The sequence below is a fragment of the Phodopus roborovskii genome, unplaced genomic scaffold (assembly GCF_943737965.1).
Source record: "Phodopus roborovskii unplaced genomic scaffold, PHOROB, whole genome shotgun sequence".
NCBI classification, from domain to species: Eukaryota; Metazoa; Chordata; class Mammalia; order Rodentia; family Cricetidae; genus Phodopus; species Phodopus roborovskii.
In genome coordinates, this window is record NW_026125232.1 from 6597 (window position 1) to 69495 (window position 62899).

The 62899-nt window shown below is 38.6% G+C and overlaps 2 protein-coding genes across 3 annotated transcripts; both read right to left on the bottom strand.

The window, feature by feature from the left end:
* Positions 1 to 1653: 1653 nt before the first annotated feature.
* Positions 1654 to 14630, bottom strand: LOC127227177 (membrane-spanning 4-domains subfamily A member 4D). Of its 2 annotated transcripts, none has more exons than XM_051191493.1 (7): positions 14520 to 14630; positions 12188 to 12347; positions 10090 to 10209; positions 7184 to 7240; positions 5756 to 5872; positions 3743 to 3844; positions 1654 to 1944 (listed from the first exon to the last, which is right to left on the bottom strand). In XM_051191493.1, exons 2-7 carry the CDS (start codon positions 12329 to 12331, stop codon positions 1798 to 1800), a joined length of 687 nt encoding a protein of 228 aa, XP_051047450.1. In that variant the 5' UTR covers positions 12332 to 12347; positions 14520 to 14630; the 3' UTR covers positions 1654 to 1797. The 2 variants fall into 2 exon arrangements, with proteins under 2 accessions (XP_051047450.1, XP_051047460.1); XM_051191503.1 differs by lacking the exon at positions 14520 to 14630 and adding an exon at positions 12911 to 12965.
* A 3115-nt stretch (positions 14631 to 17745) lies between these two features.
* Positions 17746 to 38216, bottom strand: LOC127227186 (membrane-spanning 4-domains subfamily A member 4A). The gene is made up of 7 exons (XM_051191516.1): positions 38061 to 38216; positions 33147 to 33309; positions 28853 to 28981; positions 25660 to 25716; positions 24108 to 24266; positions 20136 to 20237; positions 17746 to 18065 (listed from the first exon to the last, which is right to left on the bottom strand). Exons 2-7 carry the CDS (start codon positions 33291 to 33293, stop codon positions 18003 to 18005), a joined length of 657 nt encoding a protein of 218 aa, XP_051047473.1. The 5' UTR covers positions 33294 to 33309; positions 38061 to 38216; the 3' UTR covers positions 17746 to 18002.
* Between the last annotated feature and the right edge of the window lie 24683 nt (positions 38217 to 62899).

A 62899-nucleotide genomic window follows, 5' to 3' on the forward strand; every position in this document is an offset into this window, starting at 1 on the left:
AACATAAGCACTTTCAACACTGACCTGGGATGTTCCATCTTTAGCTGAGAACTTACTTCCCATAAGGATAAGAACAAGGAAGTGACACAAAGAACAAAGAAGGAACCACTTGAAAGAAACAGAATTGAGCAAAGTGTTGGGATTCTTAGTGAGTGTGACACATTACAGACCAGAAACACACCTGCAGTTTTGTCTGATTCTGTAGACTTTTGAGTAACTACAGTAAGGGAAAACATCTCATTTTTCTTACTTGAAACAGTTTCAAATCAATCATAGTCTTATTGGTACTGGTCTCGAATCAATTGCTTTTCATTTTTTGCCTGCATCTATGGGCACTAACATCATTCATGAGTGATCTGCGATCCTACCTTAAACACCCCATAAACTTCCTGCAACACTAGAAGTTAGGGATATCAACATCTAAATTTGGGGACATTGCAAATTTTACAAAACAATCAATTCATACTCAACATCTAAATTAAAAAACAATGTAAGAACAGATCACAAAATAAAAAATAAAACCAGAGTGAGAAATGACCTAAGCATCGAGGTGATAGCAATCTTAAAATACTAGAGAGGCAGCTATATTTACTAGCCAACCACATTTATTCGACTATATGAGTAAACGTTAGATATATTATTCTTACCAAATTATGTATAATTTGTGTGTGTGTGTGTGTGTTGTGGAGAGTGGGGTAAATTTAGTAGGAATTTTATACTAGATTATGTTCATAAACATTGGAATGTACTACTACTACTAATATTATGTAAGTATATTAATTACTTTTCTGATTACTACAGCCAAAATACAGATGAAAGGCAAATTAAAAAGTAGAAGTTGACTTTAGCTAATGTTTTCTGCAGGCATGGTGTGCCTTTGGGAGGAATAAACGGGTGGGGCAGGGCTGTGGCAGCAATCACATGTGGCAGAGCCTCTCAGTGAGGCTTATCCGGGGAGCAGAAAGCTCATGAAGAAACTGGAAGGCAGTATATAGTAGGTGGCCATGTCAGGGGAGCAGAAGATGATCAATGAAGTTCAAGGTGTCAGCCCACCGAGAGAAAACTCTCTGCTGGGTCAATATTGGACAGGCAAGGCCCACAGACCACAGACTTCAGAATATCTTTTGCTTCTGTTGTGCCTTTACATGTGTGCTGCTGCTATCTATTTCTGGTATCTGGCATGGTGTGGATGGGTGTGGGGGAGATCCCCACCGCCTGTAATGTAGTATGGTAATGTAGTATGTTTATCTCATGGAAACATCCCATTCTACTGGGCTTTTGTTTTTGTTTTTCTGGTTTTTGATTTTTCTACCTGTGGATTATTATGATGATTCCTCCATAAACTGTTATGTCTAATTAATGATAATGTTAGCTTATACAGATTTTTGATGAATAAAAATAAATACAAGGGCCTTTGAGTTTTATTTAAAGAGCAGCATAGATCACAGCTCAAGTTAATGATTAAGGAAAACAACTGAGTCCCAGGAGCCAAGCTTGCTCAAATTCCTTTACTCTTACTGCTGAAAGATGCAGTCCCAGGTTTCAGTGTGCATCATTAGATGAAACAAAGCCTTAAAAGTAGTTCAGGTTATATCAGATGTTTTGATAATAGCTTTAAAAACACCAGAAAATAATCTAAAGTTCACAAGAACACATAGCTGAATTATAAATTTATTAGGTTAGGGTCAAAAATACAAAGCATCACAATTGTGCTAGCTGACATACTTTCCTTGCTATGTTTGGTTGGTAATCAAAGGTGATTACCCATTCCTGCCACCCCACCACCACCACACACAATCAGAACTGCACTCTTTCTCCAGTGGAGTTCTTGTATAGATTTTCTGGAACACCTTTTTCTTGGTATACAGGTGGTACCAATGGTTGAAGTAGCATGGGAGGCACCGCTGCTGACACAGAATGATTTGATGGTAGAATTACCACAATCTGTGAAATGAATCAAAATGCCACTGAGTCACCCAATATAGCCAGAGCTTCTTTCCCCTTGCCCCATAAATGTCACCTTTACCAGTGTCTACACTGTTGCTACTGAGTTGAACCACACCTGGTTGGTGTCTCAGACACCACTTGGACCAGATGTTGTACACATAAGATACTCATTCTATGGCAGACCACAGAAGCTGATGTTTGCAGCTCCATCTTGAAGCATCGATTTTCCATGTAAATGGCTTAAGCAAATCAAGGGTGTTATGGGAAATGACATTGGTGTTCTTTCAAACTAGTTGACTCCTGCAGACAGCATCACGTCCAGGCCTTGGTGTGACAGCCATGAAGAAAGTTCTGCACATGTGACAGTGGCCCAGAATGGCAGAAGTACCATGAGACTTGGGAAAATTCTGCCCTACACAAACTCAAGTGATGTGGGGCAGTGATAGAATGAAGAAGATGTACATACTTAAGCATCACATGATCCTAGGCCACTACTCTTATGGGTTAACACAGAAGGTCATCAGTGACAGCATTGTTCTGCTCTAGGGAGATATTGCTGAGTTTCACTGGATACTTTCTTTACTTAAAGCTCTGAAACTTTAAAGCCACTCCTGGCATATCATCTCCATGGTCTACTTCCTGGTCTGCTCAGTCTGTCAGGTTCTTTGTTTTGTTTTGTTTTGAGACAGGGTTTCTCTTTATTGCCTTGGAGCCTGTCCTGGAACTTTCTCTGTAGACCAGGCTGGACTCAAACTCACAGAGATCTGTCTGCCTCTGCCTCCCAAGTACTGGGAACAAAGATGGTTGCCACCATTACCCTGTCTGTCACTTTCTTATGTGACTTTCCCTCCTCCTCAGTGCTCGAGAACATCTGCAGCAGTCTTAGGGAAAGACAATGGCCAGGTGTGCACTAACTGAAAGTTTCTGATAAACAACCCAGTAGACTTCCTGAGCACACTTTATACAGGACAATAGGGCTTGGAAAGGAGAAGTTTGAGTGGAGAAAATGGGGATGGATTTGATCAAAGCACATTAGATACAATTATGGCATTGTCAAACAATGAAAAAGATTGGCACATGAAAGAAACCTGTGTACAGAAGACTGGAAACCCTTTTTCACTTGGGTTTCACCTAAAGAACAGAGCATGCTAGGTGGGGATAGTTGGCAGTGAAGCATGAGATGCAAACATAAAAGACTGGGTCTTTAACAGTCCTGTAAAGGATGCTACATTCTGTGGCCGGATGCCTTCCATGTTCTTTCTACAGCTCACAAACCCACTTCTATTCTTAGGAATGTTTCTCTTAATAAATGATCTCTATTACTATTTCTAAGCATGAGTCCCTGGTACAGTCTTTTGCTCTGCAAAACAAGGATCTAGAATTGGGTAACCTCTGAATGCAAATCTGTGACTTGGCAATCCTAAACTTGTTTTCCCAGACACTCTGGGTTTTTTCAATCTTTCATCTCCGCTCTGTCTGAAGGCAGCATGGATTTTCAGATTGTCTTGTTGTTTTCTCCTCTCTCAAAATGTCATAAAATGTTATTGAGCTTCCTATCAAGTCTGGTTCTAAACTCTTTTATTAATGACATTAAGAACCATAAAGAGAACCTCAGTTTCCCTGGTAACACAACCTTTTGCATCTGAGTAGGGGACCCAGCTAAGCTGTTGATGGTCATGACGTGAGAAAGCTAAGAGACAATGAAGATGTGTCTTTGAAAGCAACTACATTTGTGTGACTGAGTACAGAGCAATAGAAACCTACTAAATATCATCCAACAAGGACTGTTACTCACCTCACTGGAGTTGCAACAGGATGCTTTACATCCAAAGGCAGAGACAGACACAGCAATGCAGAATTCTAGCGTATTTAAAATGAGCATCAAAACATCTATACCCTAAAAACAGATTTATACAAAGGGATGTGAATTGTGAGTGGAGATGATAAGTTTGAAATATGCCCCCCTTGACTACCTTGCCAAAAGAGGAAAGATCCTGGCTGAGGATTTGGAAATCCAGCTTTTGATATGGCCCAACACTTAAGACAATTTCCTGGCCTCATGAATGTCATTTATTTTCTCAATCTTTTACTAACAAAAATTATCAGAGCCTGCTATGCTCTGATGTTAGACATTTTGCAAGGAGAAAAAATAATATTATCTCACTTTTGAGGAGAATCGTCTCTCAGGTTGGCTTTCTAACCAAGCCCTGGAATGGGGAGATCCTACCTTGCAGTGGGAATGAAGGTTGTTTATCAGAAAATACAGGCAGATTGTCCTGGCCTCCTGTAGGGTATCCAAGTTATCATAACATCTTCACAAGTAGAAGCAAGATGCTAAAGAATCAAAGTCCAAGTGACAGATGATGCTGTAGTGCTTACAGTGAAAACAGAAGGACGAGCCAAGGGATGTAGATAGAAGGCAGAAAAGCCAAGAAAAGTACCTTTCCCTAAATCTCCCAGGAAGGACAATAGCCCTGACATTTTGATTTTATGCATTTTGAACTTCTGTCATCCTGTAATACATTTAGATTATGCACTAATTTGATAGTAATTTCCACAACTATGGTAAATGGTTGGAGTGTTGCACACCATTTTCCTTAGTATTCAATGCATTTGGCTTTGTCTGACTCTTCATTAAGCCAAAGGATCAAAACAGAGGAACAAATGTGTCACATTTGTTCTGAATTCTCTTGCCTTGAACTGGTGCCTGGAATTGTTGGGCTTGAATATTCTGTCTTTTCCTCTCAGTGATTAGAAATGCTCCCTCTCCTGTGAATTAGTCAGTCAATCAGGAGCTTGGAACATGAGAGATACTGATTCAGTGGGCCCCTGAGAATATTTGCATTTCTTGTTCTTATTCCTGCTTCCACCTCAACAGATCCAGTAGCCTCTGTGTTTCAGGCATTGTGGGAAGTGCAAGTGGAGAACAGAAAGTAGAGGAGATGGTAGCCTTGTTCTCAGAAATGTGACCATCTAAGTAGGCAAATTCAGAGGCTCTTTGAGGGTCAAAGAGTACAGAAGTTATGTCTGTATGCCTCATATCATCTTTTGCAAATATTTAATTACTCTCATATGATCTACAAATGGTCTCACATAACATATTTTAATTTACATAAACAACTACAGGCTGGGCCTGGTAGTTCACAACTATATTCCCAGTACTGAGATGAGATGGTAGTTTTTAATTCAAGGACAGCCCAGCTTATATAGCAGTACCACCATCTCCAGAAATATCAAACAAACATACAAATTGAAAACAGCAACACAAACAAAACAAAAGGAAGATTTTCAGTATGGGTATCATGTGTATATGTGTTCATAATATCCTACTTTAAGATGTAGGAATTCTTATTTTTCTATGTCACTTAGGCTGATCATTGGCAATTCCATATGGCTTATTTTGATGGTTCCAGGTAACAAGTACATTATCTGTTCTTTCTTACAAAGAACTCACTGTTTTAAACCTGTTTTGTAAAATCATAATCTATATATCTTTTCTCCCAAGAGGTTTGGAATCCCCATTATTAGGAACCTGCTTTTATTATGGGTCTCTTTGGGGTGCCAACTCAAGATATGACATGATAAATGGGCCCCTATGTGTGTGAACTATTAGTGGTTTTCTTTTTACATAGTTATAGACAGAAGGGAAATATTTATGTATCACCTGATCCCTAAATAATTGTTCTACTTCCCAATCATTCCCAGCTCCCCAAAGTGATTTTACAGTCACAGTGTTGATTGTTGTTTTTTGCAGGATTCAGTGAGCCCTTGCCTCCACTTGCATCCCATCAGTAGAGGAAATACTTACCACAAAAATTTCACCAAGATAATTACTTGCACTTATAACCACACTGATGACACTGATTACACTTGTTGCTGCAGCCACCACAGAGCTAATGGTGTTCAAACTTAGACTGCTGGTGACCTACAAAGGCATGACAATCACTTCATTCAATGGCATTCTTGGTATATAGCTCCATCTATATTTGAAACACACCATGACTTTATTAATGCATTTCACCCTCTTTTTTTTTTCAAAAGTAGAATCTGTGTCATTCCTTATGTTATCTTTACTTCCAATCCCTTGCCAAAGTAAAAACATTATATGGTTATTCCTAAGACTAAATCCCTCAGATGGTTCTCAAGAACACAAGATGCTCATCAAATTCCCTAGGGAAAATTTCAGTCTTTGAAACATTATCTGGAAAGCCTCATCTGTCATTTGCCACCATACTCTGCTATAAATGCCTGACTGTCCTCCTTGCGTAATGCTGATAGTCACTCATGACCATGTGCTTCTTGCATATTTCCTTTTATGCTATAGATGTGTCTCCACTGTTCTCTTTCTGTGGTTCAGTAAAACAAGCTTTACTATGAGAAGTAAAACCACTCAGGAAACTGAAACTTTCTGTGTCCCTAACATGAGGTACATTTTAATGGTCAAAGCTGGTTAAAGATGCTAAGGAGGTAGGTAGGAGCCCAGGTATAGAAAGGTCACCTGATCATGTTACAGAAGTTGATGTTTACCTGTTGTAGGAAGGGAAATTCAAATTCAGCTTTTAGCTAGTGAAATAATTGTTAAACTCTTGGCTGTTGCATTTTATCGATTTTTGACAAAAATCCCATTATATATGTCTTTTTAAAATCATTTGTTGTTTATCTGCATGTTTTGTCTGCATGTATGTACATGCCTGTTGCCCACATAAGTCAGAAGAACACTTCAGATTCCTTGGAACTGGATGTCTATGAGCCATCTTGTAGATGCTTGGAATCAAATCCAGGTCCTCTGTAAGAGCAGTAAGTGTTCTTAACCACCGAATTATCTCTATGGCCTCTGTAATTATCTTTCTGTAAAAAAATATTATTTTGGGTACATTTGCAGAAGCCATTTTAACCTGTCAGCGATATTTTTTGCTCCTGCAAATATTTGGTGTCATTGTCACCATTCAGATGGATCTGAAGCTTCAAAGGTTCACTTGTCTAACACAACTTGACATTCCTTCTCCTGAATTCACTTCACCAGAATCAAGATTCTCCCAGCAACTTCCTTGACACAATATCCACACAGATGAGATGAGACCTGTTATGAACCAGCTACACCTTTGTAGGTCAGATCCTTCTAAATCTCATAGCCTTGATCTTAAGAAAATAGAAGCAACCCCTTTTTATATCTAAGCAGAATGCATACTTGATGAAATCATTCTCATTTTATGACAAAATAAAACAAAATACATACCAGGTCCTCTGTAGTTCTCGCTCCTGCTGCAATCGACAAGGATCCTGAGAGTATGAACTGGTCATAAGAGGGGAAATTCAGGTTAAATATTTTTAAATAATTATTATAAACCATAGCATACTAAATTTACTTCTAAATCAACTGGATCTACTAACATGATCAATTGTCTTAAAAAGCAGTTTCCATTGTCACAGACCCTTACCCACAAGAACAGAGGCTGAAAAGAGCCCATGGAAGAATCAAGGGTTCCTTTTTTAAATTGTGTAACTGTCATCCTATCAGAGCTCTTTAAGAGCAATGAAGGCTAAAACTCCCCAATCCTTATCACAAGGTTTTTCTCTCATGACCCCCAGACAAAAACAGAACAGAAATTATTCATGTTGAAAATATCTATTGGAAGCTATAAATAAAATAATGGCAAAAATTAAATTCTATATTAGACAGTCACTAGAATAATGAAGCATATTAGATAATTATTTTCAATTTCCTCTAAATGACTGCTATAAATTTGATTGAATTGATCTCTTTAAACTATTTAGTTTAATATACAGATGTCTGCATTTGCTTTTCAATTTTTTATTACTATTTTTTAATTCCTATTTTTTCTTATTTTACATATCCATCCTAGTTCCCTCTCCCTCCCTTCCTCCCATGTTCCCTGACCTCCCTCCCATCCCATTCCCCACCCACTCCAGACTGAGGTGATGCCTTCCAGGAGGGATCATCAAAATCTGTCAAGTCATTTGGAGTAGGGACTAGGTCCTCCCTCCTGTCTCTAGGCTAAGGGAGTATCCCTCCATGGGGAATGTGTTCAAGTCCTTTCATGCACCAGGGATACATCCTGGTTCCACTGTCAGAGGTCCCATAGACTGCCCAGGCTTTCTAATTGAGACCCATGTTCAGGGGGTCTGAGTCAGTTCAATGCTTATTTCCCAACTAACAGGCTGGGATCCATGAGCTCCCCAGGTCATGGTTTCTGTGGGTTTCTGTACCCTGGTCTTGACCCATTTTCTTATTATTCCTCCCTCTCTGCAACTGGATTCCAGGAGTTTGGCTCAGTGTTTAGCTGTGGGTGTCTGCTTCTGTTTCCAACAGCTACTAGATGTAAACATTAATGGGAGCATCAGTGGGATCACATCATTAAAATTAAAATCAATATATAAATATAAAGCTTCAGTTGCTTCCCATGCAGGCCTGAACCCTTGAAAAAATTGAGCCCTTGGGTTCAATCTTTCATCATGAACTATGGAAGTTGGTTTCCAAGATCTTATTGGATAGAAAATACAGATGAAAGCACAAAACATTGCAGAGGAAATATATGAGATTATGAGTCCTCATGCATGAACTGAATACATCTTGAGTATATTAACATTTCCTAGTCTCATTTTCATCATTTATTCAATGATAATGAAAGCAAATCTCTCAAAAGTTGCAGTGATTGGTTGCAGCAGAATATTACATACAAAAATATTTAGCAATATGTTCAGATTATGAACATATGAAAGCTATTACTGGTGTTATGAATGGTATTATTATTATCATAATAATTTATATTATTAATGATATGTCAAGTGCTGTGCAACTTTGGAAAGTATGGGAGCTTGTGGCATTCCTTAAATATGTTTTTTATTTAAAAATTTTTAAATTTTACATAGCAACCCAAGTTCCCCTTCCTCACCTTCTCCTGCCCCCCTCTCCCTTCCCACCTCCTATCCACTCCTCAGAGTGGGTAAGGCCTCCTCTGGGGAATCAACAAATTCTGGCATACCAAGTTGAAGCAGGACTGTATCCCTACTCTATGTATCAAGTTTGAACAAGATATTCCACCACAGGGAGTGGGCTCCAAAAAGTCACTTCATGTACCCAGAATAAGTCCTGGTCCCACTGTCCCCTCCTCCAAAAGATCAAGTCACATAACTGTCATCCACATCCACACCTGTTCGATCCCAGCTAGTGGGAGCTCAAGGACTCTGGATTGACAGCTGGGGAACCCGCATTCCTCAAATCTTAAACATGTGTTATAAATAGGAAAGGAGCATTAAAGTGCTATGTCTACAAAATAATTAAATTTTCTCATTTATCAGTAAATAGAAACCTTATAACAGTTGAACGGGATTCTCAATTATAAAATAGCCAAGTTTATGCATTTTATTTTCCACTTGTCAGCTCATAATATATAGATAAAAAATGTTTGATATTTCATACTTGACACTGAACTCTAAAAAGAAAAAAACTCTCAGGTTTTATTATAGAGAAAGATTTTTTAACTTTAAAAAATTCTTATTCAAATTTTTAGTCAGTTATTTTATTTAAAATGTGTCTAGTTTTCCTATTCTTTTAAGATAAGCATTTACTTAGAGTTGATAAGCCAGATGCTGTTAATCACATGCTCAGCCTTGTCTCCGCTTCCTTGCTAACAATACCCTCATTTCACCCCTTATTTCATGATCCTTTCCCAGCTACAGAAGTCAGCCTCAATTCCCCCACATTCGAGATGCGAGCTAATTATACTCGGCCCAAGAATACACTCATATAACATTTATGAGTAGTGAAATAGATACATCAACATGTCAAAGTGCTCCATCATCACAATGAGCTACCAAATAAGCAGACCTAGAAGTGACTAGCCTCTAGACTCTTGGTGAAATCAGTTGTGCCAATGCTGAAGCAACTCTTGTGGGAGTATATGAGTACATGCTGTCACAGTATTAAATAAACAGTTCACCTAGTTTATGTGAATGGCATATTGAAATTGCAACATGAAAAAAGGAAAAAAACTGAATAAGGTTTAGATACACTGTTCTCAAACTTAATAGACTACTTGAAAGAGTAGAGTGAGAATTCTACCCAAGGAATCACAACAGAGTGTGATTATCTCCAGTTATGTAAGATGGAATGTTACTCACCATGATTGAACCCCAAACTGGGGCCCATGTGTACACTGATAAAGGTAGAAATGAATGAATTTTATTCTTCATTATCATACCCAAGCTCAGGTTTATGAGACCAATCATAACTTGTACAACCTAGACACAAAAAAGTGAAATGTTATCCACCACAAAAATGTTGTTCATGCTAAGTACTATCAAACCTTCACTTCATCTCCACCTTTAATATTCACATATGAATTTTGAAGTAGCATTCTCTTGTTAATAATTTTATATGCAGATGGGATGTACTAACATAAAAATTTCCCTTGGAGTCTCTCTCTTTCTCTCTCTTACACACACACACACACACACACACACACACACACACACACACACACACGCACATCCCCCCCACACTTGTTTCAGTAATTTCAAACTTAGAGGGGATTCTTCCCAGAGGTGCTTTTATAATACCCATGATGCATCTCTACTCCTGTTTTATCCTTTGTCACATGCTTACATATGAAAGACTCAGGAAGAAATTAGTTCAACAAGAAGCAACTTGAAGAAACAAAATTAGATACAGAGTGAAAAAAATATGAATAGCACACATGATCTTCTATGGGAAGTTGGAGCATGAGGAAGGAATGTGAATATGGTGATCTAAATAATAAAGACTAGAGAAAATGAAAACAACTTATGAAGATGTGTGGGAGGAAATGAGAATAGTGCATAGAAAGAAATGCATAGGTCTATAAAAAGAGACTGGAAAACACATTTACATATTTATGTATGTATATATTATATATGTATATTGTAGCAATAATATTTAAAGGAAAAGATATGAATGTGGAAAGGAGTGGAGAGCATCAGAGGGTTTGTGGAAGAAAAGGGAGGAGAGAAAGCATATAATTATATTTTAATTCATTTTTAAGTGAAAAAAGGCAGATCTAAACTGAGTTCCCAGTTTAATTTGTGGGAACCCCCAAAAAAGACAAGATTTTAATCAGAAGGAAGAATAAAAATGGAGTGAAAAATCACTAAAATTCAAAACAGGGAATCAATGTAGAAAACTTACAAAATCTAGGTTTGTTTTTCTTTAAAGATAGATAAAATCAATTACTTGCTAAGCAAGATTATTAACACTATCAGAAATTGTGGAGGCAATAGCACTGTGGAAACCCATAAGAGGCCAACAAATGCAATATACTTAGAGAAATTACCTGAGAATACCACATACCAAAACTCAGAAAAAGAAATAGCCACTATGAATGGTCTTATGTCATAAGATAGAACAATTGAAAAGAATTAATATCACTAGATATCATTATGTTTTCTTTTAATTAATATTTAAAGGAATTAATAGAAGAACACAAAGCACCGACCTCAAAGCTCATAGCACTGGGAAGTGTATATGTACCTTTATGTCTTCTTCAGTTTTACTATAAATGTAAAACTGCTCTAAATTTAAAAATTCTTATTGATATATTTAAAATATACAAATTCTATGTAAATATAAAACATATATAATGAAAGTGATCATTTTTTAAGATTTACAAGTGAAGTAGAAAAGAAACAGGTGTCTGTCTAATGACAGCTGCCCAGTGGTTGGAAGGTTGGGCCAGTGAGTGAGTACCTTCTGCATTTAATGACCTTTAACCTGCCTAGGATGTTATTCCTTGAAGTTCTCTATTTTTTTTTAGGCACACTCTTCTGAAGACAGAGGATTTCTCATCATCTGACTAGCAGGAGAAAGAAAGGCACTGCAAATATATAGGAATGCTATGAGTTTACCAGCCAGTGGGCAGGCCTGGGGCTGGACCATGGCAGCAGTTTGCATAGCTTTTTGTCTGTGCTGAATTAGATATGATCATTTTGGATGATCCACAGCCTAGAACATTCCTGAAGTTTCTGTATTTTAAACATAATTAAATTGAATTTAATTATGTCTAATGTAATAGACTAACATATCCATTTTCAAATGATAAATTTGAAAATCAAATGCTAGTGGTCCAGGGATGTGTTGATGGACCATGGGGCTGAAGGGGCAGAGTATTGGTGTTAGATTTTCAAATTTTTTAACCATTTGGATATTTACAATATCATCTCCCCTCAGATCCAATAAATGTCTTACCCCGAGGACTTTGGGTTCCCCCTTCAAGAATTTCTCTGCATTCTCTTTCCATTTCTGTGACCTTACAATAGACCTCTCCGAAGTCTGAGCACCTCCAGGGGCCACCTCTATGGTGGTCTGTTCTATTCCTTGCAAGGTTGTCATGGCAGCAGAAACAGTGCTGAAATAAGAGTGAAATTTTGGATGAACTCCTTGAAATGACTCGATGCCAGGCTCCTGCCTTAAGGCCAAACTCCAAACTAAATCCTCCTATGACACAATAAAATTTTTAGCTTAGATAATTTACACAAATAGTTTCAATCTCTTGCTAAGAGAAGCTCTTCTATTGTTGTTTTCTTGGCCTTATTCTGAATGTTCATATGTTATTTTTTAGATAGGTATGAGTATTTTGCACTTCATTTTCAAATCAGTTGTTGGAGCATTTGTACAAGTTGACTTCATTTTTGGGAGGTTTTAACCCTAGCTCCCTATTTGTTCCACCACGATAAAGAAATCCACCACTCCTCACTGGGTCTCTGGTTTTCATCAGCTATAACTTCTCCCTGCCTGTATACTACTCAACCTGCAATGCAAGAGGGGATTCAAACAGCCTTTGGTACTTCCTTTACATGCTCCAGAAGGCAAAGGTGTTCTTAAGGAAACACAAGGTAAAGGGTGTAGTCTGCTCCAATGCACGACTCATTTACTTTTTACAAAATTCCTTTGCCATGCCCTCAGAAATACCTTCAGATCTCTGGGTGTGCTCACTTCCTCGATTGTCTGTTAACATTCACCTTGTGAGTCAATTACTAAAGAGGAAGAATAAAGAGAAGAATCTAAAGAGGGAGCCTCTCTTTTGTTAAATAAAAAACATACACACACAAAGAAGCCTAAATCTCCACATGAGCAAAGAAAAGCCTAGTATGAGATCTGATAACGTAGCTCTTACATTACGATGTCAATTTCTGGTTATTAACATTCTCCGGATTACTTTGATTGCTTCTGTCAAAGAGTGCATTGGGCACAATTGTTTCTAAGCTTCTTTCTGATCTTTACACTGCTAAAACTCTGCCCAGTGTCTTCCATTGATAAACATCTGCATCACTGGCCTCAGCTCATTGCCTGTGTCCTTCCTGTAAAGGAAACCAGAGATGCTTGGAGACCTAGTTCAGGTCCAGTTCATCTCAGGAGCAGACTAAGCATATCATCAGGCTGGGAGCTCATGCTCCATCCTCTGCATCTCCAGCAAATTCTGAATAGAACTGATACTGTCTTAACTGATGGATTTTCAAGATATATGCAGAAGGCAGAGATGAATATTATAGAAGAAAGTTATTAAGAGTAAGTGAAATGATCAGTCAACAATTTCAATATTGCTTTTGGGTTTTTGATACTCTGGGACTAGAGAAAGAATAGAAAACAAAATAATCTCACACAGTGCCCAGGTGGAGCCTTTACTTTCTTTATTAAATGTTATTATTTTGAGAATTTCATACTTGAGTACCATATTTGCATCATTTACACCCCACGATCTCCTCCCTCCAACTTTTCCCATGTTCCTCCACTCTCTTTCATGTTCATGACCTCTTTTTTATTTATTATTGTTATATTTGCATGATTATATATAATATATCAATATATAATATATATATTTATATATATGTATAAACATACAACCTATGGGGTCCATTTAGTGATGCTCATATGTATATTGTTTAGGGATAACCATCTAGGAGTGAATAAGCCATCAGGGAGATCATTGTTGTAGAAGACTGATTCTGCCACTCTTAATAGCCAGCAATTGGCATGGTGGTGGTGGCACATGCCTTTAATCCCAGTACTTGAGAGGCAGGGGCAGCCTGGTCTACAAAATTAGTTCCAGGTCAGTCAGTACTGTTACACAGTTTGTTTCGAAGAAACAAACAAACAAGTCAGTAATTGTCTGTAGCTCTTCATCTAAGAGTGATCATGGCAAGATATCCTCAAGGGTACAATAGTGGCACTTATACCTTGGGGATAGCCTGTCCAAATGACCTTACACACTACTCAATAGGAGGAAATTCATGCCTGGTACTGTAAACCTAGCCACCTACCTGTGGCTGGTGAGGCCAGAGACCCTGGAGGACAAAATATTGCTGCCACTTTACCAAGCCTTTGTCTTTTCTTTGTCCTTGTTCTTTGCATTAAAAACTGCCTCCCCAAGTCCAAATCAAATGTGCACTCAAGTCCAAATCAAAATACTAGTGTGTGTAGTGAAAGGTGATCTATTTTTTTTATCTAGATATTCTATATTTCATCCAGTAAATTAAAAGCCATCTGTGGAAAGTCTAGAAAGGCAAATCCCTGGACCTACCTTCTTCCAGCCTGAAATGTCTGTTGTCTGTGACTGATGAAGGCCAGGCTCCTGGAAAACACCTAGAGTCTTTGTGCAGATCTCATGCCCACACTACATGCAGCACCACACTTAACTGAAATTTGCATGCTGCTCTATCATCTTTCTAGATCAAAAAAGCTGCAGTATGAATTTCTGAAAAAACACAGCTACTTCCTTTTTTCTTTCTATAAAAACAGTTAACTGACTTTCTATTTCCCAACTAGAGTGTGCATACTACTGTAATATAACATCAAAAAGAGTTGCTACCAGGTTTTCTTTTTCACAATGTGTATTGTGGTGATAAGTGTAAAAATTTACTCTTTGTAAAACACTGTCAAATAAACAAAATGCTGTGATATATGAAACCATTGTATGGCCCATTATTTTGTATATTATAATTAATAAAAAACAAAACCCAAACTAAATAAAACAGAAATACAAAAATATAGCAAATATACAATTTTAAAGACAACATACTCAAACTAATGTCATTTAGATGGTCTTTCAAAATCTATATGCAAACATTTACACATTGCTGTTACTGTGCTTTCCAGTGTATATAGATTTTCAATGTGCTAAGTGTGCATGAAACTCCCCTTTTGTTGTTGAATGAAGATATTTCAAAGTAGAATTGATGTGTAGGTGTATTAGCAAAGCTGTGTCCTCTGTAGGGTTGACAAAACATCTGCATAAGTTTTTCTATTGGCTGAAATAATGACACAGGCATTAAGAACATAAATCTGTAATCTAAACTCATACAGAAATCCGTAAGATTATATCTTTTATTAGTATTTTGAAACTACAGATTGCCAAGAATTCCATGACCATTTGGGGCTATTTTAGTTTTTTTTTTGTAATCTAAATTAATTTTTTTTACATTTCACACATCAATACTGTATTTGCATTACTTCCATTCCTTTGTATCCCCACTCCAAGTCTTCTCATGTCCCTCCCATGCCCTCTCAAATTGAGACTTCTTTAATTATTGTGAAACACACACAGTATAATTGTATGTGTACACTCAGCTGAATCCATAATGAGGGTTTCTTACTTAGATCTGGCAGTTCAGGTCAGATTATGTGCTTGGACCTAAAGGAGAGTATTATAGATGTCCAGTTTTCACCAGAGCTCTCTCTCTCTCTCTCTCTCTCTCTCTCTCTCTCTCTCTCTCTCTCTCTCTCTCTGTTTTTCTGTCTGTTTGTTTGTTTGAGACAGGGTTTCTCTGGGCTGCCCTGGAACTTGTGCTTCAGACCAGGCTGGTCTCAAACTCACTGAGATTCATTTACCTGTCCCTGCTTCCTGAGTGCTGGGATTAAAGGCATGCACCACCACTACCTGGAAAGATATATACTTTTTTGGTCTTGACTTGATTTTCATATCAGAACATATTATTTACTCATTCATATGTATATTATAATTAAAATATAATTATATTATTTTTCCTTTTCTCCTCCCAATCCCTCCCATGACATCTCTCTCCAACCCTCTTGCTGCCCCCACTCTCTAATTCATGTTGTCTTTTCTTTGATAATTATTTTGTAACAATATGGTATTAATATATAAATATAATGTGTCAAGTCCATTTAGTGTTTCTGGAATGTATATGAGTTCAGGCCTGACCACTTAGCATTGGGAAATCAATCAGGGGCTCCTCTCTGGGGAAAACTAATTCTCCCTCTGTTGTCAGCCATCAGTTGCTGTTAAGAGCTTTGTTGTGGGTGGTGGCTCATGTGGCTCTTCCCAATCTGTGCTGGAATGTTGACAGGTTGATCTCATGTAGGTCTTCAGTAGGAAATCTCAGTTGCTATCTGCTACAGCCCTGTCATGTCTAGAAAACTCCATTTTGCCTCAGTTCTCCAAGACAGGTAAAGTCTTTTTGCCTCCAAGCTACCTAAGACAGGACATACATGACGGAATGTGTGCTTCCCATGACTGGTAAGGCTGGAACGTTGAAGACTACCTAAGACAGACACAGTTATCAGTCCTGCAGCAGAAGCACAGGTATTTTTTTTAATTATATTAAGAAGGGGGGAGTTGTGGGTGCCCATATCAATGGCTGCACTCCATCTTGGCACAAGGACAGAGTTCAAAGCTGTCAGCAAGTCACAAGCCCTAAAGGTCAAAGGTGTGGCTACAGAAGGATGTTTTGGCCATCTTAGTCTAAATAACAACAGACCTGAATCTGAGATGTGGCTACTCCTGACTTCAAGGCTAGGGAACAAGAAGTTTAGAGCTAAGGTCTGGTTACTGAACCCTTAGAATAAGTGGGGAGGAAAAGTCTGTTTGTTCCATATAGATGATACTGTGTTCCCCTTTTGGTTAAGGTATATAAGAGTGGTGAAAAATAAACTCGTGGCATTTCAGTATTGCTCCTGACCTTTAAAAAATGCATTAATCTGTGTGTTTTTATATCTAGAACTTCATAGTTCTTATTTTTTATTAAATGTATGACTAAGTTAAAAAAATTACTACAGGTCAGTGGTCTAGGCTCTTAGTCATCTCATGAAGAGATGTGAGGCACAGGGAGATTTCTGTTGTTTTCATGGGCACAAGTGAGAAAGATGAAAACTTATGGTGTGATGTACCAAGAAGCCCCCCCCATTCTATTCCATTTTTCTATATTTCCTGACCTTATACCTTAGATTATTTTCTCTAATATTACATCTGAATGTAGTAGGTAGCACATGGATACAATGGTTTCTAACCTGTTTGTTTGGTAATAAAAAAAAATAAAACACATTTAATACATATCTAATAAACATACCTAGTAATATTCTGACATATAAGGCATCAGACAGGAGTTTAATTAGGTATCTTCCTGCTTAGTAGGAAGTCAAGGGAGGGGGAGATAAAATAAATTGAGTCTTATTTACATGTCTTCATGTACACTCACGTGGACATAGGCATACATTGGCCTTGCTATTCTGTGCTACATTTTTATGGCATTCAAAAGAAGCAGGAAAAGAAGAAGCAGCAAAAGTCATATTTCTGCACTTCATGAAGTTAAAAAAAAATCCTAAAATCTGTTGCTTTGAAAAAACAAACACCAAAGTTAGACAAACAGGAAGAGCATTAGACAAAGTAGCAGAAATGTGTAGTCAGTGTGAAAATCTAATGTGATTAAAATCATTTCACCCATTTACTTTAAAACCTACTTTGCTGACTTAAAGCACTTTTAGATTGTCTAAAGTATGAATAAAACATGTTCAAATGCTATTTAGCTAGTACATGGGTGGTATATTTATTATTTTATGATAATATTACGAAAATCCAGTGGAATGATCTGTCATGTTCCTGGGGAAATATGAGAATGTCATTGGAAACACACACATACACGGGCACACACAAGCATCCACATCAGAGTTGGAGTCTTGTTCTTCCCCATGTGTGGTTCTTGAAAAAAATCAACACAGATTTCTTGGAAAACTTTTTTTCTTGGTGTGCTGGTGATATCAAACCTCCTTAAACTGATATAGAATAATCTGCTTCTTTCATGGGAGGACTTGATGGCATAATTATCACAACCTGGAAAGTCAATCAGAAAGTCAATCAGATGTTATTACATTACTCACAGACCCCCCCCAGGGATTCTTTTCTTTACCCACATATTTTCACCATCACCAATGCTCATCCTGTCACTACAGAATTGAACCTCACAGCAATCTGATAGACTTCTCAGGTATCCCTTAGATCAGGCTATACCTAGGACACATATTCAGTTGTAGAATTTTATCCTTTGGGAACTTGTGGCTACTGTTGAGTCTTAGAGTGGAACAGTATGAGATGTAAGTGAAAGTCCCCATGAATTTGCTTAAAATGGCGTTTTATAGTAAACACAGAGCTCAGCCAGGCGTTGGTGGTGCACACCTTTAATCCCAGCACTTGGGAGGCAGAGGCAGGTGGATCTCTATGAGATAGAGACTGTTCTACAGAGCTAGTTCCAGGACAGGCTCCAAAGCAAAAACCAAAAGAAAAAGAAAGAAAGAAAGAAAGAAAGGAAGAGAGAGAGAGAGGGAGAGAGAGAGAGGGAGGGAGGGAGGGAGAGAAGAAGGGAGGGAGGGAGAAAGAAGAAAGAAAGAAAGAAAGAAAGAAAGAAAGAAAGAAAGAAAGAAAGAAAAATACAGATCTTTTTCCCCAAACTAATTTGCCAGTGCTGATGGCAGCAGGATGACTTGGTTGCCATACATAAAGCACTGTGATATCTGGACTGGCCCAGAGTGTCAGGAAGCATGCTGAAAGAATGAACAAGTCTTATCCTTGTTCTGCAAAGTCGTGTGACATAGAATTTTCTAGGAATAGCTGAAGATCCCAGAGATTATTAGACTGTCATTATATGTTACTTGCCATTACAAGTCCAGACTCAGAGAGCTTGGGGGCAATGCTTTCCAGATTACTACTGTTACAGCATTCACAACAAGCACAGATTTCCAAAAAACAAGTACTAAGGCCTGAAAGGTATGAAGGAATTTACCTATCCAAAAATGCTTCGTCACTCACTGAAATCTTAAAATCTTCAGTGATACCAAAGAAACATATACTTCTAGGACCTGAAATTGCAAACCCATCATACAATTCTCTGTAATCTAGCCCAGTGCTCTTTAGGCAGAGCCTGTGGAGATGAAGATGTGGTGTTTCCCAAAAAGATATAGATGAGTACCCAGTGATCTTATCATTTTATTATCACCTTATTATTGGCTGGGAGCCCTAACCATCGCTGGGCCTGTGGGCAATGAGACTAGTGAGCAGCTGTAGGGTTTTAGTAGCTACTAACTCACTTTAGAGCCTCAGTACTTAAAGAACACAAAGGTCATACTCTTGTCCTTGTTTACTTCTGTCTCTGCTCCCTTTATCCACTATTTGAGATCATCTTTCTGAGCAAAAGCCAGAAGGTTTTGCTACAAGCATCAGGGTAAGCCAATGCCCAGGTGGATACCAAGTGACAGAGAGGTCTTGACTCCAGTGTTTCTTTATAGTCAGGGAAGGATGCTATGATAAGAGTGGAGTAAATCTGGTACCCTCTGTGGGCTTCTAAGATGTGAAGTGTTCTCTGGTCCAGACTCTAAGGGAATGTCACTTGCAAGGAAAAGAATGGTAAAGCTGTACTATGTAAAACAAAGATCTTGGATGTCTCTCAGTGACCCTCTCCTCAAGTGTGGATGAGACATGAGACTAGCACAGAAAATCATTCGAATGAGTAGGCCATATATCAGTTGACTTAGAGTTAATTAACAATATTCTAGATGAACCTTTCAACTTGTGTAAGCAGAAAGAACTCAAGACATCCGTTCCCTTGGCATCTTCAAAGAAGTGCACTGTCCTACTTTCTATACTAAAGAGCGTATGAATTGTGCCATGTGACTATATAAGAGAAGCTTGAAGCTTTGACAGTTCAGAGGATCCCACAGAGCTTCCAACTGCACAAACATGAGCTTGTAAGTCCTTGAATAGAAAACTCAGGTAAGCTGTGCCCATACTCCACCAAAGGGAGCTGAGAGGTGATGAATGAGAATTGTGTTCAGCTTTTGTGTTTATGTGACTTATTACAGAGTGACAGAAAACATGAAGAGACACATTCGAATGAGAGCCAAAACTTACCCCACCAGGGTTACAGCACATTACTCTGCATCCAAAGGCAGAGAGAGACACCCCAATGCAGAACTCCAGCACACTCAAGATGACCACCACAATATCCAGACCCTGTCAGCAAATCACAATGCGAGCGTGTGAGGAGTGGGCCTCACACATTCCAACCATTTCTACGCTGAAAGAGTGAGTGGGATAACTGCCCAAGAGCCTAGGGACACAGCTCCTGGCACAGCCTGATCTTGAGCCAGTTCTTGGCTTTCTAAACTCTGCATATTCTGTCACTTTTTGAAGCACATGCATTAGCTTAGGCCCTGTGAAACTTGCCTTTCAACATCTGTAGCTGGTCCCTAATAATTTCATGTGGTATAGTCCAGTTATTACACACAGTATGACCTCTACCTGTTCTCTCTTACAAGGAAATCTCTTTATCTGACCATTTTGTTTATAATTTCATCCTTCTTAATGTATCTTTTTTTTTCACAAGATGAGAGCTTCTTGAACTAAGAGAGCTGTTTCTTAACTTTGCTAGTTCTAACCCTAAGATTTTTAATAAATTATGTGCTCCAGAGACTTGGAAGATGGCTTATCTGGTGAAATGCTTTCTATGGAAGCATGATGAGGATAGGTTAGATTCATAGCACCCCACAAATGCCAGATGGGCATGATGGCATGTATTCAATCCCCACATGCAGGCAGGGGATTCTTAGAATAAAAAGAATAGCTAAACAAGTAAATCTGAGAGCTGTGGGTTAAAATGAGAGACCATGCCTCAAAGTGAAGAGCAATTAAGAATGGCATCTAATGACAGTCTTTGGCATACACACACACACACACACACACACAGAGAGAGAGAGAGAGAGAGACAGAGACAGAGAGATACAGAGAGAGAGAAAGGCACACACAGGCATACATAGAGACATTCATGAGAATATGCTTATGTGTATTCATGTATAACACACATAAAAAGTGTTTGTTTGTGTGTGTGTGTGTGTGTGTGTGTGTGTGTGTGTGTGTACATGTGTGCGTGTGTGCGTGCAAGTGCTTCAAGGTCTGTGAAATAATACCACTGGTTCCCAGATAGGAACATACTTGACACTTCAAGATTAATGAGGCCCTTCCTTATTGAGGTCCTCTGATGGCACAGCCATATCTGATGGGAACAGCAAAAGTCATAAGGCCAGCACAGCTGTTTGACAAAGATCCATCGAAGCTGAGCACATGATGGCTGTCATGACTGGTAGGATAAATGTGGATAACCTTGGTGGATTGCAGGGCAAGCAAGGGTGACCAGGTGGGGGATAAACAAGCCAGGTAAACAGAACTTAGTGAAAGGTTTTATTAGAAATGGGAAGAAGGGGAGGAAAGAGAAAAGAGGTAAAGAGACACAGAGAGAGGACAGAAGAGAAGAGGAAGACAGGAAAAGTCCTGTCTGCCCCAGGGGAATAGTAGGAAACAGAGTGGGAAAGAGAGGGGGAAGAATGAGTAAGTGGTTGGGGGGGTCTTTGTTTTAAAGGGGTCCTTTGCATCTGCATGCTGACTAGGGTATTGCCTGAGTGCATTCTGCCAGGTGACAGGGGCAGGCCAACATAATGCCTGAATCCTAACAATGCCACCTTTGGTTTCCATCTCCACCTGTTGTATATTTGAGTGACTTAGTATTTGTACAATTTGGGGGTATTGGATTGATGGAAAATTTCTTATGAATCATTTATGCCTTCTCCCTGGAGTACTGCTTTTAAACTTCCCCTGGAAAGTCCTAAACATACAATTTCCTCTGCTTTAGGGAGATCTCCTTATCTACTTGAAGGTCTTCCTTATGACTTAGAGGTTGTGACACACACATAAAGAAGTCAGAGGTCTCTTTATGAGGCTATGAGACACACTTGAAACATCTGTCCTTGTATTTATGCAGGAACAAGATATTCAAAACAAAATAAATTCAAAAATCAACACGATTTTGTGGGCTAGTGGAGTTGACCACAGTTCAGATTGCAAGCCTCTTCTTGCTTACACTCAGGTGAGTATGTGGCATTTACAGCAACAAAGTTAGATTAGCTTAAGTTACCTCAGCCCTACACAGAGACTTGTATTAGTGAGCAAAGTATGGAGTGGAAAGATGGTAAAAGAATGAGTTGAAAGGTCCTCTGTTTCTTAGAAAAGTTAGTACATGCAAAGCCATTGTGTGTCATATGACCAAGAAACAAAAGAATGCCAGGATTAGATATATAGACAAATTCTATAAATATGTAAAGTGTTAACATTGTATTAACCAGAATCTGAATAATAACTGCAGCAACTTTGGCCTGAGGATATTTCTTGGGCACTCTGACCATTAAGAGTTAATAATACACTGCTTGGGACATGGCAGTATGCCCAGGATGGCTTGGAGATTGTTTTGGTCTAATGTCCTTGTAGCCATAAAAGCTACCAGCCCAAGATCAGGCTGTCATTTGCCTCTAGATTCTTAATAATTGGGTTATGGGCTTAATGAGTAAGAATTATTATAAAAGATAACTCTTTATCAATGATGTCAAAACTTGAGGGAAAATGATTAGAACTGATAACTCTTCTGTCATAGTTTCTTAATGAACAAAAAGAAGTAAAACAAAAGCAAAAATATCCAAAACAAAAATGATATATGATCTATGTTTTGAAACATGAATGTATCCTTACTTACTAAACTCTGCAAAATTAAACATGCACTCTGGCTGCTAGACAGGCAGGCTGTGAGATTCTCCCTACCACCATGGTCTGGCTCCCTCTCTCCCTTGCCTACTCCTTACATCCCCTGCTGGGACCTGAGTCTCCATCTGAGATGAGCTCCCTCTCTGCCCATCTCTCCTAAAATGAAACTAAGAAGTGTTCTGTGTCTGATTCATCCTGTCAGTATTCTTGAATCCACCCATCTTCAGACCCTGCCCTCATCCAGAGCTGGACTCCAACACGCTGACATAAGATGAAGCACGAATTAAAAAAAAAAAAAAAACTCACACAATTCAGAAGACTTCGTGAACTTAACAAGAAGATGGCTCATATAGATGAAAGAGGATTCCATTGTACAATGTGAAGAAAGCAGCTGCAGAGCTTACAGCAAGCACAGAACTCTTTTAAGGAAGAAGTATTGTGTGCGGTCACAGGCTCCATGACCAAGAAAGCTGCCTTACACAGCTTTCAATCCTAGAGCTGTGTTCATATCATTGCATCCTGGATGTCTATGAGGTAACAGGCCTTCATAAATAGCAAGCAAGATCCTTAATTATATTAACTACATATAATAGGTAAAGTATAGGAAGGAAATTCCAGAACTTATCTTCGCCAAGTTCTGAGTGACTTTGGAAAACTGTTCCATCCACTATATATTTGTATCTCATTTTGGTTGAGTGCCTAGAGATTGAAACACTTACTATAAAGACTTTTAGAATGTTCAAGGGGGATAATTAGTTATCAATGCTCTTCATGCAATTGTGTTGATTCAAATAAATAGGGCCCAATATTCATGAACTTTAACTTGGAATAAAATGGACAATGCAGTTTATTCTGCATAAGAACTGAAAATGTTGATTCTCTATATTTGCCTGCATTTTCTTCTCTTTTGATCTCACTGTATCTCTCATTCCTAAATAAGGCTTGACCTATTTCCCTATGGTTTCTAATTTCTTTTTTTTTCGGTTTGTCCCTCCTTTCCTCCCTTCCTCCCTTCTTCTTTCCCTATCTCCCCCCCAACATGCACTACTATGACCACCCTCCCCTCCCTACCACCCACACTCCACATGTAGGGTGATGCTATCCAGAAGGGGTCATCTAAATCTGTCTAGCCATTTGAAGTAGGGACTAGGACTTCTTTCCTGTCGCTAGGTTAAGGGAGTATCCCTCCATGGGGGATGTGTTTCTAATTTCTAAAGGTGATCAAGGAGTATTACTCTTGGTTTGGTTGAGGCAGCAAGCTTCAACAATAATTCCATGAAAACAGAAAGTACTAACCATTAAAATGGGCATGGTCATCTGGCAGCTTTCTGAAGTGCTTCTATATGTACAGTAATAGAAATGGAAAGAATAAATGCTTGGGCTCAGTGAACTGATTACGATCCCAGAGAAGGCAAACACAGAACTGGTGATGTTCAAGCCTAGGCTACTTCGAACCTAGAAAGAATAAAATTGATTAAAACAATATTCTCCGATATCCTCAAGTCTATCTCCACCCATCACTTTAAACTCTTCAATTCTTTCCTTACACATTTCATCCTCATTGTTTTGACTAATTCAAAAGTATCCCAATTCATCTCTACCATTATTTTTCAGCTCAAATCTCTTGTCAAAACAAAAATGTGAAAGTCAATTCTACAATTAAATCTTGCAGATTACCCCTACAGACAGATGAAGCATACTCCAAATTTCTCCTACCAGGGATTTCAAAACTATTATACTTATTAAAAATAAGTTTATTTACTTATTTGGATGTGCCTGCAAAGGTCAAAGAACTTTTGGGAGGTTACTCTCTCCTCCCTCCATATTGGGGTAAGGACATCTCTTCTAATTTCTAAATCTGCACAGGCCAGATAGCCACCTGTGTGTCCTGCAGCTCAAACTCAGATTGTCAAGCTTGATACCTTTAACGGTTGAGCTGTCTCCCTGAGCTGTCTATTATACTCCAGCTGAAGAATATCTCTATGTGTGGTCCCTTACCATTCTGTGCTACAAGGTTGTCTGACTTCTGCTTGGATTAATGCTGCTGGGCTTCTGTTGCCCTGCCCCCTTTGCACATTTCCTTCTCTGTTATTCATATCTGCAATTCTTTTCCAGTATTGAAAGTACAGCAGCATTTCATAAGAAGCAAATCTTCCCAGGGAAGTGTGAGTGGTTTGGTGAGAATGTAGCATGGTAGATATGTACTAATGGTCTAGCTACAAGACGTGCTGGGGCACAGATTTGGAAATGTATTAAACACACTCTAGTGATGTACCTCTTTTGAGTAGAGATAATGCAAATGTGGTCCTAGCTAGTGTCAAGCTTGTTGAGATCTTGGTTTGGAGCCCGTTTTTGGCTTTGTGACAGATATCCTGTCATGTTATATTTTAGAAATTGTCTCTTCCTGAGAAATAACACATTGTGAATTTGTTTTATTGAATATTCAAAATCTTTTCTGTATACAATTGGAACACACATTTTGATCAATCGGTCAATAAATGCTATGTTACTAAAATGTTTAGTGCCATGCTAATGGGCGTGGATAGTAAACTTCAAGGTAGAATTAATTCATCTTCCTTGACTTTTGTTCTCCTGAATCTCTGCATCTGTACCGAGATTCTCTCTGCAGTTCACTGACACAATATTCAACCTCATGTCAGGACTTAGCTAATGTTTTGACTAAAAATTTTAAGAGGCAGATTCTTCTAGATGTAATGCAGACCATCCTCCTTTGTTTCTTAGAGAGTAAGGGTTTTGTTTGTGTTTTGTTCTTTTCAATCCTGGCAGAACAGATACTTCAGTAATACCCCTCCTCTTTTTATACTAAAATAACTTACAAAAATCTCACCAAGCCTTTTGTAGTTCTTCTTCCTGCTACAATGGAGAATGATCCTGAAATAATAAACTAGAAATAAGAGGTAAAATCCAGGTTAAAATGCTTTATACATTATTGAAAATTATATTGAAGCCTACTCCTAAATTAGATAACATATGTGAAACAGATTGACTATCTTAAAAGAGCCACAAAAGTTAAGGAAGTTTTCCCCTTTTCCTAGAAAACAGAAGAATTCTACCAGACAGGTGGCTAGTACAATTCATCAATGTTTTCAATTCTTTGACAGTTTTATCCATGTATGTATTAAGTAATGGTCGTTTTGGCCTTCTCACCCCATTTTCCTCTCTCTTTTCTTCTTTTCCACTGAAGCTCTTCTTCCCAATAATTTTTAACTATAAACACACACGCTCTCTCACACATACAGACATACCAAAATTGCTATTAAGACTGTTTATGAACCCTCAGGCATAAATTTATAAATTTATAAAGTAAATTACTATTCACATGGCAGCAAAATTTAGGGGTTTATTAAACTAAGAAAGAAACTAAATGTTATTCTCATTTAAAATAGCTACTCCAGTCCAGTTTGCTTGGTGAGTCATCTAGCCAGAGAAACACTACCCAGGAGCTTAGACTCAACTTAAATCATGCTTAAGAGATAGGAGAAAGAATTATCCATTTAATGACATACTGTGCTTTGCTTTTCCAGAATCCTGGCCTTCCCAGTGCTGTTCCAAAGAGGCAGCATGTAGTTCAACTATGTCTGTCCACCTGTCTGAGTCCTGACTTAGAAAAGATGTAACTATGTTTTTCTTCTTTTTAGCCTCTGTTGTGTATGTTGGCCAGAGCCCAAGAATCCTTTTCATTTGCTACTTTGGGCTTCATTGCTTTTTCTCTAAAATGTCCCTTCCACCATGTTGCTGCTTGGCACTACATGGCTGACACCCATGCCAACTTGGGTGGCCTAAGTTCTTATTTCCTCTCCTGGTCTCTTCTCAGCAACTTCTGGGATCTACAGCTTGTCTTCCCAGGGATTTTTCTTCTAAAACTGTTAAAATTGACCTTGGTTTTCAAAAATATAATAAAAATTTAATATAAAAGTAGCCGAGGAAAAAATAACTGTTTAAGGGTCGATGCCCAGCATAATTTTTAGGTTCGCTGTTTTTTTTTTTTTTTTTTTTTTTAACTTGGCAAGTATTTCAGTTTGCCTGAAATGTTTAGTGTCAACATTTGGACTCACCTAATTTCACAGTTCTCCTATATAGGTTTCTAAGGTAGCTTTCCACATTTTATTTTTACATTTTAATATATTGTCTTCAATCTGAAATGAGGAAACTAATAAAATAGTTTGGAAGAACTTATTCTTCAACACATTTCTAAAGTCAGGATGTTAGCTAATCCATGTAAATGAAATCAACAGTTTGTGGGAGGTAAACTGTTGTCACAACATCTAAAATACAAGTACATGCGATGAGCTCCCAAATGGTACACTGTTTGATTTTGAGTGTCTCCCAAAGGCCTCTGTATTAAAGGCTTGTTCCCTCCTTATCACGTGTTGCTGGATTGTATTGTCTTTTTAATTGGTAAGACCTAGAAAGAAGTTTTCCAATTATGAGGCAAGGCTGCAAAAGGTATGGTGGTGAACATGAGCAATAGACAATGGTATTCATGTGTACAAATATCATGATGCCCACTATTTTGTATCCTTGGTACTAAATGAAAATAAACAAAAGCAAGATAATGGATACTGTAGTATGAACTCACATGCTTATTTGAGAAATACACTTGAATGTGATTATTAAAATAAGTATTTAGATATTAATATAATTTATAGCACCAACACCTAAGACTATCACTGAAAACTAGTATAAATGACTAAGCTCTCGGTAAGGCACATGGGAAAATATTCCATTCATTTTGTTATTTCTCCTATGAGTTTCACAGAAGGGCAAACTATGAAAGTGAATCACAATTGGTACAAGTTAATGATAACAAACCCTTCAGCCTTATCACCCTTGTCTTGAAAATATGCATTTGCATTGAAAATATCTGTGAGAAGTGAGATATGTTAATAAGTCAGATTGATCTACCAGCAATTGAGTAGTTTATACAACTGAACTAAACAACACCAGAAAGGATAAGCCACAAGAAATTAATGTTAACACATGCCCAATTTATTCTGATTTGAGTTCATGGTAACATACTATTGCAATATATCTTCATTGATATATATTAAATTTTTTAACTACCTGAGGCATTTAATATTATATATGAATCAATGGAAATTTTAAGACATTTTTCTGCAAAGTTGTAGAAATACTAGATAAGATAGGATTTCATAGGTTGTTGGCCAAGGAGCCCACAGAAGCTTCCAAAACAATACAGTCTACTGTCATTGTTTTTGGATATCCACCAGAATTAATCAGTAAGTGCCTATATAGCTGAAGACGCCACACACAGTAGATACAAGGATAGCATAAACAATCTTCACTATTCTCAGCCCTGATCATAGAAACTTCTTTCCCCAGGGAAGGATGGTCAAGGAAAGTACTCAAACTGACCAATGTGCTAAGAATAAGTGACTATTGAATGCTTGGTTCCCTAAATGGACATTTATGTTATGTACGTGTGTGTGTGTGTGTGTGTGTGTGTGTGTGTATGCGTGCACACATCCCAACACATATACACATGCATACAGAGTGACAGAGAGACAGAGAGAACAGAGACAAAGATGCACAGAGAGAAAGAGAGAGAGAGTGTGAGTACATCACAGAAGACTGAATGGAAGGACTGTGGGAGCTAAAGAACAGGAAAGAGTGTGATGGAGTATAGTCTTCTGAATACAATATGGCTATTGCAATCATGAACACATAGAATCTGTGAGTTTTATACAGGTCCTAGGAAAAAGAACAAAAGAGAGAGAGGAAGAGAGGGAGAAAGCAAGAGTGAGACAGAGAGAAAGAGAAAAGACAGAAAGAAGGTAGAAGACTAGGGGAAGGTAGTTGGTAGTTTTGGGAGAGGGATAAGAGAGGGTGGTGAGGGGGCAGATATAAGTACAGTGTAGTATATATAAGTATTCTAGCATCTATTCTTAAAATAATTGAATAAAAAGGGATAAGATACCCCTAATAAATTAATAATTAAGTTCAGAATCTTAAAAACAATGTATGTTAGACCCATTTATAATATAAGATATGCAACTCACCATCAGAGACCCCCAAATTGGGTACCCTATGTACACTGAAACAGGGAGTACTTCACCGTATGTTACAGTAGCACTTATCATCATGATGCCTATGGCGAGGTTCATGAAGGCAATCACAATCTGCACAACCTAGATGTGACAGCAAAGAAATGAGAACAGACCATTTGCCAAAATAGTGTGCCCGTGTTGACACTTATACAACCACTGAGCTACTCTCAATCTCCATCTCTGATACACTTAGATGCCGTTCTGGATAACCTTCTCTTGGCACTTTTGTCCATGTAGCTGTGGATATAATAACTTGTCAAAATTTCCCCACAGAAAGTCTATCATTATGCTAGTAATTTTAAAGATAGAAGGGACATTACCAAGCCTTTTTTCAAGACGCATTTTCTGAAACTCAAGGTGCTACTGCCATAGCTGCTCTCCTTAGTCATAAGCTCAGATGAGGGTGACCCAGGAATTAATAAATAGTGACTTTAACCAGAAGAAGTAACTTGAAGAAAAATACCTAGAGAAGAGTAAATAGAGCCTTGTCTCTGTCATGTGGGATCTGAGGGGGAAAATGTTAATAAGGTACTCTGAAAAATGGGAGAATCCAGGACTGGAGAGGTGGCTCAACAGTTAAGGGTACACACTGCTCTTGCAGAGGAACAGAGCTCTGTTCCCAGCACCCACAACTGAAGGCTCAGAACTACCAGTAACTAGTTTATGGGAACCTGGTGCCCTCTTCTGGTTTCTATGAGACACACACACACACACACACACACACACACACACACACACACACACACACACACACACCAAATTAAAAAAAAACCCTGTTTTTAAAGTATGGGTCCTGTGTAACAGATAGTTTCACTACACTGGGATACAAAAAGAATGGAAAATTATAGAAACTTGGGGGATTAAAGAAAGGGAATACACAGCAGTGAGAATGTATATTACACCAATTGTGGTGGTACATGCTGGTAGTATTTGCTGAAGGAGGTGGAGGCAGGAGGATCACAAGTTTGAGGTCAGCCTAGGCTACACATTTAAAAAAATAAGGAAGATTGTATATTGCAACAATGTATGTGTTTTTTTAAAAAATAACAAATCTAAAATTAACTACCTAAGTGTTCATCTTTGGAAACTGAGGAAAGAAAAGCAAATCAAGAAGCAAAATGAATTTTAGAAAGGAAATCAAGCATTTGATAGGATTCATCTCAGACATCTTCTGCATCCAATGCTTTCTATTTTAGAATATTACGAATTTTTAATTTATTTCATTTGATGAAATCAGCCCATTCAGATTTTTCTGGGGGTTTTGTTTCGTTTTGAGTTTTGGCACATAGTGTTTTCAAAGAGTTCTCCATTTCATCTGTGTTACTTACTATGCAGACATGGTAAGTGAAGATAAGGACAATAGATGAAAACAAAATCTACAGTTATATCTTTCACTGAAGAGATGCAATAAAAATCTAATATCTGTTAATCAGACTAGGTAAGAAAAAAAGAGGCTGAGATCACCCAGTAGCAGATTCAAGCCATATGCGTGAGTCATATGGTATGGCTTAAACACAAGGGGTTGTAGAAGACACAGCCCTAGGAATCGGATTGGATGGGTTAGATGGGAGATGGAGTTGATAGGAAAAAGGGTAAGACATTTGTATAAAGCTGTCAGTGTTGTGGGAATTTGACAGCAAATTGTATTGGGTGTGGTCTTCTTTGGGGGTATGTGACCCAAATACCCAAATAAAAGGTGAGGGGGGTGAAAGTTACTCTCTTGGGTGTGGGTGAGCTGGCAGTGAGCCATAGGAACCCACATGGTTTTCATCACCTTTTGGAATGGGCAGAGGTGGAGCAAACTGTGAAGGCCTATCTGCTGGATCTGCAGTGGCAGCAGCTTCATTCTGTATTGTGAGTGTACTTTATTGATTGGCACTTGTTAATAAGTCTGACTTGAGCACAGAGTTCACTCCCTCTTTAGTCAAATAACAAAATAATCAATAAAATGGAGTGAGGAGATCAATGGACATCAAAAGAAAATTAGTCTTCCTGGCGTATTGGTTATCTAATACCAAATGGTCAACCCTGAGAATATACATACATGTAACATTCATACTGAGCAGTTCATATATTAGGAATATATGTTTATATACATATATGCATGTAACAACAATCAGTGAAAAAGAGGCCATGAATTTGAAAGAGAGCAAGAAGGGATATATGATTTGGAGGGGGAAAAGAAAAGGGAAATGATGTAATTATAATCTCAAAAATAAAGGAAAAATAAAAATGACTAAAATTCATCATACAAGTATATAAAGGTGTCAAATAATAAAGATTAGGGAAATTTGTTTTGTGTAAATCTGACAAAGTGTGTGTGTGTATGTGTGTGTTTGTGTGTAAAAATGTAAACCTCTGATGACATAGGTTACCAAAGAGTGAGGAGATACTAGATTCCATGCTAACTGATAAAAAGACAATACTATAAAAAATAACAATTCTCACCTTCACATAAAAATTTAATGAAACTCAAAATCCCAGTCATTTATGTTATAGTTCTCTTGAACTGATACTTGGCATGGGTTACTACATAGTGAGTTCCAGGCCAACGTTGGGTACATAGCAGTTGTGAAGCCACAGGAACTCTTATTACTCCTGTTTGAAATACTCAAGATGGCACATGAAGGGTGGGCAATCAGGCATCTTATTTGGAAACTAAATACAGTTTTGCAAAATGCCAGGGTTCGGATTAAGTTAGTACCAGAGAGGTTCAGCCACAAGAAACTGTTCCCAGCATGGCAATGTTGGGGCAATGGAAACTTTAAAAGGCAAGTGTGATGGCTAGATTTATGTCTTCTTGACACAAGCTATAGATAACGAGGAGGAGAAAAACCTTGACTGAGGAAATGCCTCCATAAGATTGGGCTGTGGGCCAGCCTATAGAGAATTGTTTTAATTAGTGATTGATGGGAAAGGGCCCAGCCCTTTGTGGTGATGCCATACCTGTGATGAATATCCTGAGTTCTACAAGAAAGCAGGCTGAGCAAGCCATGGAGAGCAAGCCAGTAAGCAGCACCCTCCATAGCCTCCACATCAAATCCCTCCTCCAGGTCCCTGCACTGTTTATGTTCCTGCCCTGGCTTCCTTCTGTGATAGACTATTTTGTGGAAGTGTAAGACACATAAACCCTTTCCTCCCCAACTTGCTTTTTGGTCATGATGTTTTGTCACAGCAATAGAAATCCTGACTAGGACAGCAAGGAGGATATTAGTGCTGAAACTATGCACTGAATATGAAATGTCTCCCACAGGCTTATGTGTTAAATTCTTCATTTCCCAGAAGGGGGTGCTATTTTGGTAAGTTCTGGAAATTTTATAGGGAAGGATTACTTAGAAGTAGATCACTCACTGATGGTTGGGTCCAAGTGGTTAAGGGTAGAATTCATCCTTGCCTTTACCTGTGTCTCCATAATGTTCTTGTATACCAACAGATAAACAAGTTGTCATATGCTCTGCAGTCAGGATGTTTGAGTCAAGAGGTGGGGTGTCACAACTGTGGACTGAGCCACAGAAACCACAATCAAAACAAATCATTTATGCTTGAAGTTGCTTTTCTAGTGACACATGTCATAGTGATGCAAAAATAACACACAAAATTGATACCAGAGAAGTGATTAAACCTGGCCATGGCAGTATTTCCCTTTGGAACTGGCTTATGGGAGGAATTTGGAAAGCCTAAAGCATTATGTACATATATCTTAATTGATGGTTCATATAGGCTCTTAGAAGACAAGAACACTGACAGTAACATAGAGTGAAGACCTAGCTTATGAGGTTTGGCCTATGGTATTGGAGGTTGGACTAGAAGTCTCATGTGTTAGATATTGGGGAAAATGTATGTGTAACTTCTCTATGTCCTGAGATTTTGAGTGAGGATATATATATATATATATATATATATATATATATATATATATATATATACACACACACACACACACACACACACACACACACACACACACACACACACACACAATAGGATAGTTAACTTGGTGAAGAAAAGACAACATACATTCAGCATATGACATGGGTATTGCTTGCTGGCTTCTAGACAGATTTACAATGAGAATATAAGTTAATAGAATATAATGTTACTTTTTTGAGAATCTAAGTTCTACAAATGAAACACTAAGAACTCCAAGACCATTCAATGCATTAAAAGGCTAGCAGGACACTATGGTTCATGTTACATTGGTCATCTGAGAATTTATAACACTGTTATTCTCTCAAAATCAACATACCCCTAGGATTTTGGGTTCTCCCTTCAAGAATTTCTCTACCATCCTTTTCCACAATTGTGAATTCACATATAAAGGCTGTTGTCCCAGCTTCTGTGCATCATAACCAGCTTCCAAAGCAGTCTGTTCTATTCCTTGTATTGTTATCATGTCAGCAGAAACAGCTCTAGAAGAAGAAAAAAATGTAATTTAGGGTGGCTTCCTGGAAACCAGGAACAGGGAGTCTAAATATAATATGACACATAGATACCAATTGAGTTAAATATGCTAAAACATACAAATTAAGGAAATTCCATGCTATCATTCTAGTTAATTATGTATTAATCTACACTCTGTATTCTGACGAGATCGGGCGCGTTCAGGGTGGTATGGCCGTAGACTACACTCTGTATTCTGAATTGATTATGTATACTTACATCTACTTGTGAGCTTTTTACATTCATGCTCCCCATCATCATCATTACTTATTGAATGCCTGTATCTAATATATTCTGTAAAGCTAGTCCATAGTCATAGGTTCTTTCCTTTTTCTGTCTTGAAAAACATTTTACTTTTCCTATTCTGAAAGATATTTTTTTCTAGTTTTAATAGTCTTGGCTGTCAAGTACTCTTTCTTTCAGCACACTGAGTAGATTACATCAACCTAGTGTCTCCTGGACCACAGTGTATTTTGCTGAAAAATAAAATCTCACTGCAAGGCTGATCATGATTCCCTTGTGTGTGAAATGTTTTTATCTCAATGTTTGAAAAAATTCTCTTGTCCCTACTTGTCATTATAATAGGAAAAATATATTTGGGACACTTGTGCTTACAGTACCTAGATTGTCTTTCCTAAGACTTGGTTCTCATAAATAAAACTTCTACTCTTATTTTTTAATCATTTCTCCTTCAAGTTTTATAATAATAATTTTTATTGACATCTTAACAGCATCTTCATACATTAAAGATTCCTTTCTTATTTTTTTCTTCTGTTAAAAATTTCAAAAGAATAATTTTTTAAGTTCTCAGATTTTTAAAATTTCTGGTTAATGTAGTCTGCTGTTGAAATTTTTGTATCCTAATTCTGTTTACTGAGGTCTTCAAATTTTTTGGTTTTGTGATATCAATCTTTGTCAAAATTTTTATTCATACCATGAATTTTCTTGTTGCACTGAATTATTCAACTGTGTCTTTTTGTATTGAATTCCTTAGGGTTATTATATGGTATGAATTCATTGTCAGGCACTTCATGTATTTCTAGTCCTGTAGAGCTATATTTCCTTGATTTTCAGTTTCTCTAATATCTTTGTATTTGTGTCTGTATATCTTGTAGCGTACATCAGAACATCAGAGTTATAAAGTGATGTACATATTATGCTATTGAGTAGGGATATTTCAACCTATCTATAGACTTTATCATCTCCTGAGAAGAACGCAAAGTCTAAATTTGTAAAGGTTAGAATAATCTTAAATCTAACATACAGTAATGGGTGCATTTATACGTGTGAAAATTCAACTTCTGTGGCATTCATTTAAATCTCAAATAAATTTACACACATACACACAATCATCCACACACATGTACACACTTAGGCATGTTCACACTCTAAATGAATACTCTAGCTTCACTTGCTTCATGTTGGAAATCACCGTATTTTCAGTATTCCCCAACAAGAGTAATAACAAGAGACAGATGTGGCAAGAACTCTAAAAGTGCTGTGGCAATCTATCTTCCCTTCTTTCATGGAAGGCCCAACAATGAACTTAGTCGACCATATTAGAAAACTGATCTTTTTCCCCAAATCTACATCTCTCCCACTTTAGCAAAGGAATTTGTCATCTTATCTGACAACCTTTAGGCATTCCCTTGAGTACATTTGATTCCTTTTCCTTTCCTTTTCTTTTCTTTTCCTTTTCTTTTGTTTTTGTTTTTGTTTGTTTAATTTTTTTTTGTTTTTTCGAGATGGGGTTTCTTTATGTAACAGCCTTGGATGCTCTGAAACTCACTCTGTAGACCAGGATGCCCTCAAACTCACACCTGCCTCTGCCTACCACATCCTGGGATTAAAGGCATGTGACACATTTTAACCCCAATCTGTATTCTAATGTTACTTTTATTTTTTCCTTTTGGAATTTTGGAGTCTCAACTATATTGAATATATTTGTTTTTCTACATCAACAATTTTATTCTTGCAGATTCAGCTACTTGGCAGTATTTATTTTAACCACATCCCTTTTCTGCTCTGACACAACAAAAGTCAATTCTCGTTTCTTCTTACACACAGTGCTCTCTGCCTTCCTTCACACACAGCTCCCCACTGCACATGAGTTCCTTGGCCAACAATGGCAAGGAAGCGGTTGAGAAATTTGTGTCACTTCCCTCATAAGCAATAGAAGGCAAAGGTGTTGGGAAAGAATGGGTGTTTATTTTCAATCCGATTTAATGTGTACTTCGGTTTATTTGCTTTTTGTCATTATTTTTGTCCTTAATTTTCCAAACATACATTCAGAGGATTTAGAAAATGAAGATTCTTTCTAACTGTAACCACTAAAACCTAAGTAGGGAGAGAGCTTTATCCATAAAGTGTTTGCCTTGCAAGCACAAGAACCTTCACTTGGTCCCCAGCACCCACATTAAAAAATGAAAAGCTAGCGCAGTGGCAAGGGTTTGTAATCTCTGTACTGGGAAGGCAGAGACAGGTGGATCACGGGGCTTGCTTACCCACTAGCCTACCCTAATTGACAAGCTCCAGACCAGAAAGAAGCCCTATATCAAGAAAACAATTATATATAACCAGAGAAACAACACCCAAGGTTGACTGCTGCCTCCATATGCATGAGTGCACACATTCACCCACATGCACACTGTCAATCATACATATGTGTACACATGTACAGGCACACATATGCATACACTCTATATAAATACTCTAGCTCCACTCGCTTCAGGTTTATTTTTGGAAACCACTGTATTTGAAGTCAAGCCGCTGAGCAGTCTAGTACTTGTCTCCTCTTTTTGGAATCCTCTAAGGAGCTAACAGCTGCTCTCAGTGAATACTGTCAGTCTTTTGTGCCCCCAGATTTTGGGGGAATGTTGCCTTTTACTACCTTCCCAGTTTTTGATGGGAGATGCTTACCCTAATGATTCATTATAGGATTAGTTATTTGGGAAAACTAAAATGGCATAGCCATAACGCTTAACCTTCAGTATATTTCCTTCACATTTTTAAAGTTCAGCACATGGTACAGTTTCAGGCAACAGCCGCCTGTGTATCAATCAGCAAAGCAAAGCATTCCATATTTGTAATTTCCATGTCATCTACACATGTTAAACAGATCCCCTGTATAAGCCTGTGTGAGCAATCTGTAAGAAGATGGCCTTGCTGATAATAGTGACCATCTTCCTTGGGCTGCCAAGCTTCAAAATCAATTTGTTTCTTGCTCTAACAACTGAACCTCCAAACACTCACCTTTTAAAGTGCCTGTCAATGCACTTGGGCATGTCAATAGTGCATCACAGCACTGGGGGTTCTTCTGAGTTTGTTATTTCATTTCTAGTTAGGTTGGATCTTCTCTAGGACAGATTCTGTATCAACAGGGTCCCCTACCATATTTCCATGATTCTCTGGTAAAATGGGTTGTATTCTAGATATGTGGGGCCAATGTTAACTACTTCTAAAGAACTTTGTAAGTAAATCCATGCAGCTGCTTCCTCCATTCACACACCACACACACACACACACACACACACACACACACACACACACACACACACCTTTTAACACAAGACAAATAAATTCCTCAAGGACAAAATAAATTGTGTGTTTATGGTCTAGAGCTCAGTGTACCAACTTTCATATAAACCAAAGACTATTACATAGACTTGAAGGGTAGTTCTCTAGGCTAGGGAGGAATCTGCCAAGGTTTTATATTATCTATGTCATTTACAAGACTATTGACAAGTATAGTGTCTTTATTTTTTATCCACAGTACAGAGATGGAGAAACACAGGCAGCCCTAGTCCTTCTAACAGCATCAAACTCCTTGTGAATCAGCATCAGCACCAGCCATGCTTTCTCACTTCTATATGATTATCTCTCACGGGTCAGAACAATCTAGAAGGAATCATCAAGAAGATGGTCTAACAAAAATAATCATAAAATAAAGTGGAGATTCAATAGGAAGTCTCAAGAAAATGGTAGAAATGTAGGGAAAAGATGACCTTGGCTAAAGAGTCCTGGACTAAGATCCAGGAAGTGCGGGTTGTAATTCAAGCTAATAGAAGTTTCTAGTCATTTTTTCTTCTGGGTATGTTTCATCTCATCTGAGCAAAGACTGCACAGTTTCCTCTGACCCTAACAATCTTCAAGGCCTCTTTAATTCCTACATTTCCTATGAGAAGCTTAAATTTATGCTCTGAGTGTGTGATGCATGAATAGTACCAAAGATCAGGTAACAATCTACCTCAGGTTTGGGCTAAGTATGATAGACTGGGGTCTCGACTTTCTCCAGCATCATCACCACATTCTGCATGTGGCAGGTAGTTTCTTAACTGATGAACTGTAAAAGTAACACATGCTAGACGAGAACAAATACTGTGGAAGAAGGGACATTCAGAATCCATGAAATGATCAAAGGTGAAAGTACTGCTTTCTGTTTTTAAGAACAAAGTCAGCTAAGATCTCATACAGAACCCACTTTTGTCTTTTACTGGACCCTTATTTTTTTCTTGCCCCCAAGCATTGCAGCACAGATTGCTCCCCAAATGCCCTCAAAAGTACATGTCAAAGTAAACTCTTCCCTTCCTTCATCCAGAACAGTGGCTGGTAACATAGGACAGGACCTCTTTTTTTTTCCTTAGTCTACTCCCAGGTGTCCTAGAACATGAAATGAAAAACCATCATCACAAAAGGCCATGAAAGGTAAGTGTGCACCTACCTTTCTTCTCAACTGGAAAGTCAGACAAAGAGCAATCTCTGGGAATGCACCTCAGGTTCTTCATTCAGATGTGGTGACTTGCCCACATCCCATGTGACACTAAACTTAATTCCAGTGCTTTTTCTAAATCCTGAAGGTTTCTGTGGGGAACCTCTGAGAAACACAACTAGTTCCCCTTTTATTAGAAGAAGTATCCACTGGTTCTGCCTCCTTGCAAGCGTGTGTTGTTCTTGGAAAAGCATCGAGAAACAATGTCACAATCTTTCTGATTAAAACAATAGCACAGCTTTTACTGAGTGTATCAGTGTATGTACTTAACAGACCATAGTTACCATCATATCCCTTCTACCCATTTGTAAAGCCCACTTCAGACAAGGTGGCTGGTGTATGCCTTGATCCCTATTTCCCAGGAGTCAGAGTCTGAAGGATTGTGACTTATAGCCAGCCTGGCCTGACTGTCATAAGGAGAACCTCTCTCAAAACAGCAAAAACTAACAAATGCCTGTTTATGATAATTTCACATATTTTCATATCATCTTTCTGTTTCCTAGAAAATTGTTTAAGTATGCTTTTCATGTGGGATTTTTTAAATGAAATCTCACTGTTCGGGATTTACTATAAAAGCCCATCAAGTGGCAGCATGTTGGTTGCAAAGAAATAAATAGTGTTTTGCAATTATGGAGTAAATAACCCCTTTCTAAGCCAAAGAAGCATTTAAAACAAATTCGGTTGCAATGATTTACTAAATTATCTTGTCAATCCCCTAGGATTGTTTATCAATAAAATAAAATAATCCTTGACTTCATGCAAGAAGTATTAGTCTGTTTTCCATTACTGCAACAAAATGTTTGGCTAAGAGGTGACGATCACATGAAAAGATGGAAAGATGATGATGATGTATTTACTCACCTCTAGACCACAACACATAAAGCTTCCATTTCATCCTCATCTCCCCACTGAAGATCACAACCTCAAATTACTAACCCTTTGAAGGGGCATATGCATCCAAATCACAGCAAAATGGAAAGGAAAGTGGTCGGCAACTTTTATTCATTCAAAAATTTCTTAAAGACAATTTTCCATATATTAAGCAATGGTCATAGTTAAGATGGTGTAGAAGGATATAAATAAACCTTGCTGCTGGGGAGTTTGTAAGCTACTGGAAAATTCAGACAAGTCCACACACAAACATGTTAAAACCCTGGCTTATCAGTTAGTTCTCTCCAAGATAATGTACAACAGACTGAGTCCTAATAGGACCCCAGTGACCTCAGCTTTGGGCATAAAGAGTCATTCCAGAGGCAACAACATCCAAAATGAGACCAGAAGAATGAGATGACCAGATGTAAGAGTTGGAGACAGTGGGAAATCCTGTGTACTGATTCAGTAGTCATTCCTTTAAACTTTTAAAGAGGGGCTTTAACCAAGCAAAACTTCACCAGAAGATGAACTGGAGGAAATGTGATGGTTCTCTGGTTGCAGGGGACGCTGGGGTGTAGGTTCGGTGTGGCTTCTTCCATTGTGATGAATGTTGTCAATGGGTGAAAGTGCCTCCATAGTTGAAACCGTAGAAGTTGCTAGCAAGGTTTGTGGCAACACAGGTTTTCTTAGGAGCAATGGTTTGAGGGATGTTTGATTCTCATTATCTACATACAGGTGAGATTTAGCTGAAATGACCTCTCAAAGGGTTGAATGTAGTGACATCAGTAGTAGAATACAAAGCTTGTGTTCTCAGAGTCATTGTACATCCTGGACCTTGGGCTTAGTGATTTGTAAAACTGAATTTAGTACTAGAGTCATTAGGGTTAGAGTCCTTATGGTCTTAAAAAGTAGACATTACCATTCACTCTCAATTGGCCAATTTAAAATACAACTAATACTAATGACTTGAGAAAGGAAATTTATTCCATCTAGCTACATTGAGAGAACAAGAGGTAAAATGAGTTTCCTCCCCCTCCCAAGTGCTTGGTCAGGGTCTCCACATGAGGGTTAAGATAAAATAAAGGAAAACACATATCTAAGCAGTCCTGACCCAGGCTTGCCTCCTGCACTGATGCATCACTATTAGACTCCATTATGCCCTGAAAGATGGTCTGGCAAGTTGTCAGGACTGCAAGAAATCTCTTTCCAGGAGACAGATCCTTTTCTGCTGGTGCCAGGACTTCACCCATTCTTTTGTCCAGCACAAAATTTGTGGAAAATTTTTTAATTTCTTGGGACCAATTGCCAAGGAAAGAGCACAAGTTTCTCTTTAAAACATTCCCCTTTTCCAGGACAGTCACACTTTCACCTGAAACTGGGGTGTATATTCAGTCTCTATGTCATGGTGGCTAACAACCACACCCAAAGTCAGGATCTGTAACTCTGAAACATCCTAGAAGCTCTGGAAACAGTTTAGTCATAATTCTGACTCTGGAAGCAGAGGCTAAATACTTATGTGGCTCTGGACAAGAATAAACGTGGACTCGGGGCATCAAGATGCAATTGCAGTTTGGATATGGAGCCATGAAGAGTCAGTAGCAATGTATTCAGATGTTGTATCACTTAGTGGTGACTATCAGTCCTGCTATGGTTGGACAAGGCAGGGATCCAAGACCTGTGAGACCATGTACACAGGAATCCAATTTTTAAGATAAGCGTGATACTATCATGGCTTTGTTCAAGAAAACAGGGTATTCAGTGTTATGTCTGCTTGTGTTGATATATTGTTTATGATTTTTTAAATCTTGACTGAGGATTCAGAAAGAAAATCAGCCACAATTTATAGAAGCCAGGCGATGGTGACACACAGCTTTAACCCCACCACTTGGGAGGCAGATGTAGAAAGATCTCTGTTAGTTCAAGGCCACACTGAGCTACAAGAATTATATCCAGTCCTAAAGAAAAAAAAGCTCACACAAAGATGGTCTCAGCACTTGAGCTCTCATGCCTTTAATCCCAGGACTCATGAGAGGTATTTAAGGCAGGGACAGGGTCTCAGAGCTAGATTCATTCTTCAGCCACATTGAGGAAGGCATTCAGTCTCAAGTTTCTCCAGCCACACTGAGGAGAGGCAGCAGTCTGAGATTTGGTGGAGCCAGGATAGCCTTTCAGTCTGAGGTAGAAATAAGAGCTAGTGGCTAACTGCTTTGCTTTTCTGATCTTCAGCTTGAAGCTTGAACCCCAATATCTGTCTGAGTCCTTTTATTTTTTGTGCTACATCTGCTTACTACCTAGGGAGTAGAGAGACCACTTTAGCCCATATTCTAGCTATTCCAGTTATAGCAAAGCAAGGTATGCTGGCTGTTTGCTGTTGTGTAATATCATTTTAAGATGTGTTACATTTATTTTAATTATGCAAAGATGTGTTGCATTCTTTATTGCTGCATTTGTTTAACTCTGTGAAACTCTCGCCAATAGCAAGGCGAGAGAAAGAATAGGCAGGGGTGACTGGCAGAGAAAACAAATAAGAGAAGAAACCGGGAGGAAAACTATCAAGGAGCAAGAAAAGGAGTAGGACATCAGGGGCCAGCCACCCAGCTATACACCAAGTCTCAGAGAAGGAAGTAAAGAAAGGTATACAGAACAGAGAAAGATAAAAAGCCCAGAGGAAAGGTAGATGGGATAATTTAAGTTAAGAAAAGCTAGTTAGAAACAAGCCAAGCTAAGGCCTTCATAAGAATAAGATTCACGTGTGATTTATTTGGGAGCTGGGTGGTGGGTTACCCAAAAAGCAAAGAGAAAAAAAAAGCCAATCAACTACACTTTGCTCTTGATATTATAAAGGAAACCAATAAAAGATTTTAAGAACAGACATAGAGGAAAGCTTGAGGACAATTTTACAAGCATTTCAAAAGAAGCACTCCAAAGCAAGTAGGTTCTGTAAATCTCAGCAGAAGCTAGAAAAGAGGAACAGAGAAAGCCAAACCATGCCATTTGAGTTGAGCACAGAATTCAACTACTACACACACACACACACAGAGCACAGGCAGATGAGGGATTTGGAGAAGAAATAAAAATGTCCAGAGTACCAGAAAAAAAAATATACATAGGCTCTGACTGATAGCTGGGAAACCAGCATTGTGTGGACTCAGATCCTCTGAATGTGGGTCTTGGTTAGAAGACCTGAGCAGTCTATAAGACCTCTGACAGTGGAACCAGGATGTATCATTGGTGCATGAAAGGACTTTGGGAGCACTTTCCCCATGGAAGGATACTCCCTTAGCCTAGAGGCAGGAAAGAGGGCCTAGACCCTACTCCAAATGACTTGACAGATTTTGATGACCCCTCCTAAAAGGCATTCTCCTCCTTATGGAGTGGGGGGATGGAATGGGAGGAGGATTAGGGGCATGGGAGGGAGGGAGGAAGAAGGAACTGGGATTGTAAAATAAGAAATAAAAAAAAAAAAAGAATACAACAAACTTAACCAAAAAAGAGGTTGGGTTCTTGTGGAAAAAAAAAAAACATCTGAGTCAAGACTCAAAAAGATGGGCAGACTCAACAGAAGGTCATGGAAGCTCTACAGCCATGCACAAGAGTCAGGAATTCTAGGAAGGAGAAGTGCATTGTCTCATTAAAGGAATTATTATATTCTCATCTCTTTAGTGTACCTTATGATGGCTCTAGCTTCCCGAGATAATAGTTCCTTACCAGGGAATTGACCTGTCCAACTCAAGGTGTTAGGTCTCCACCCAGGCCAGAGATTGCATTTCTCTTGACCAGTAGGAAAGATCTTCCCTTAATTGGCCTTCACAGAAAGCAATGAACACAGCTCAGCCAGCCCTCCAGTTCTCCAGGAGGCGAAGGCTCTTAGAGGTGCAACTGTTTGACCCAACAATGGCACCATTTCCCAAGCCGACAAGGCACTATGTCCAACCAGATACTGAGATGGAGGGATGGCTATTTTGTTCTGTAAAGACTCTATACCCTAGAGTGGGGAATGCTGTAACTAACTTGTAAGAGGCAAGGCTGTGTATATGCACCCAGGGATCCATTTCCTGGCATGGCATAGCAACTAAGATCATAAAGGTCCTGGTTTTATTAACACCCCACAGTCATCTGAGCAACTGTGCTCTGTATGACTTACAACATTTATGTTTGCTTTTAGTTGTTTCCATAAAAATATTTGATAATTCATTGTTTAGGGTTTGGTTTTGTTTTTTGTTTGTTTGTTTTTGTAAAAAGAATGAGTTCTAAGAATGTCTTGTCAACAATCTTCCTAGAGTCACTTCTTTAGAAATTACTTAGAAGTTAGGCGGTGGTGGCACACGCCTTTAGTCCCAGCATTCAGGAGACAGAAGCAGGTGGATCTCTGTGAGTTCGAGGAGAGCCTGCCAGCCTGGTATACAAGAGCTAGTTCCAGGACAGCTAGAACTACACAGAGAAACCCTGGAGAGAGGGGGGGGGGGAGGCTCGGTAGCATATATTTCTGTATTTGTGTGGGATGTGTTGTCTGTATAGATTAATAGCTACCATCCTACTGTCATATGATAAACCATTGAAGAACAAACACATATCCTACCTTGTCTTGCTACCACAGCAACAACAAATATCTGAAGACCCAAGAGGTATCCAGTCAAAGGAAGAAATGGGTTTATTTTAGGATTTGGAGAAGGGTAAAGTTTGGTAAACTTTAAATGTATTTGACTGACTTATACTAAAGGATTCAAAACAACACTGGCACAGAACAAATGTGTAGTGTTCAACTTCATTATCCTTTCAGTTCTGAGTGGAAGGGTACCTTACTTACTTCTTTTGTCTTACGAGGAATAAAACCTAAATTTCAGTGTATTGTTTTGTTCCTGAATAGACATAATAGAAAGAATGATTAATGCTTTTTAAAATCTTCATGTATTACATTTAAATGAGTGTGGCTACTATATAAGTGATTTTCATAGGAATGTGGAAAACCTTTCTGAAGGGTATTTTGCATCAGTTTGGGTTCTTTCTTTAAGCAAACCAGAGTCTGAGACAGAGTTTTAATATTAATATTTCAGTTGGAAAAAAAGCATAAACATTGTGTGTAATTCAATTATCACAAAATAAATATATGTCTACTTCCCAGACTGAAAAATAGATCAGAAGACACCTGATGTTCTGAAGACATGATTCCTTTTCGCTCTTTTCTATATTATCAAGAATAGAGTCTCAGCCCCTAATACTTGTGATGTTCCATCTAGGTTTGATGTTGTAATAATGGAATCATTTTAGCATGTGCTCTGTAAATGGAAGATTCTGTCCCACCCAGTCCTGCAACCATTTATTCCCAAATAAACACACAGAGGCTTGTATTAGTTATACACTGTTTGGTCTATGGCTCAGGCTTCTTATTGGCTAGCTCTTTCTTAATTATTAACTCATTTCTATTCATCTATGTATTTCCACGTGTTTTAGGCTGACCCAGTGATGCCTGGATCTCTTGCTTTCTCGGCAGCTACATGGAGTCACTCCCTTGAGTCCTTTCTGCATTGCTCATCCCAGAATTATTCTAGTCTGGTAACCCCACCTATACTTCTTGCCTGGCTACATCCTGCCTGTCCATTGGCTGAAACAGCTTTATTCATCACCCAATAAGAGAAGCATATTCACAGCATACAGAAGGACATCCCCCCATCATCTCCTCTTTTCTATCTGAATAGAAAGGAAGACTTTAAATTTAACATAGTAAAATTATATATATAACAAAACATTTATCAGGCAAGAACTATAGTTAACAATATTTAGTTCACTAATATTTGGCAAAATTTAAAGAAAATATTCTATTATCGATCCTATCTTTGTGAGTCTAAAGTTTAATGTGTAACTTATCTTTCATCATAACTAAGGAAAATCATAACCATAACTGTCTGTCTTCAACTGCATCAAAGACCCCAGCAGGATAATACCTAAACTCTAGAAATGACATGCTGGAATAAAAGGCAAACCCCAAATTAGTGTGAATTTCAAAGCATTTACAATGAATCTGGACAGCCTTGGCTATCTACTACCTATTATGGTCAACTATAGGTGATGATCCAAAACTTTTCTAAATACCATTTACTGTATTATTCTATATTGCCATTCACTGTATTATTCATCCATTATTCACATTACCTATACATATGTGAATCACCAATATATTGTATACCATTCAGTGTGCATATTGTTCATGTATTGTTCATATTGTTCATCCATTATGCTATATTATTTGTCTCTATTGTGTATTACTTTCTAAACATTATCTTCTCATGATGAAAGTATGAAAGAATTTCTATAAAAATAAAATTTTAGTCTCTATATGGTGGTCCTTGGTTGCAACCTCAGTACTTGAGATAATGAAGAACAGGTATTGAGATTTCACCTGAAGTACATATTCCAGCCCAGAAAATTCCAGACCAGCATGGACTACATGATGAGATACATCCCTGGGTAAATAAATAAATGATAACAATATATCAACCAACACCTAAAACTAGAATTTCTCGTGGAATTGTCACAAATACTAGAACTGATCATGAAAATGCAAGTGATTTGGTGTGCATGTGCCACAAGGGGAAGCTTAACTGTTACCTATGGAGATGTTGTGGTGCAGGTGAAAGCCATGGTAATCAGAAAGCAGGTTTTTCAAGCAGAGAACACTCAATGTCTTTCTCCAGCAAAAATTGCAAGGTCTGAGCTTGTCCACTTTGTTGATTCTTTGTGTATTGACATAAATGTTAAGTTTTAAACTTCATCTTACTAATTAATAAGCTATGATAAATTATTTCATTGAAAACTCAAAATTCATTTTGATATGGTTGGAACCCATGTTTTGGATTGTCTGTCAATAAAAAGTATGCCATGCCAATACTTGGTGTCACCATTATGAGCCCTCCTTAAGCTTCAGAATTTGTCTAAGTGCACTTGACATTTCTTCTGCATAATTTTCTGCAGCTTCACCAAGCTTCTCTTAGCAACTACCTTAAAACAGTGTCATAGATGGACAGACAGACAGACAGACAGACAGACACAGATAGCACCTATACCCTGGTGGATGCGTATTTGACTAAGTCCTTCTTTGGCTGCCAAGATAAGATAAAAGAAAGCAGCACTTACCAGAATTCATGTTCCAGTTGAAACTGACAAAGATCATCAATCAACAAACTAATAACAATAGGAAAAAATATTATTGGAAATTAAAATTTACAAAAATCTCAGTCTTAAGTAAAGTGTTGCGATGGATGACTGAACTCCCAGAGAGAATGGTGCAGTTCTACATGATGGACCTACTTAAAATTATCAAAGTTTTCCCAAGAAGAGGGCTGTTAAAGTTGTTTAAGGTCACAGAAAGATAAGGCTTCCAGATTCCTGAAATGAAGTATTGTTAATGTGGTACCCAAGCTGAATAATATATTTTAAAAATGAAACTAAGAAGTATTCTCATTTAAAATACTGCTACTAAACGGTGGCAACAAACCATCTCAAAGAAAACAAGTGATTCTACATTGAATGATGGCTGGAAAAATCCTAGTTCATTTCATTGCTTTTTTTCTTCTTCAGTAATTCTCTGCATAGCCAAAATGTCTAGAATCACTCTGGTAGGATTTTATATTTTACACTGTTAATCATTTTGAATCCTTGTGTTTGTATGTATGCTAAGCTTGATTTTAGAATACGTAAAAATGATATTCTAATACTCAAATGACTTTAATGAAACAGCTTAGTTAACTGTCTTCCTCAGCACATTTCTAATTAAGCAATGAAAGTAATTCTTGTAAATGAATTCAACAAACTCAGGGGGAAAACAACAGAAAGTAAACCATCCATCTTTCTATCTGAAACAAAACAAGAAGATGTGGACTTTCCTTCAAATAGCCCTGGGTTCGGACCTGAGTATACAGCACCACTGTGGTGCTGTAGGGTGGATATGAAATCTTAAGGAAATGTGGCTTTAGTGAGATGTCTGAGACCACTGGTAGTATGTCTTCAAAATCACAGCAGCAACTTGCACCCGTCTCCCACCCGTCTCCTTCTCAACCACAAAGTCAACAGTTTGTTTCACTCTGCCATGAGGTGCTGTCAGAGGACCTTCCACCCACAGTGGGAACATTTCACAATGGACTAATGCATCTCAAACTGGGGGTTTAAGTAAAAAAGAAACCCTTTCCTTTGCTTTGCATTCTGTTAATTCTTCCAGAATTCCATACAATGTATTCACCTCCCTGGCACTTCTACCAGATCCTCTCCCTCTACTATACCCACCCGTCTTTGTGTTCTTGTTACTATAGCTGTAGTTTCCTCCACAAAGAGGAGAAAAGGGTTCAAGTCTCAACCCTAACCAACACTATCCTTTTGCAATAGATAGTGATTGACACGGAGACCCACAACTGTTCAGTGTGCAAAGGAAAAGGGACTGAAGACTTCCAAGCTCTAGAGTGCTGTCCGTATCACACATCCTTTTCCCAAGATTCAAGGATCACTGTGAAAGAAGAAGCAGAGAAATCTAAAGCGTTAGGGGGAGTGGATAACTACAAAACGTCTCTCTTCACAAGTTGCCATGGTTGTTTTCCACACTGATGAAAGCTGGCAAATGTAAACAAACAAATATTTATAATAGGGAAATACTGTTGAAATTTATAAAACTCGGGTGGGATTTGAGAGGTTTGCTCAGTGGTTAAGAGAATTTGCTGCTCTTGCAGGGGATCAGAATTCAGTTCCCAATAACCATGTCAGAAGACTCAAATCTGCCCTTTTCTGGTTTCTATAGACATGCACATGTAAATACACAAGCACACACCAACACATACATTAAAAATAATAAAATAAATCTTAAAAAAATTAAGAAAAAGTTATATGTAACTTGATATACTTACAATGCTAATTAAACCCTTAATATTATTCAAAATTATTGTTCATTTAAACTTAGATAAAGAATAACATTAATCATGCTGTGTGGGCATATGTCTTGATCTGAAACTCTTTACCATAATTAAATAATTAAAGGGAAATAGTTGATGTGTTTTTTTAATTAAAATCAGTATAAAAATGGAGAGGCCCCATGATACTATTCTCTAAACATTAAGGAAAAGGTTTTAATTAAATGTTTGAAATTACTATTATTTAAATACGAGTGAAACTTGTATGGTAAATGTCTAAAAAATACTAACAAAAAACTAATTAAAGCTATTAGAAATGAAGCAAGGCAACTAGTAACATCTTATAAAGAGATTATGTAAATATTTAAATTGCTAATGTGCATTTGACTTTTAAAAACTTAGAGATTCTTGATTAAAAGAGCAAAATGTATATCAAGCATCTCAGAGGACTACCATTAAGACAGAATGTGAAAGATACATAATAAAAATATATGAAGTAAACACAGGAAACCAGAAAAAAAAACCCAAACTCCTGTGGAGATATTTCTACACGTTTCTGCTAAGGTGGAAACTATGTAAGTCAAAGTTAATAGGAGCAAACAACTAGCGCAGCTGTACTGCATCAAAGAGAAAAGGGTGACATTTTACAGATAAGACTTGAAAACAAAGTGGAAAGGTGATGAAAGGAACCGATAACACATTTCTCAGAATTGAACAAAGGCTCATTTGGGTGGTACCCCCCTTCCCCATGCTGTCCCCATCAGAGCCTGAGTGGCACCTTGGTTGACACTCTGCATTCCTAATAAGGAGTTCAACATGCTTAGCTGTGGTGAACTACATAGACACCCTATTCTGTGGTCAGAAAAGGGAAATGAAACAGAGGTCAGAAAAATGAAGTGGTTAGGCTCGTGAATGTCCTGTTCTGGAGACAGATTGGCTCCTGGCTCCTGTAGTTTACACGTTGAGGCCCCAGATTCTTCACTGATACAGTGATGTTTAAGATGGAATTGCACAATAAAATGCTCAGAGCACAACACACACTTGGTATAAAGCTATTTAGTATTTTAGCAGTAGTATTGGTAGATATCTAGTTGTACCAAAGTCAGTCCCCAACTGTATTCTTCAGACATAAGCTCTTGCTGCAAATGAGGGGCAAATCAAACTAAAACTCTAAACATTCTCCTTCTCCATCTACAGATAAACAGAACCTGCTACCCTTGAGAGACTTCTCTGATTCCAATTTAACTCATTTTCCACTTGTAGGTGAAGCTTGATATTTTAAACTGGTTATATTCTGAAATTGTGAGAATGCCCACATATGGTTCTCTTATCAGTGTTAGAATTTTACCCATTTAAAAAAATCAGCTTGTAAAGTTTAATTCATTTCTAGGATTGTTTGGTTTTTGGTTTGGGGTTTTTTTTTTTTTTTGTTTGTTTGTTTGGTTGGTTTGGTTTGGTTTTGGTATCTCTTAAAACAAGTTTTATTTAAATACATTACATAACATTAAAACTGAAAGGGAAAATAAAACCAAAAACCAGTTTGTTCCTTTACATGGCACTGGGCAGCTGCTACGAGTGAGCTGAAACTTTTACAGCTGGCCACAATAACTCATCCATTGTTTATATGTGTTCCCTTGTCATAAGCTTAATTGATACTAGGCTGGCTTCACCCTTCAGGTGTCATGACATCCCCTGGCTAGGGATGTATCTGGCTAAATTGATTAACCTGGTGGCCAGCCAGATGTCCAAGACCTTTTTGGAAAGGTGGCCCATTCTGAATTCTGCCCACCTGGTCAGACACCAGGGATCCCTGCCAGAGACTCCCTTACTGCTGTGGTGTTACCCATTCTCTTATTCACCTGGTGATATTCTCCTGAGACAGGGGACTCTGTTGAGGGAGAGCTGAGGGACTATAGGGTAGACATAGCTTATGAACTTGGGGCTCTGGGCTTGGCTGAAACACAGTTGTAGTTTGTTTCAGGCTGAACACTGCCAGGGCTTACTGCTTGACCTGTTTAAATGAGGGACTTCAAGACTGGACAGCACGGCTCTTTTCAGTTTATTGTATGAAGGAATTGCACTAGTCCAAGTTAAAAGTGGACCCCAAATGGTTACATTATACAAGCTGTGAGGTTTTTAAAAGTGTGTCAAGGGAAGGTGAAAATTCTACTCATTGCAAGGAAATCCTCACTTAAGCTTCAGAGAGTCACAAGCACTTCAGCTGGTCGTCCTTAGCCAGTCCAGTCTCTATCAGGAACTGGCATATGTTCTTGCGTTGGTCACCCTGTAGCTGAATTGCTTCTCCATATTCTGGATTCTCAATTACAGTACCATTGCAGGCAAATTTCTTCGTAACCGCCATCACTAGTTTCTTTTTACCGTAATTATCAGTGATCCCTTCCTGCCATTTCTCTGCTGAATTCTTATATGGATAGAATCCTCAGTGCCACCAGGAAGCAGGATATCAGCAAAAAGTGGAGATTCTGGATAGCAGACATAGGATGTGATTCCTTTTCCTTGGTGGAAACGGCCTGCGGAAGGTGGCTGTGGGAGAAGGTGGGCAGGGGGATGGATCGTTTGGGGAAGCGAGGGGGCTCGAGGGGGAGGCAGTTGAGTCCTTGGTGGCAGCTCAGTGACTGGGGCCGTTGTTTGATTGTGTATTGGTTTGTTTTATTAAACTTACAGAAATGAATTTAACTACTAGCAATTCTTTTTCCTTTTTGTGTGTGAGATATGTGTGTGTGTAATTTTTCTTTGGTGGGTGTCCACTGGTACCCCAGTTCAGTTCTAAGCACCACATCTGTAACTCCAGTCCCAGGAACTCTTAACACCCTCTCTTGAATTCTGTAGGCACCAGGCATACATGTGGTGCACATGAATACATACAGGTAAAGCAACTATACACATAAAATAAGAAAATAAATACTTATCTAAAACTTAAGCTTGTGACCCCATGCCTGGCTTTTTAAAAATAATAATTAACCAGGTGGTTATGACACATGCCTTTAATCCCAACACTCGGAAGGCAGAAGCCTTCCTCGGAAGTTCGAGGCCAGCCTGGTCCACAGAACTAGCCCCAGGACACCCAGGACTTGTCACACAGAGAAACCCTGTCTCAAAAAACAAATGAACAATAATAATAATAATAAATAGTTTAAAGTTTTGGGTTGTTTTGTTTTGGTTTTTGGTTTGGTTTGCCTGTTTTGCTTTGCTTTGCTTTGCTTTGTTTGAGGCAGGGTTTCTCACTGCAGTTTTGGAACCTGTCCTGGAACTCACTCTGTAGACCAGGCTGGCCTCAAACCCACAGAGCTCTTGCCTCTCGAGTGCTTGGATTAAAGGTGTACTCCACCACTGCCCAGCTTAGTTTAAAGTTTTAAATGTTCAAATAGTGTTTTAATTAATCGCAATTTAAACTGTACTGTCATTAAAACAGAAAACAATTTTGAATGCTAGTTATAAGCCATAGCTAAGAAATCTGCTACCACCTAGTGGAGTTTATCTGAATTGCAGTAGAAGCCTGAGGTGAGCTGAGAAATTCCTTTAAAGTTTTCAGAAATTAGTTTGTACTAATACTTAAAAATTTGACTTAAAATTTTTTTCTTGTTCAGGTGAGAGGAAGGGGGTTGTAAAGAACTGAAATAAAAAAGGAACAAAAGTCCAAAAAAGTACACGAAAGAAATGAGCAAATAACTTGCCATTACATGAGAAAAGAAAATAACTGTGTGGTGAGCAGTATCCTGTCCCTGTGGTTGAAAGCAGACCTTTGCAATAACTACTTTGATATGATTTTTAGATAGGGCCTCACTATGTAGCCCTGGGTGTCCTGGAGCTCACTAGGTAGACCAGGCTGGCCTAGAACTCACAGAGATCATCCTGTCCCTGTCTTCCGAGTGCTGAGATTAAAGGCATGCACCATATCTGGCTCTACTAGACTGCTTTTAAACAAAAAGATAAAAAAGTGGCTGGCTAACAGCCTTAATACATGGGTAAGTGCTTATTCTTACTGCAACTTGATATACCGTTTTGTGGATACTCATGGGAGACCTGCCCATGGAGGAGAGGATTGGGGGGGGGGCAGGAACAGAGAGGGGGGTGGGTGGAGAGACTGGGAGGGAGGGGAAACTGTAGCCGGGATGTAAAATAAATAAATTTATTTGAAAAATAAAATAAAAATGTAAAGAGTGTCTGAGTAGATGGCTCATTGGTAAACCTATCTCTGTGCAGGCATGAGGACTTGCTTTTTATTGGCCCACTCAGAAAATGAATGGCCTTCAATGGAGCAGTAGAGGCAAAGCAAAATGTGTATGGTTTGGGCCAAAAAGAGTTGTGGAGACAAATTAGAAAATTCTATTAGGAAAGGTCTTTGCAGCTGGAACATGTTTCAAGGGTGAAGAGAATGGCTGTCATCATAACAATAACTAAAGCACCTCTTAACGTGAGTAATACCTTTAAAACTGAGTTTCGGTGAACTGAATCTAATATATCTGTAACATTCTCCCCAAATATGCGGATGTCACTGCCCAGAACCAAGGCTGCATGTCTTAATGCCCCTTATGAGAACCCTTATGAGCACCAGAGAGGTACGCTGACAATTCAGAGCACACATTCTTGCCCACCACCTCAGTATGATGAAAGGAGGCAGAAAACAAAAGCAAGGCCAGGCACAGTGGATTGGTTGCAAACACTTGTTGTCTTCCTAGCACACAAGTCATTTTCTTTCCTCAGGTCATAATTTATCATATTTTATTGTAAGAAAAAATATATAAAGATCTCTGACTTCTCTCTCTCCTTCCATCCACTGTTGTGATTTTATAGCATTTGTTTTAGATCTCTCAGATACAACCTAGCCCCAGTTCCTCTGTATTCACACACGTGCCACAAGCGTGGAGAGGTCAGATGACAACCTCAGGTATTGTTCTTCAGGCACCATCCATCTTGTTTAAGGCAGATTCTGTGGTGATATATTGTTTATGATTTAATAAAGCCACTGGAAATCAAAATGCAAAGCTAGCCAGAGCAATAGAGCCAAGAAATGATAATACACACCTTTAATCCCAGGACTCAGGAGACAATGGCAGATGGATCTCTGTGAGATCAAGGCCACCCAGGGTTACATTGGAGTGAATCAGTCTAACAGAGAAACAGCTCACACAAAAGGAGATCTCAGCACTAGGGATCCTACATCTTTAATTCTAGCTCTAAAGAGGTATATAGAATAGGAGCAGAGCATTCAGTATTCAGTCTCAGAGATTTATTCTCCAGCCACACTGAGGGCAGGACAGCCCTTTCAGCCTGTGGTAGAGGTAAAAGCTAGTGGCCAGCTGCTTTGCTTTTCTGATTTTCAGTTTGAACCCCAGTATCTTTCGCTGTATTTTTATTATTTATGCTATAAGAGTCTCTCAGTGGCCTGGAATATGCTAGGCTGGCTGACCCTGAGTCCAGATATCTGGCCCCCTCCGCCTCCCCAGCACTGAGATTACAAGCAAATGCCACCATTCATTCTTGGCTCGCTCGCTCTCTCTCTCTCTCTCTCTCTCTCTCTCTCTCTCTCTCTCTCTCTCTCTCCCTCCCTCCCTCCCTCCCTCCCTCCCTCTCTCACTTTCCCTTGGCTGGCCTAGAACTTATTATGCCTGCCTGTGTCTCCAGAGTGCCAGGATTGAAGAGGATATGTGCCACCACATCTGTCATATTTTTAATTTGCTTTTTAACATGAGCTCCTGGAATGAGACATGTACTCTCTAGGCAAACTATCTTTTCAATTAAAGTCACTGATGGTCCTGGACATTTATTGACTATATAAATATCAATAATAGATCATAGTCCATACCAGAGATGCCACAGCATACAAGGATTAAGGGAGTAACTCTTAATAAAGGAGAAAATGGGAGCTGGAGGGGATGGGTCATTGCTTAAAAACACTCATTGTTCTTGCAGAAAGCCAGAGTTCCATTCCCAGCACCAACATCAAGCATCATACAACTGCCTGTAAATCTAGCTCAGAAGAATCTGACTCTCTCTTCTGCCTCTGGGCATCCACATTCATGTGTCATGCACACATGTACACATAAATTAAAACTAAATTTATTTTTAAAATAATTTTCTACTATTCCAGGAAGAAGATAACCCTAGTGTTGGGGTTTTCTGGGTCTGGATCTTCAGGACATGTTTTTGACAGAGAATCTCTGGATATGTAACTGTGATGTCTGTTCTCATCATCCAGCCTTCCTCAATTGTTCTGGGAATTCCCCAGCCCTGAAGGAAGACACCAATACCCTGCTGGGAATCTGCAGCACAGCTGTAATTGCCACAACTGAATGGGAACAAACAGCACACAGCTGGGCTTGGGTTTCACCACTGGTCCCAAACTGACCACACATGTGACAGATGACGTCACATCTTCTCCTTTGGACCTTGGACGCCAGCCTCTTCCTGCTGATCTTGCAGTGGGCTCATTGTTGCATGCCTTGTTCTAGCTTCCTAAGCTCTAGTAACTTCCATGTCTTCACTAGTCCCCCTTAGGGTCCACATAGGACCTTTCTTGGTGGACCATCCTTTCTGGCATTTTAAGATACACCATTCGTGTATCTTTTATTTACTGTCATTTTCTTTCAAATTAATAGATATATACTGGAGAAACATGATGTCCACTGTCGAAGCCTTGTGATTAAAGTCAATATCAATAGTGATGTTTATTGTATCCAGACTGAGAACATACACATGATGTCCAACCCAACAGATCAGAGTCATGCAGATCTTTCTCTCAGAAGCTACTCAATTATATTGCCCACATGTATGAGGCTTCATCCTGGGTAACTTTCTTAACTGTTCAGTGCTTTATCTCTACAAAATGCAGACAGCTTGATGGCAGTTCTCCAAGGAATAGAATGAATAAAGCATACACAAATCTCTATACAGTACAGAAAAACTCATACCTGATCTCCCTCCTATCAGCACACATAGGTACAATAAACATCCTCAAAATCACTCACACAACTTTTACATATAGTCTTGTTAGATCAAATAAGGACAGTAATACATAGTGCAAAACATGTGCCCTAATTATTTATAATTTTGGTAATGTGACATTTTATCTTTCTGCTTTGTGTGCCAACTTGTACTCATAGTGTATGCACATGCATACACACAAACACACACAGAGTGCCACCATATATGAGTATTCAGGGAAATACCCTGGAGCTCAGAGACTTCATATACTTTTTTGTAATCTTCATGGATTGTTGTACTCTTTACAGCATTTACCCAGCAGAGGGTAGCAAAGCTCCTTGCTATCAAAAAGCTATTTCTACTCTCTTCATACACTGAAATAGAAAAACTAGAGGCCTGAGTCCATCTAGATAAGATAGGACATGGGCAGGAGACTGTTCAGTTTTATCTGAGGTCCAAGGACAATAGACAACAGAGACTCATGCTATTACCAGGCCTGGGTGAGAAAGGGGTGGAGTCTGCTCCTGAGACAATTAGAATCCAGAACATTATTTTCTTTTTCCTGAGAGGTCTGTTATTAGCAGCGTTGTTAAGAGAGATACCATAAAAGAGGGAGCCATTATAGGTTTGAAGAAAAGACTTACTCTAGAGAAATGTCCAGAGACCTACAAGACTGATCCCAACTAACAATTTGAGCAACAGTGGAAAGGTAACCATAAATGGCCTTCCTTGATAATGAGGTTGATGACTAACTTGTCCACCATCATAGAGCCCTCATCGAGTAGCTGATGGAAACAGAAGCAGACACCCACAGCTAAACACTGAGCCAAACTGGAATCCAGGTGCAGAGACAGAGGACAGGACCAGGCTACAGAAACCCACAGAGACAGCTGACCTAAACAAGGAGGAGCTCATGGACCCCCAGACTGATAGCTGGGAATCTAGCATGGGACTGACTCAGACCCCGTAAACATGGGTCTCAGTTAGAAGGCCTGGGCAGTCTAAGGGATCTCTGACAGTGGAATCAGGATGTATCCCTGGTGCACAAAAGGACTTGGAAACACATTCCCTATGGAGAGATACTCCCTTAACCTAGAGGCTTGACAGATTTAGATGACCCCTCCAGGAAGGCATCACCCTGCATGTGGAGTGGTGTGGGATGGGATGGGAGGGTGGTTAGGGGGCATGGGAGGGTGGAAGAGAGGGCAGGAGGGAGGAAAGGAGAAGGAACTGGGATCAATATGTAAAATAAGAAAAATAAATAGTAAAAAAAAAGAATCATCTACATATGAATGTTAAAAGGTAGATGGCTCATTGTAAATGTTCTGCCTACAGTACTGCCCCTTACTTCTGTAACTAGAAGGACCAATTCTACATTTCTTGTTATTAGTAGGCAGGGAGATAGCATTGTTCCAAAGGAAACACCATGCACCCAAGAATAAAACACAAAATAAATAACAAAAATAATGATCTTTTATTATTTTTACCCACCTATAAACAAAGGGATATATTTGATTATACTGCAAAAAATATATCATTGTAATTGGTTTAATAAAAAGCTAAATGGCCCAAGAAAGCTTTAAAAGAAAAGTTCCAAGCACACAAACAAGGAGCAAGACATAGTTTCTCTTGTGGGCCATAACATACAGAGATATGGTTCCTTGATCCTGCCTGCATGCTAGAGCCAACCACCAGCTGTAGTTGTATAAAACTATAAATAGTTTAAAAATAATAATGTCTTTAAATAGACAGTGAAGTAATATTACAAAAGAGAAAGCAATGTAAAGATGGGAAATACACAGGGCATTTTGGATCCTATATGGTGCTTTGTTTACTTTTATTTTTCTGAATGCTAATGAACAAAGAATGGCAGTTGCTGAGAGACCCTCAATTGTGGAAGGGGCTGCTGAATTAAACTAGCCAATATACTTTAGGGATGTTCTGGCTTCAAAATAGAAGCTGGGCAATGTGTTGTATTGCGGGAGAGGTTATGCTTTTGTTTCCACAGGAAACAAGTTGTGTGTTCCTTCAAAGTAAATCAAGATCTGATTTTACTGGGGAAGAGCTCCTACATGGCTACAGACATGAGGGGGAAAGTCAAGAAAGTCTACAAGACAGATGATATATGAGCTTAACCCTTTACATGGTAACAGTTTTGAGCATGGATGAGACATGATAAATCTTGTTAACTACAGAGTCCTCATGACTTACTATTACATGTAATCCTTCCATATAGATGAATATTACAGTTTTGGACAGACTTATAAAGTTGACACATGTCTTTACTTGCTCAAATATAAAAACAAACAAACAAAAACATCTTTAGCTTACTTGTGGCACACTGTACATCCCATACTTGTGTTAAAACAGAATATATATATATATATATATATATGTATATATATATATTCCCTTTAAGAGTTCATGTATTTTCAGAAAAAAAAACAGACACCAATTAAGACAAATAGCCCAGATGATACAGCCTCTTGGAATGCCTCTGTTGCAGTTTCCACAAAATTCTGATCTAGAACAACTTCAAAGCTGCTAGCTGAGATGGTCCAGCCTCACAGACTATCCAGCCAAGACTTCAGATAAGTGCCACATTTTCCTATCACACAGAGACTGAACCACAAATAATACAGCTACTTCTCCCAGGACTTGACCATTATCCCAATTTCCTCAGGGTCATATAAAGATGTTGCTGTCCCCCAGACAACAGGAATCATTTTAGAGAACATGACACCCACATTCCCAAGAGGTGAGGTGGGTGATTTTTGGTCATTCAGAAGGTTATGGATGTTTCTCATCATTTAGAGGGGTTGGTTACAAACTATTATTGGTCAGAGTCAGGAAAAAAGTTGAACGAAGGCAATTAGATTCAGAAATCTCTTTCTAAAGGTAAAAAGGAAGGAATAGAAATGATGGGATGAAAGGGTGAATTGTTGAGACTACTTTCGAACAAACACTAGTCTCAAATATTTTACATTAGTATGGATTTTGTATATTGATACACATTTAAAGTTATTTTTGTTATAATGTATAAATGTTTCTACCCTTGCTTAAGGTATTGTACTTATACAACTCATTTAACAATGTAAAGTTCTAGTCCTTGAAAGCTATTTAGGATAATAAAGAAATAAAGAATAGTAGTTAGTCATTTATAACAATCAAACTTGTAGTCGTGTTAGGTATGTCAATAAGGTAATACAGAGATGTATTTTAGTTAGATAGGTGACCGTCAAACTCTTCAAAGACCTAAAGATTATGGCATTTAAAATGTTTTTTTTTTATGCATATAGAGTATTTTTATTTAATTTTATATAACAAAGTCCAATTAAATGAAAACAAACATTTATACACAATATTTGGGAATTTGGGCGTCGTTCTTTCCAAACTACTTCCTGCTGGTAAGGGGCGCTGTCTTGGGGGATTCGAAGAAGATTCAGATATCCTAGCTGTAGTCTGTAGGGCTGTTTTGTCCAGCTGTTTGGAATGTAGGATCAGCTTGTACTCTGTTTCAGGCGGTCTGGTGTGATCAAACCACATTAGTCTGGAAGGAATCCACATCTTTTCATTTTCTGTGGAAACAAAAATAGAAATACTTTTCCCCAGTAACTTGTTCTTCAACTTAAATTTTGGAGTCAAAGCGTTTTTTTTTTATTTTTTTTTTTATTTTACATGTCGATCCCAGTTCCCTCTCCCTCCCTCCCTCCCCCCAAGCCCTCCCTCCCTCTTTCCCTCCCTTTTGCCCTCTCTACCCTCTCCCATGCACTCTAAACACCCTCCCCCCCCAACCCCCCACCACAACACAATATGTAGGGGAATGCCATCCAGTTGGGGTCATGTAGATCTGACAGGTCCTGTGAAGTAGGGACTAGGGCTTCTCTCCTATCTCTAGAATAAGGCAGTTATCCCTCCATGGGGGATATGTTTGCAAAGTCCTTTTGTGCACCAGGGATACATCCTGGCTCCACTGTCTGAGGTCTCTTAGGCTGCTCAGACCTTCTGGCTGAGACCCATATTCAGGGGGGTCCGAGTCAGACCCCTGTTGGCTTCCCAGCTATCAGTCTAGTGGCCCTTAGCTCCTCCTTGTTCAGGTAAGCTGTCTCTATGTACTTCTACCGCATGGTCTTGTCCTCTCCATCTGCTTCTGGGTTCTAGTTTGACTCAGTGTTTATGTATGGGTGTTTGCTCCTGTTTTCAACAGGCATTAGTTGAGGACTCCATGGAGAAGTTAGTTGTTGATCTCACTCTCCGGGAAGGGCATTTATGATAGCCTTTCCACGGAAGCTGAGATTGTTAGTTGGGAGCAGTCTTGTACTTCCCTCGACCTTTCTTTGTGTTCAACTTTATCTTCAAACCAATATTGCCTCCCTCTTTTATGTTCTCTCTCTCTGTCTCTCTCTCTCTTTCCTATTTTCCATTCCTAACCAGGCTCAATCCTCCTGGTCGCACTTGCCTTCCTCTCCTCCCTCTCATTTTCTCCTACTTCTCTCTCCATTAGCTGTCCTCCCCCACTATACCTGAGGTCTGGGGGACTTGTCCCTTCCCAGTTCTGTGAGGGACTTTATATGAATCTCTTAGAATACAACTTGTATCCTAGTTCCTCTGGTGATGTGAATTATAGGCTGGTGATCATTTGATCTAGGTCTAAAATCCATATATGAGTGAGTACATACTGTGTTCCTCTTTTTGTGACTGGGTTACCTCATTCAGGATGGTTTCTTCAAGTGCCATCCACTTGCCTGCGAATTTCAAGATACCATTATTTTTTTCTGCAGAGTAGTATTCCATTGTGTAGATGTGCCACATCTTCATTAACCATTCTTCAATTGAAGGGCATCTAGGTTGCTTCCAGGTTCTTGCTATTACAAATAGTGCTGCTATGAACATAGTTGAACAGATGTCTTTGTTGCATTGATGTGAATCCTTTGGGTATATGCCTAAGAGGGGGATTGCCGGGTCCTGTGGTAAACTAATTCCCATTTTCCTGAGGAACCGCCATACTGATCTCCAAAGTGGCTGTATGAGTTTGCACTCCCACCAGCAGTGGAGGAGTGTTCCACTTTCTCCACATCCTCTCCAACATAAGTCATCACTGGTGTTTCTAATTTTAGCCATTCTGGCAGGGGTAAGATGGTATCTCAAAGTTGTTTTGATTTGCATTTCCCTGATAGCTAAGGATGTGGAGCATTTTCTTAAGTGTCTTTCAGCCTTTTTGATTTCCTCCATTGAGAATTCTTTCTTCAGTTCTGTACCCCATTTTTTAATAGGGTTATTTGGTGTTTTGTTGACTAGTTTCTTGAGTTCTTTGTATATTTTGGAGATCAGCCCTTTGTCGGATATAGGATTAGTGAAAATCTTTTCCCAGTCAGTGGGCTGCCGTTTGGTCTTGTCAACTGTGTCCTTTGCCTTACAGAAGCTTCTAAGTTTGAAGAGGTCCCATTTATTAATTGTTTCTTTCAGTGTCTGTGCCCCTGGAGTTATGTTCAAGAAGCGGTCTCCTATACCAATTTGTTCAAGGGTACCTCCTACTTTCTCTTCTAAGAGGTTCAATGTGGCTGGATTGATGTTGAGGTCTTTGATCCATTTGGACTTGAGTTTTGTGCATGGCGACAGACATGGGTCTATCTGCAGTCTTCTACACACCCTCATCCAATTGTGCCAGCACCATTTGTTGAAGATGCTGTCTTTGCCCCATTGTATAATTTTAGCTGTTTTGTCGAAAATCAGGTGTTCATAGGTGCGTGGATTAATATCAGGATTTTCAATTCGATTCCATTGGTCTACCTGTCTATTTTTATGCCAATACCAGGCTGTTTTCAGAACTATAGCTCTGTAGTAGAGCTTAAAGTCAGGAATGGTGATGCCTCCTGATGTTCTTTCATTGTATAGGGTTGTTTTGGCTATCCTGGGTCTTTTGTTTTTCCATATAAAGTTGATTATTATCCTTTCAAGGTCGGTGAAGAATTGTGGTGGGATTTTAATGGGGATTGCATTGAATCTGTAGATTGCTTTTGGTAAGATTGCCATTTTTACTATGTTTATCCTACCTATCCAAGAGCATGGGAGGTCTTTCCATTTTCTGGTATCTTCTTTAATTTCTTTCTTTAGAGTCACAAAGTTCTTATTATATAGATCTTTTACTTGTTTGGTAAGCGTTACACCAAGATACTTTATGTTGCTTGTGGCTATTGTAAAGGGTGATGTTTCTCTGATTTCTTTCTCTGCCTCTTTGTCGTCTGAAAAAAATAGGGCTACTGACTTTTTTGAGTTTATCTTGTATCCTGCTAGTTTGCTGAAGGTGTTTATCAGCTGTAGGAGTTCCCTGGTAGAGTTTATTGGGTCGCTTATGTAAACTATCATATCATCTGCAAATAGAGACAGTTTGACTTCTTCCTTTCCAATTTGGATGCCCTTGATCTCCTTTTGTTGTCTTATAGCATTAGCTAGAACTTCTAGTACGATATTGAAGAGATATGGAGAGAGAGGACAGCCTTGTCTTGTTCCTGATTTTAGAGGAATTGGCTTAAGTTTCTCTCCATTCAGTTTGATGTTGGCAGTTGGTTTGCTGTATATTGCTCTTATTATGTTTAGGTATGTTCCTGTTATCCCTGACCTCTCTAATACCTTTATCATGAAAGGGTGTTGAATTTTATCGAAGGCTTTTTTCTGCATCTAGGGAAATAATCATATGGTTTTTCTTTTTCCGTTTGTTTATATGGTGGATCACGTTGATAGATTTTCGTATGTTAAACCATCCCTGCAATCCAGGTATGAAGCCTACTTGATCATGGTGGATGATTTCTCTGATGTATTTTTGAATTCGGTTTGCCATTATTTTATTGAGTATTTTTGCATCGATGTTCATCAGGGATATTGGTCTGTAGTTTTCTTTCTTAGTTGTGTCTTTGTGAGGTTTGGGTACCAAAGTTATTGTGGCCTCATAAAAAGAGATTGGCAATAAACCTTCTGTTTCTATCTTGTGGAACAGTTTGAGGAGTAGTGGTATTAGTTCTTCCTTGAATGTCTGGTAGAATTCTGCACTGAATCCATCTGGCCCTGGACTTTTTTTTCGTTGGAAGGCTTTCGATGACTGCTTCTATTTCATTTCGGGTTATAGGTCTATTTAAGTTGTTTGTCTGTTCTTGATTTAATTTTGGTAAGTGATAGTTATCCAGAAACTTGTCCATTTCCTTTGAATTTTCAATTTTTGTGGAATACAGATTTTCGAAGTATGACCTGAAAATTGTCTGGATTTCCTCTGTGTCTGTTGTTATGTTCCCCATTTCGTTTCTGATTTTGTTAATTTGCATGTTCTGTCTCTGCTTTTTCGTTAATTTGGATAAAGGTTTATCAATCTTGTTGATTTTCTCAAAAAACCAACTCTTTGTTGCATTGATTTTTTTTTAACAACATACAGCTTTTATGACAGTGAGACACATCTGCTCCTGGCAGCACCAATTTACTTTTAAAGGGGATGGTGGGTAGCAAAGAACTTCCATATGGAGTTTCTTTCAATGTGGAAAAGCTAGACATTTGGGCAAGAAACTGCCCTTGCCTTGACTGCTAACAGTATACTGTACAAACTGGACAAGCGGAACACAAAAGAAGGCAACTGCCAACCTTTGCCAAGGCAAGGTAGGACAGTCCTTCAAAATTGTTGCTTCGCAGAAAAATCTGTGAGATATTCTAGGCCTGTGAGCCAAGATGAATGCCATAACATTACAGAGGAACCTTGGGTGACTGTCCAGTCATCCAGCTGTTTCTGCCATTTCTCTAATTTTGGAAGTTGCTTGTTCTGTACTTCCTGTTTACGTGGGTAATATATCCTTCTTGAATCTCTGATGGAGATGAAGATGAAATATTTTACTTACAGTTTTCTTTATTACCAAATTCAAAAATGAAACTCAGAAAAGAGGTATAAAATGCATAAGTTTAAGAGACACAAAAGCTGAAATTATTTATCTAAGGAAATGTTTTGAGCTCTGAAAAGATACTGTTGGGTTAGTAATATGATAAAAAATGGTTTAGGTATAAAACTTTGAACTCATCAAGGTATAATATAGATAATAGAATAAT

Bases quoted from the DNA above. Each gene is read 5' to 3' on its own strand.
- LOC127227186 (XM_051191516.1), bottom strand. From the start codon at position 33,293: ATGATAACAATACAAGGAATAGAACAGACTGCTTTGGAAGCTGGTTAT. The intron at 28,982-33,146 runs GTATGTTGATTT...TGTCACATCTAG, and splicing joins GAGAACCCAAAATCCTAGGG to GTTGTGCAGATTGTGATTGC. The intron at 24,267-25,659 runs GTGAGATTTTTG...TATTCTTTCTAG, and splicing joins GAAGAACTACAAAAGGCTTG to GTTCGAAGTAGCCTAGGCTT.
- LOC127227177 (XM_051191493.1), bottom strand. From the start codon at position 12,331: ATGACAACCTTGCAAGGAATAGAACAGACCACCATAGAGGTGGCCCCT. The intron at 7,241-10,089 runs GTGAGTAACATT...TCTTATGACCAG, and splicing joins CAGTTTGGGGTTCAATCATG to TTCATACTCTCAGGATCCTT. The intron at 1,945-3,742 runs GTGAGTAACAGT...TTCATTTCACAG, and splicing joins CCTGTTGCAACTCCAGTGAG to ATTGTGGTAATTCTACCATC.